Consider the following 72,089-nt stretch of genomic DNA (forward strand, 5'->3'; position numbering starts at 1 on the left):
TATTTGAAATATTCAACCTGTCTGTGGGTGGCCCTAAGGGCTGATTTTGTCTTGCCTCACTTGGAGCTAAGATGGGCAATGGTGGCATCATGTGGATCTCAGGCTGGAAGGAGCTGCAGAAGGCAGGGTGGACTTCATAGCACTTGAACACTGCAATGGAGCTGCAGAATTCTGGACTCCTGGGGCCAAGGAATGATGAGTAGAAAACTGCAATAGAATACCAATGGCCATGACAAGAACCTGAGCTGAGGCTCTTTAAGAAATTCAGAAATTCTTATTCATGTAAGCAAAATGCTAAGCTGAGTAATCAAAAGACTAACTGAATCATAAAAACAGAAAACTATGGTCTCTCAGACATTATGCAGGCTTGAGCCAGTTTACAGACTCCAAACCCTTTAAATGATGGGGAAGCCAAGTCTCCTTGAGGTAGGACCCTGTTACACTGCCAAAAATTTATATAGTTAATTCTTTACACAGCTTTCCCTGAAGGGGCCAACATTCTTTTACCAGAGTGACTTGCACTGGGGGAAAGTAAACAAGCAGATCTCTCAGGGCCTACCGGTCACTGGCTGTGAACTGACATTAATTTTGAAAATCCTAAATATCAGTGTGGTCACTTGTGACAGTAAAAATTTAAGAAGAACAGATTATCAAGGAAGTTTTTGCTTAGGACCATCTCACAATGAGGCCAGTGTGTCCCAGAACCCAACCTGTGGTTATTTTCCCAGTTCCAGAATACATCATTGGAATAGACATACACAGCAGCTGATAGAATTTCCATATTTGTGCGCTGAACTGTGGAGTGGGAGCTATTACGGTAGAAATGGCCAAGAAGATACCACTAGAACTACCTCTGCCTAGCAAAAGTAATTCTGCATTTCTGGAGAGATTGAAGAGATTAGTGCCATTATCCAAGGTGTCAAGAACTTAAGAGATGCAGGGTGGATGCACACTGCATCTCCATGAAACTTTTCTCTATGGCCTGTGCAGAAATCAGATGACTGTTGGAGAATAACAGTGGATTATTTTTGGCTAAAACAAATGGTGATGCTCATAGCACATATGGCTGTAATAGATGTAGCTGTAAGAGATGTGGATTAAGTCTTCACCAAATTAGTATGTTGCGGATACCTGGTCTGCAGCTATTGCTCTGGCTTACATGTTTATCTTGATGTCTGTCAATGAGGCCCATCAGAAGCAGTTTGCTTTCAGCTGGGATGGGGAACACTACACCTTCACTGTCCTCCCTCAGGGACATATCAACTCTCCAGCCCTGTGTCATAATGTGGTTCACAGGGACCTCAATCACCTTTTCTTTTCACAGTATATCATGCTGGATCATTTAATTGATGATATTATGCTGAGTGAACCTACTGTTCAAGAAGTAGAAACTACCCTAAACTTGTTCTTAAGATATCTATGTGTCAGAAAGTGGACAATAAATCTGCTTAAAATTCAGAGACCTTCTTCCTCAGTAAAACTGTTAGTGGTCCATTGGTGTGGGGTGTTTTGAGATAGACCTTCTAAGGTGAGTGATAAGTGGTTGTATCTGAAGCCTCCTACAATCAAATAAGAGACACAACACCTAGTGGGCCTTTTTTTTTTTTTTTTGGATTTTGAAGGCAATATATTTTTCAATCGGTGTAACTCCAGCTCACTTACTGAGTGGCTCCAAATGCTGCTAATTTTGAGTGAGCCCAGAATAGAACACCCTGCACCAGGTACAGGCTCCCATGGAAGCTGCTCTGCCACTTAGGTCATATGATCTATCAAATCTAATTGTGTTTGAAGCATCAGTGACACTTAAGAATACTGTTTTCAGCCTTTAGCAGGCCCCTATAGGTGAAGAACAGCTAAGACCCTCAGGATATTAGAACAAATCCCTGCCATCCCCTGCAGATAATTACCCCTCTTTAGAGAAACAGCTCTTGCCCTGCTACTCAGACTTAGTAGGTACTGAACAGTTAACCATGGGCCACCTACTTGCCATATGACTTCAAATGTCCATTATGTGCAGGGTGTAATCTGATCCACTGAGCCATAAAGTTGTACTTGCAGAGCACCACCCCATTATCAAATGAAAGTGGCGTGCACATAATTGAGCCCCAGTGCGCCCTGAAGGCACAAGTAAGTTACTTGAAAAAGTCATCCAAATGTCATGTTCCCCAAACCTGCTACACTGTCTTCTCTCTGCCATCCTCTATGGGCTCATGGAGAGTTCCTGATGATCAGTTAACAGAGGAAGAGGAGACTCAGGTCTGCTTCACAGATGGTTCTGCAATATATACAGATACTACCGCAAAGTGGACTGTTTAGGACTATAGCCGCTCTCTGGGACATCCCTGAAAGACATTTTTGAAGATTATTCCTTCCAGTGAGCAGGACTTTAAGCAATGTCCATGGTGTTCACTTTGCTTGGAAAGATAAGTGGCCAGATGTGCAGTTATATACCAGTTCATGGGCTGTGTCCAAAGTTTTGGCTGGAGGGACAAGCACTTGGAAGCAACATTAGAAAAAGTGATGGCAAATAAATTTGGGGAAGAGGTATGAAAATAGATATCTCCAAATGGGCAAGAAAACTGTGAAGATATATGTTGCCCGTGTTAGTGCCCACCAAAGGTTGAGAGCAGAGAAGGACTAAGGACAAAGTGGATAGGATGACCCATTCTGTGGGTACTATTCAGCCTCTATTCTAGCCACCTCATCATTGCCATAAGAATCTTGAAACATGTGGCCATGGTGGCAGGGATGAAGGTTATATTTGGGTTTGGGAAGGTGCACTTCCACTCACCCAGCCAACCTGGCTCTGACCACCCCTGAATGCACAGTCTGTCAGCAGCAGAGCCCAACACTGAGCCCCAAATATGGCACTATTCCCCTGGGTGATCAGCCAGCTTTGTGGTGGCAGGTTGATTACATCGTACCACTTCAGTCATGGAAGGAATGGCATTTGTCCTTACAGAAATAGGCATTTACTCTGCATATGGATTTGCCTTCCCTGCACACAATGCTTCTGTCAAAACTTCCTTTAATGGACTCACAGAAGGCCTCTTCCATTGTCATGATATCCCATGCAACATTGCTTTGTGCCAAGGAATCACTTCACAGCCAGATAAATGTGGCAGTGAGCACATGCTCATAGAATTCATGGTCTTCCCATGTCTCCACCATCCTGAAGCAGCTAGCTTGATAGAATGGTGGAAAGGCATTTTGAAGACTTGGTTACAAAACAAGCTAGGTGGCAATTCTTGCATGGCTGAGGAAGGTTCTCCAGAAGGCTGTACATGCTCTTAATCAGCAAACAGTACATGGTGTCATTTGTCTTATACTGAAGATGCCTGGGTTCAGGAATCAAGGGGTGGAAATGGGAGTGGCACCACTCAGTATGACCCTGTGACCCACCAGCCAAATATTTGCTTTCTATTTCCATAACTTTAGACTCTACTGGCATAAAAGTACTAGCCATAGAGGGAGGAATGCTCCTACAAGGAGACACTATGATTTTATTGAACTGGAGGTTAAGACTGCACCTGGCCATTTGGGCTCCTTATGCTTCTGAATTGACAGTAAAAGAGGGAATGATGGTGCTGGCTTGGTGATTGGTGCTGACTACCAAGCGGCAACTGGACTGCTGCCCCACACTGGAGGAAAGGAAGAGTATGTCTGTAACACAGGAGATGTCTCAGGGCTTCTGTGAGTATTACCATGGCCTGTGAATATGGTTAATGGAAACCCAGTCCACGCAGGACTACAAATGGCCCAGTCACCTCTGGAATAAAGAACTGGTCCACCCCACCATGTAAAGAACTATGAGCATCTGACGTTCTTGCTGAAGGTAAAAAAACTGCATATGGAGTAGTGAAGAAACTAGTTATAGATGCCAGGTACAGTCATGGTATCAGTTACAGAAAGGAGGACTGTGATTGTCATGAGCATTTTTTTCTTGTTTCATTATGAATACATGAATGAATATATATACATATATTATGCAAATATGTGTCCTCCTTTTGTTCTTATTACCTTTTCATGCAATATATGATGTATTGTCTCATCTCAGTATTTATTTTTTGTGATGGGGTCTTGTTCTGTCACCCAGGCTGGACTGTGCAGTAGCACTACCATAACTCACTATAGACACGAAGTTCTATCCCCAAGCAATCCTCCTGTCTCAGCCTCCTGTGTTTCTGGGTCTACAGGTAAGCACCACCACACTGGGCCTTTTAAAAATTTTTTGTAGAAGAGGGTCTCACTGTGACGACCAGACTGGTCTCAAACTCCTGGACTCAAGTGATCCTCCTGCTAAGACCTCCAGGAAGTCCTGGGGTTACAGGTGTGAACCACTGCACCAAGCCTATATCATTGCTTAAGTATTGTTAATTTTACATCGTAGTATTTAAATTATCGGTTATCAGGAGAAAAGTAAACAGCACTCAACAACTTTACCTCTTCTTCTGGGGAAGTGATAATTGAGTTTTCAGTTGTACACAGGATAGTTGTATCATCGTAGATGGAATCATGACCTTGTTATTGTTTTTACTTATAGATTAAGTATGGCTTAAGGAGATACACATGGATACCAAGGTGACAAGACGTAGACTGTAAGGGTTATTTTATGTGCTCACCGCAGTGCTTTAAGGGATGCTGAGATGGCTGGGAAATCTTATGTCTGGCTGTGTCTGTGAGGGTGTTTACTGATGAGATTAGCATTTGTGTCAGTAGACTAAGCAAAGAAGACCCACCATCTCCATTACGGCAGGCTTCATCCAATCTGTTGAGGGCCCAAATAGAATGAAAATGTAAAGGAAGGTGAATTTTCTCTTCTAGATCTGGGTCATTTACATTTCCTTGAACGTCAGAGCTCCTTGTTCTCAGGCCTTTGGGCTTACACCAGCAGCCCCCCTTGGTTCTCAGGCCTTTGGACTTGGCCTGGCAGTTACACCATTGGCTTCCCTTCTTCTCAGACCTTTGGACAGGGACTGGGCTACACCACCAGCTTTACTGGTTCCTCAGCTTGCAGAGGGCATGTTGTGCTACTACTTGGTATCCATAATCACTTGAACCAATTCCCACAATAATTCTCCCCTTATATATCTGTATATTTTATTGGTTCTGTCACTCTGGAGAACCCTGATACAGTGTGTCAGGGAGAAGGCACCCCTCGTGCAGACAGAAAGAAGTGTGGCCAGAGGAGATTAGAAAGGCAGGTGGTGTGGCTGTGGCAAGCCTGGGAGGAGATGACATGGGAGGGAAGAGGGCAGGGTCAGATGCTGTGGCGTGACAGGCTGACATTATCTGCTGCTCTCTGACAACATTACCTCAAAATGGAGTGGCTTCAAACTCCAACTGTGTATTGTGTCCCTACTTTTGTGGATCAGGAATTTGGTCATGGCTTAACTGGGTGTCTCTACCTCAATGTCTTTTATAAGGCTGGGCTGTGGTCTCAACCGAAGCTCAACTGGGAGTGTTGTTGGTGTATATCAGTTTGGGATGAGGCCTGAATTCCTTTCTGTCTATTGGTCAGGATGACCCTTTCATTCTTTGCCACATGGGTCTAAAATAGGGAAGCTCAAAAGATTGGAGCTTGCTTCCCCAAAGAAATGTATACCACAGAGGGAGGAAAGGGGTAGAGAGAGAGGGTGAGAGGGAGAGAGAGAGAGGGGTATTCAAGAGAGAATAAAATTAAAAGGAAAGTCACCAGTCTTTTAAGTTTTAAGAGTAAGGTTAAGTTTTGGCATAAGAGTCCATCACTTTTGCTGCAGGCAAAATGTAGGCACTTTGCTGGGGAGGAGCTTCTTCCCCACCACATGGACTGCAGGATGCAGATCCCCTTGCAGTATGAGAAGACCTGGCAGAGGTGACTGCCCATGTGCCCCATTGCAAGGTGGGCACCACTCCCTGTGGACTCAAGAAGGAGAACATGGGGGTGGCCTGATGTCTCCTCTCTGGCCCCCAACACCCTACACACACCCTTCAGCCTCCATCATGGCTTTTCTTCCTTCCTCACAGACCCCACGTGCTCACTGGCCTCAGCATTCTGAAGCTGCTCCCTCCTCCAGGCCCCCTCCCAGTGATCCTGTCCATGCCTCAGGTTTAGCTCAACATTTCCTCCTCCAGGAAGCCTGTGTGTGATAAAAGTTGTGGCTCTCAGCTCACCTCAGACTTCACCCTGGACACTGTGTCCTTGGAATAGTCCTTGACAGTATTGGTTTAATGGAATCACGGGGTTATTGTGATGCTTCCCTCTGTAGATAGAGCTGCCCCTGCTGTCAGGGCCCCTTTTCTCTCCACCTGGAGTCTAGGGATAGGGGGAGACCTTGGGTCTGCTCCAAATCCCTCTGATGACAGCAACTGGTATTCTGTGCAGATGCAAATATTTTGACAAAATGTGCCCTCCCTGCCTCCTTGGTCAAACTTTAGGTGACACACGCAGGAGACAGATAGATCTTTGAGATGTGCTGGGCAGCAGAGTGACTACAGCTAATAAGGTAAAGTAGATACAAAAATTGCTGCAAGTAGATTTTAAACATTCACACTGCACACACACAAATAAGTGAGGTGATTGATAAGTAGCTTGGTGTAATCATCCCATATTGCATACATGTATGAAAACATCACATTGTACCCCACAAATATATACAATTATTATTTGTCAATTAAAGCAAAATACATGGCAAAACTAAACTAACCAAACTGCCAAAGAAGCCCAGTCATTTTTCAGAGTCTTAGGCTCTGTGGCCCCGCCAGCTCCTCTGCAACTGTCCAGCCTCTGCTGGGCGCCTGGCCCCGTGGGGAGCAGATCAGGACCCAGCGCTGCACAGCGGTGCAGGCCGGGCTGCTGACCCCATGCTATGCAGCCCTGGCACGGACTCCCATGGATCCCACCAGGGCTGGAAAGCGGGAGCCCCCGCCCCACATGGAGATGAGGGGATGGAGCTTGGAAAGACCCCGAGCCACGCAGCTCTGCCAGCTGCTCCGTGGCTTTTGGGGCAGTTGGGGCGCTTCTTCAGGGCGGTGGCAACCTCAGAAGCAAAGCCTTGGAGAGGGGAAGGAAACCGTGTTCCCAGGGGGCCTCCCGCTGAAGGGCTGGGGTGACTGACCCCAACCCAGGGCCTACCCCACACTGCCTTCTGCCCAGATTCTCCCCGACAGCCTGCCGGCCGCTGGCACTCCGTACTGGCCCCTGAGCCCGTTTCAAAGTTCTGCACAAAATAGGAGTCCAAGTCCGACGGGCGCAAGGCAGAGCCTGTGCAGCACCGCGGTTTAGGACTGTGAGGGCTGCAGTTTCTCAGTTCTGCTTTCAGGCTGAGATCCTCGCCACACCAATTTCCGCATGTTGTGGCTTCCAGCAAGTTCCTTCCCTTCTGTGAGGCTGGATTTCCTCATCAGTCAGGCAGGGCTAGTGTGAATCCAGGAGATCTAGGGAGAGCGCGGGTGGGCAGAGCACAGCTCCTGCTCAGGAAGGCGGACTCCCCACCGCGGTGAGGGCTTCCCTGAGATTCTTAGGGATGCGGTGGGGGCGGAGCTCAGTGGGCAGGGCCAGACCCTGGAGTGAAGATCCAGTCCCCAGCCCTAAGCAGGCTCTTCCCTGGTATCCCCTCCAGAAGCAACTGCTGGATGGCAAAGTCTTCCCCTGGGAGGAGGGAGAGGTGGGGTGGGGAGGGCATCCTTCTTCCAGGGCAGGTGCAGGAGGAGCTGGAACCTGGAACCCACACAGCTGGGGAGCCAGGCTGGGAGGGGGGCTCTTGGTCGCTGGGCTGTGAGCAGAGTGGACTCCTGGAGGACCCACCCTGGTGTATCCAATCATCCTAGCCATCCTAGGCCCTGTCACAGCAGTCCTTCTCTGCTGGGTTCCAGGCTCATTCTGCTGCCTCCTTCCAGCCTCACTTGATAATCAGAAGAATCCCAGGCAGTGAGTGCTCTGGAGGCCCTGCTGACTCAGGGAACTGCAGGGCCACTCCAGAGCAAGGAGTCCCCACCTCACGATGCTCCCCTCTACAGCAGGGGTTGGCAAATATTTCCTGTCAAGGCCCAGGTAATAAATATTTTAGATTCTGAGGGCCCTCAGGTCTCTGTGGCAACTACTCAAAGCATTAAAAGCAGCTCTAGGCAGTGCAGATGTGAATGGCTGTGGCTGTGCTCCAATAAATACTTGTCTATGGACACTTAAATTTGAATATCATATCATTGTCACGTCATTAAATGTTATTTTAATTGTTTCAACCATTTATAAATGTAAAATTTGTGCTTAGACCCAAACAAAAGTAGGCAGAGGGCCAATTTGACACTCAGGCCACAGTTTGCAGACCCATGACCCAGATTATGACATACATATATAATTTTTAAATGATAGGGAGGTGGAGTGTGGATTTAACAACAGTTTTGACTTTCAGCCCACATGCTGTGAGTCAGGGAGTGCCAAAGAAGGAGAGATGACCCAGACAGGGGTCAGTATAGCCCACCTGAGAGCTCAGGCTGGCTTCTAGGGCTGGTCATTCTTTTTATACTCCCAAAACTCCACCTTCTTTCTGTCAGTCACATCAATGCCTGATGGGACAAGTGAAGAGATGGAACTTCAAGGGAAGCCAGATCAAGGATGTGTCCTTGGGTAGAACAGAAACACTACCCCAAAGGGAGGGGCATGAGCCAAGGTGGGGTACAGAAGCTGACCTTGAGGGATGGTGCCCAGGCAGCAACAATGAGTACTTGAGATGTGGGGCCTCCACTGGCCTTTGAATGAGCCCATCAATGGCCAGTGAGTGGGGCCATCCTCCTCACCCTGGGCAGGTCAGCCCTCCAGGCCCTTTCTCTGGGCTCTGCCATTGCAGAAATCCCTACAGGCCCTGGTGAAGTGGACGGTGTGGTAAAGCCCTGACCCCTTCAGCTACTTTCAGGAGGCTGCGTGACTCTGGGAGGCACCAATGTGCTGTCGCTGCAGGAGCTGGAGCCTGAGTGGAAGACACAGCAGCATGGACAGAAACGCAGTGTGAGAGGCAGGTGCAGGCCCCACACTGGGGCATCCTCAAGGGGTTGAGGGCTGGGCCACACCCAGGCAGTCATCATCCCTGAGGGCTCAGCACTGTGGCCCATGTATCCAACCAGGATTCAGATGCGAAAAGAAAAATCAAATGATGAGAACTGTGATCCATATTTCATGCCAGAAACAAAAATTAACTCAAAACACATCCTAGACCCATATGTAAAAGCTTAAGCTGTAAAACTTGTACTGATGAGAAACAGGTTTATCTTGGCCATGAGACTGGATGGGAAGTAGCAGAAGTTTCTTTCCACCCTGGTCTCAGCTGTGTGCTGGGAACAAATCATGTCTGGAAAATCATGTGTGTGAGAGACAGATCAATAGGCTGATGGGGTGGGTATGGGGCATCTGTCTCTGGCAGTCACCCAACCCCACAGAAGATGACACAGTCTGGGGTGTGGGTGGGGACACATCCAGCATCTGATTTTGAGTATGACTGGTAAGAAGGAGGGTGAGGAGCAGGTGCCATGGAAAAATGTGGCAGGGGACTGACCAGGTGGGGTGAGTGTCCCTGAGGAGTCTCCTCTGAGCTGGGTCTTGGGAGTGCAAGGTGTGCAGGAAAGAACATTCCAGATAGGAGATCTCTGAGTCTGGTCCTGAAAGAACAAGTGTGTAGGCAGACTTTCAGCTCATTGTATAGGGGAAGAAAACCCTGGGCCTTTCTGGAAGCCAGAGCGTCATCTCCAATGACAGGGTCTCTGCATGTCATTTATTGTCTACAAGATATGGTGATTCGCTTCTGCTTCCTCTTGTGGTGAGGGCAGCTGCCAGTCTCAAAGGTTCATCTTAATGAGCTCTTGGACCAGATGAGGCAGCAAAGCCACCAGGAAACACTGAAGATTCACCTGGAAAAGGCCAAGGATTTTTTAAGGAACATGAAACCCAGGTAGGCCAACCAGACTCCAGAATTCATATTCAAGGTCACAGTCAGTCTGCTCAGGAGCCGGGGTTGTGCCCAGCAAGGTTAAAGTGAAAGTTTTACCGCTACCTTGGACAGTGTGGTGATTCTTTGAATCTGTGCTCTCAGCCAACACAGAAACTTCCAGGGAAAATATTGAAAAGTTGTGGAGGGAAGTGTCAAGATGTTCCATTAAAAGGTTGTACGTGCAAATGCCAAAGGAGCCAAGAAACCAAAGAATGAGGATAATAAATCCAGTTTGCTTGTAAAGGGTGACTTACGATGGAAATTTGTGGACAGAAGCCTGGTCTAGACACTCTTCAGACTGCAAACTCCCAGACCCAGGTCTTATAGTAATATATTGGGGGAAAAGTACACATGCTCTGAAAGGAATGTGCAGTTGTCTATGGACATCACAGTGTGTAATGTATGCAGGAACATCAGGGCTGTTTTGGAGGAGAAGTAAACCTTACATTGAATAGGTGTTTCTACATAAAGAGAAATATGTCAACTAGACATTCCTGAGGCATTCCTGGACTCAGGGCTGGTCAGAAGCTGCATGGTGGATTAGCATTTAAAATAAAGTCACTTTTGTCCCCACACAAGGCATTGTAGTTTAAACATCAAGACCATAGGTCTTCTTTTTAAAAATTTGAACATACTGGCTAATTGTTAAAGGAGAAAAGCTAATATGTATAATACAAACATAAATGTTTCCTTTATTCCTGAAGAAGTATTTCTAGAGACATGTACGCAGATACACATATATTGTTGTTTAAATACATGTTGGATCATACATACTATGCAACTTTTTCTGTAACTGCAAATATATTTCAGTTTTAAGTGATCATGAAGAATAAATTAATATGGATGATTTATAATGCTTTATTCCTAATTATCTTTTTTCATTTGTTTCAATTTCTAACCATTACAAACAGTTCTCTGTGAATCTTCTTGCATCTTTGCGCCTTTTTAACAACTAATTTTCTAAAGACCAATCACTGAAATGGAATTCCACTGCCAAATAATTGCAGTACTTAGATTCTTGAAACAAAGATTCTTGCTCAGAATGCTAATAACTGCTTTGTATATGAAATTCAAGATTAAGGGATCATTCAATACAGACTAGTTTTTGAAATTAAGAAAATGTGAGAAGAAAACCGTTTTATTCCCATCCTTTTGTCCAGGGTTTTATTAACAAGATAAAATATTAAAAGGAAGATTAAATTAGCTTTACCTACAAAAAGAGAAACTCTAGGTAACTGATGGAAGGCATGAAAAACACAATAAAACTAGAAAATGTCCCAGAATTATTCGTAATCTACAATAGCTCTGTCCCATATCAAAATGCTCTTCTGGCTTAGGCGTTGTGCATCAGAAACAGTGTTTTTCCTGCCCAGATGATTTCTGGTTTCTTATTCTGAGAACGTGTGTCAGTTTGGGGTGTCTTTTCTCTTTCCTTCCTTCCTTCCTTTTTCCATTTCTTTTCTTTTTTTTTTCCTTCTTTATAACCCTAAATTTGTGGATGTAAATATAAAGAAATTGATATATTTTGTTGAGTGTTTTGTTTTGATTGACAAACGTATTACGGGAAATTAGAAAGAGAAAAAAATCAATGAAGAAACTAAATTAACTCACAATCCTACCACTAAGAATTCCTCTCTATTCAGTTCCATACTTCTGAGCCTCTGTGTGTAAGATTAGATCAAATGTGGACATTTCTGTTTGGCTTTGGATGACATTTCCATTCTCCACTCTATTTTGACAATGTCACAGCTGGAAGGAACAACGAATGAGATCACCTGATTAGTTCACCTTTCATATTTACAGATACACATGAGGCCAGAGTTAAAATGGAAGGCCTTTGACATTCCTTCTTGCACCACAGCACCATCTCTGACCTTTACCTCTTACACTTCACCTTGGAAATTTTTTCAACTGAAACCTAATCTTTCTCCTTTCCCTACCATAAGCCATCATCTGTCTACTTCATAGTCTATAGAAAAAAACAGAACATGGAGCACAACAACAGCTAGTATTTATTGTATTTAACACCTCAATACCTATGGGAAGGGAACCATAATTAATCCATTTTATGGATAAAGAAGCTGAAGCTTGGAGACTTAGTAATTAGACCAAGTTCTGTGAGATAAAAATCAATTTTATGCTCCTTTTACACATACATAAATTATCTAAGTCTTAATGTTAGATTATTCTATATAATCTACACACTGATTTAGGGTAATGTCTGATAATATTTTTGCCTTAGTACTTTCTACTGTGAATCCTCATACCTTTAGACTTGATCTTTTATTAATTTTTTTCACATTATGGCATCTGTAAAGTACAAGTTCTCTTTTACAAACTGTGTTTTATGAACAAATGTTTTTTTTTTGTATTGATTACATTTGTAGAGTTTCTCTCAAATCCAAGTTTTCTGAACTTACAGTTTGAGCAGTTGGTATACGGTTTCATTTCAGCATAAATTTTCCCATGCACAAGAAGATCTGTGATAGACGCACAGGTGTTGTGCCACTTTTTATAGCTGTGATATTTTTTTTATCTGTATAAACAGTCTGGTACACTCTAAGACTTTTATTTTATGAAAGGTATTTTGACAGTTGTTACAACTATATTGCCGTTAATGAGAATGACTCTCTGATGGCAGGTAATAGATGGAGAAGCTTTCTCACTTTTCTTACCTTGGTAGGATTTTTCCCAGGTATGATTTCTCTAATGTACAGTAAGGTAAGTGGACCAGGTAAAGGCTTTGTTGCATTCTCAACATGTGTATGTTTTCTCTCTGATATGAATTTTCTTATGTTTATAAATACTGAAGCACTAGTTATTGGTTTTGCCACTCTGTTCACTTTCATAAGGTTTTTCTTCAGTATGTTTTATCTTATGCTTAGAAACATGAACATAACATAAAGGATTTCCCACATTCTGCACAGTTGCAGGGATTCTCTGCTATATGAATTATCTTATGATAAGAAAGGCTGGGGCATATTTAAAGACTTTAATACATTCTTCACATTTGCGGGTTTTCTCTTATATGAACTATCTTATGAGAACTAATGTTTGAGTACCAGGCATCGGCTTTGCCACTTTCTTCACATTTGTAGGGTTTCTCTTCAGTATAAATTCTCTGATGTTTAGTAAGATTTGAGCACCAGGTAAAGGCTTTGCCACATTCTTCACATTTGTAGGGTTTCTCTCCAGTATGAATTCTCTTATGTTTAGTAATGTTTGAGTACCAGGCATAGGCTTTGCCACATTCTTCACATTTGTAAGGTTTCTCTCCAATATGAATACTCTTATGTTTACTAAGGTATGAATAACAGGCAAAGGCTTTGCCACATTCTTCACATCTGTAGGGTTTCTCTCCAGTATGAATTCTCTTATGTCTACTGAGGAGTGAGTACTGTGTAAACTCTTTGCCACATTCTTCACATTTGTGGGGTTTTTCTCCAGTATGAATCCTCTTATGTATATAAAAGTTTGAGTACCAGGCATAGGCTTTGCCACATTCTTCACATTTGTAGGGTTTCTCTCCAGTATGAATTCTCTTATGATTGGTAAGGTGTGAGCACTGAGCAAAGGCTTTGCCACATTCTTCACATTGGTAGGGTTTTTCTCCAGTATGAATTCTCTTATGTCTAGTTAGGAGTGAGTTCTGTGCAAAGTCTTTGCCACATTCTTCACATTGGTAGGGTTTTTCTCCAGTATGAATTCTTTTATGTTTACTAAGGTCTGAAGCACAGGCAAAGGCTTTGCCACATTCTTCACATTTGTAGGGTTTCTCTCCAGTATGAATTCTCTTATGTCTAGTGAGGCGTGAGTACTGTGTAAACTCTTTGCCACATTCTTCACATTTGTAGGGTTTTTCTCCAGTATGAATTCTCTTATGTATAGTAAAGTGTGAGTACCAAGGAAAGTCTTTGCCACATTCTTCACATTGGTAGGGTTTCCTTCCAGTATGAATTCTCTTATGTGCAGTAAGGTGTGAGAACTGGATAAAGGCTTTGTCACATTCTTTACATTGGTAGGGTTTCTCTCCAATATGAATTCTCTTATGTTTAGTAAGGTCTGAGTACCAGGCACAGGCTTTGCCACATTCTTCACATTTGTTGAGTTTCTCTTCAGTATGAATTCTCTTATGTGTAGAAAGGTTTGAACTATGGTTCAAAGCTTTGCCACAATGTTCATATTTATACCATTTCTCACCAGTAAAACTTATCTTATGATTAGAACTGCTTGAGCAAGATTTAAAGATTTTGTCACATTCTTTAAAATTGTAAGGTTTCTCTCCATTATGAATTCTCTTATATTCAGTAATGTGTGAGCCTTGGTTAAATGCTTGCCCATATTTTTTACATGTAACACATTTCTCCACAGTATGTCTTATCTTATGTCTATTTAGATTTGACATTTTACAGACATTCGAACACTTATTACTTTGGAAGATTTTAGCATGGGTAGTTGTTGAATGTTGGTGAAGTCCATTATTATATCCATTCTGCTCCTTACACTTGGTCATGATTTCCCAGTCTTTCATTAAGTATACATTCTTAAGGCCACATTTTTCATACCTTCTTAGTACCACATTTTGAAATGAAACATTTATCCCTTGCTTTGGCAAATGGTCCTGGGTGGAATGAGAGGGAATAGCTGAAAGAAATTTGAAAAATAACAAATTATCCCACTTATTTCGTTTTTTTACAATCTGATGAATATATATTTTAAATTTAATATTTAAAATTATACCAAGCACATTAGCAAAATTGCATTTAATACAATATACATCCTATAATTCTCTTTTGGATAAAAAAAAAAAGTAACAAAACCATACTGACGAAATTGTTTTTTTTGGAATTCTAAAAACTGGGTAAGAGCTTCCAACATACCAGGTGAGCACAACACCAAGAGCTATATGGAAAGGGAAGAAATGTTTGTTATGTTTGCCTACCATGGTTTTTCCTCCGTAATACAGCATGTTGTATATAGAACTAAAATCCCAACCCCCAACTTCTCCTTCAATAGAGAAAGAAAATAGTAATACCTATGTCCATCATTCTGGGTTTCCGGGGTCCTTCCAAAGACCCCTGTTTCTGTGTCCCATAACCCAGAGTGTTGAAAGCAATGGTGCTGTAGTTTGAAAGACAGACTGTGTGAATTGAAACCAAAGGTAAAAAGTCACTAGAGCAGCAGAGAGGCTTCAGTACCACAAAGAGAAAACAGGTGTAGCAAATGATCACAGGCCCATGAGATGAAATGTGGGAAAACTTCTTTAACTAGAAAGTAAACACACAATTATACACAATTACACAAAAGAAAATCCTCAGAATGGGCCGGGTGCGGTGGCTCATGCCTGTAACCCTAGGATTCTGCAAGGCCAAGGCAGGTGGACCGTTTGAGCTCAGGAGTTCAAGACCAGCCTGAGGAAGAGTGAGATCCTGTCTCCACTAAAAATAGAAAGAAATTATATGGACAACTAAAAATATATACAGAAAAAATTAGCTGGGCATGGTGGCGCATGCCTGTAGTCCCAGCTACTGAGGAGGCTGAGGCACCAGGATTGCTGGAGTGCAGGAGTTTGAGGTTGCTGTGAGCTAGGCTGTCACCGCAGCATTCTAGCCCAGGCAACAGAGTGAGACTCTGTCTAAAAAAAAAAAAAAAAGAAAGAAAGAAAGGAAAGAAAGAAAGAAAGAAAGAAAAGGAAGGAAAGAAAGAAAGAAGAGAAAGAAAGGAAGGAAGGAAGGAAGGAAGGAAGGAAGGAAGGAAGGAAGGAAGGAAGGAAGGAAGGAAGGAAGGGAGGAAGGAAGGAAGGAAAGAAAGGGAAAGGAAAGGAAAGGAAAGGAAGGAAGGAAGGAAGGAAGGAAGGAAGGAAGGAAGGGAAGGAAGGAAGGAAGGAAGGAAGGAAGGAAGGAAGGAAGGAAGGGAAGGAAGGAAGGAAGGAAGGAAGGAAGGAAGGAAGGGAAGGAAGGACGGAAGGAAGGGAAGGAAGGACGGAAGGAAGGACGGAAGGAAGGAAGGAAGGAAGGAAGGAAGGAAGGAAGGAAAGAAGGAAGAAAAGAAAGAAAGAAAGAAAGAAAGAAAGAAAGAAAGAAAGAAAGAGGAAGGAAGGAAGGAAGGAAGGAAGGAAGGAAGGAAGGAAGGAAGGAAGGAAGGAAGGAAGGAAGGAAGGAAGGAAGGAAGGAAGGAAGGAAGGAAGGAAGGAAGGAAGGAAGGAAGGAAGGAAGGAAGGAAGGAAGGAAGGAAGGAAGGAAGGAAGGAAGGAAGGAAGGAAGGAAGGAAGGAAGGAAGGAAGGAAGGAAGGAAGGAAGGAAGGAAGGAAGGAAGGAAGGAAGGAAGGAAGGAAGGAAGGAAGGAAGGAAAGAAAACCCTCAGAATGGATTTGAGGTCCCGTAAATCTATAGTAAAGTCAAGTAGTGTCAGAGTCCCCCAGGAAAAAGGAACTTTATAAAGTTTGCGAAAGGTGGCTTTTTTTAATACTCAAATCTCAACTAAAGGTTACAATATACACAGCATTTCAGGGAAATATAGCCCAAATAAAGAAACAAAATGAATGAACAGTAATCAGCCTAAAAGGACTGGAGAGGTAGAAATTACCTGAAAATATTAAAAATAACCATCTGAATGAGGCTGAATGAGCCCAGTGGGAACAATACAAATAGCTAAATAACATCAGGAAAATGACAATATCACAAAAAATAAAATCATAGAAAACATACATTGTGGAGCTGAAGAATACAATAAAAAATGACAGATATTCTCAAATATAAAAAAGAGCCATAAAAAATTAAAATCTTAGCCTACATCAGCTAGGGTAAGCACAAAGTGAGCTCTAAGAAGACAGAGTATAAGCAAAGTTATGAAAATCACATGAAAGAAGTGAATCTTCAAAGCAGCAAGAGAAAAGTGATGTGTCATCTATAAGCATGCTCCTATGAGATTATTAGCGAGTTTTTCAATAGAAACCTTGCATGCCAGAAAGAGTTGGGTGATATAGTCAAAATGCTGAAACAAAAACTCCAAAGAAGAAATACTATATTCAGCAAAACTGCCCTTCTAAGTGAAGAAAAATAGAGACTTATCAAGATAACTAGATGCTGAAAAACTTTATTACCACTAGACCTTTCCTGCAAGAAACGTCAAAGAGACTCCCTTTCATTAAAAATTTAAAAATGCTAGAAACAACACAAAATCATATGAAAATAAATAAAACTCTTGGAAAGACATACAAGCACATCTAGGTAAAATTCTGTAGATTAAAATAATGGTGCAGAAAACACTTTTAATTGTGGTATAAAATTTGAAAACAAAAACCAAAAAATAATACTAAAACTCTGTTAATAGGTATAGAATATAACAAGATATAATCGGTGATATCAATAACAAAGTTGAGGACAGATATAATGCGGACAAATTTTTTTTTTCTTTTTGAGACAGCATCTCACTTTGTTGCCCAGGCTAGAGAGAGTGCCGTGGCGTCAGCCTAGCTCACAGCAACCTCAAACTCCTGGGCTTAAGCGATCCTACTGCCTCAGCCTCCCAAGTAGCTAGGACTCTAGGCATGCACCACCATGCCTGGCTAATTTTTTCTATATATATTTTTAGTTGTCCAGATAATTTTTATTTCTATTTTTAGTAGAGACAGGGTCTCGGCTCAGGCTGGTCTCGAACTCCTGACCTCAAGTGATCCACCTGCCTCGGCCTCCCAGAGGGCTAGGTTTACAGGCATGAGCTACCATGCCCGGTGGGCAAATTTTTAAATGCAACTAAAATTAAGTTATTAGCACTTTAAAATATGTTGTTTTAACTATAAGTTTAATATAATTCCCATGGTAACCACCATGGAAATACCTATTATAGAGATACACTAAAACGATATGAAAGGAATCAAAGTTTATAACTATAAAATCAGTGAAATACAAAGGAAGGCAAGAAGAAAGGGCAAAATAATTACAAGAATCAAAGAAAACATTTAATAAAATGTCAATACTAAGTCCTTTCCTTTCAAAAAATTATGTAAACATTCGTGGACTAAACTTCACAATCAAAAGATGTAAACTGAATAAAGATAGTGATTTAGGAAAATAAAAAAAAGAATAAGATCCAACTATATACTTTTTCCAAGAGACTCAGCTTACATCAAACAACAAAAATGGACTAAAAGTGGCAGTACATAAAAAGATATTGCATGCAAATATTAATCAAATGAGAGCAGAGGAGGTTACAATTGGGCACAATGCATTGAGGGAAAACTTGTCCTATTTTGTAAACTATGCTTTAAGTAAAAACTGTCACAAAAGACACAGAAGTATATTAAATAAGTGTTGTTTCACTGAGAACCTATGATTTATTTATATTATATATGTAATATATATGAAATGTGAAATAAATATATGCACGTTGTGTGTGTGTGTGTGTGTGTGTAAATTCAGACTTGCCAAATATATAGAACAAACACTGACAGAATTCAAGCAAGAAATACACAGCAATATAATAATGCTAGGATATTTCAATAACCTCACTTTCAGTAATAAATAATAATGTAAGGTAGAATATTAATAAGGGAATAATTGCAACACTATACAACAATTATACCTAACAGACATATGGAAAACACTCCACGTAACAACAGAATACACAGTTTTCTTAATAGCTCATAAAAAATTCCCCTGGATAGAACAACTATTGACTGCAAAACAATTCTTTACAAATTTTTAAAAATTAAAATCTTACAAACTATTATTTATAACCAAAATGGAATGAAACTAGAAATCAATAACAAAAGGAAAACCAGAGCATCTACAAATAAATGAAAATTAAATGGGATACTTTTGAACATGGTCTTAATCAAGGGTTGGAAGTCTGAATGTTGTGAAGATGTCCATAATGCCCAAACTCATCTACAAATTCAAAGCGATCTCTTTAAAATTTTCAATGTCATATTATGCAAACAAAGAAGAAGCAATTCAAAAATTATATGGAAGGCAAAGCACCATGAAGAGACAATAACCTTCAATAAAAGAAACAATGTTGGAGGCATAACACTTTCTGATTTCAAGACATGTTACAAAGGTACAGCAATCAAAGCAGTTTGCTACAGGCATAAAGGCAGACAACGTAGACGAATAAAACAAAATGCAGCACAGACATAAAACCCTTGCATGTGTTTTCAAATGAAGACTTATTTGCACATCCATATTTATCACAGCATTATTCACAAAAACCAATAGGTGAAAACAACCCAAACTTGCCTCACAAAATGAACAAATATGTATCATTTAGGATATAAAAATAATGGAGTATTTCTCAGCTTTTAAAAAGGAGGATATCTTCTAGCATCTACTATAAAGATAAATGTTGACATGCTAAATGAAATAAGCCAATACACCCCCCAAAACAGATACTTCTTGAATCCAGTCATATAAAATATCTAAAGTATTTACAGCTTTAGAAACAAAAGAAAAATACAGTAATGTTGGTAAACGACCAGAAAATGCAGAAAAGAGGTAGCTGTTTTATGTATATTGAGTTTTAGCTTTGCAAGATAAAAACATTCTAGAGATATATGTTGCATAACACTGTCAATATACTTAACATGACTACACTCTAATTAAAATATTTAAGATTCTAAATGCTATGTGTTTTTACATGAAAACTACATAATACCAAAAATAGATTTTTGAAGCTATTTAAAAATTATCTTCAAATCACACAAATATTTCACACAAAGATAATATATATTCACCAAAAAATATATTTTGAAATTAAGATAATTTTATGACTATTTACCTAGACAGGATAAAATAACCATTGACAACCAACCAAGAAAAAATATACTATTCATAAAGAAAATAGGAGTAATATTTATACGGGTAAGCAAACACAAAGAAAATCACATTCGCAATAGGTACATAGGTGATTTATCTTTGACTTTTACCAATCATGTCTTAAAGTATACAGAGTCAAATACTATCATACAAAATTATAATGTATAGATAAACCTAAAAACTTAGTTGACTGATGTGAAGTGGCCTACTTTAGAGCAATAATATTTCACAAAACACATTATTGTCATTCATAAAAAGCATTGATAAGAAAATTTTAATCATTAGACATTTAAATGATACTAGAGAAACTTTCTTATTAGTATGTTGGTACTCTTCTTACACAAAAGTGAAAGGCTACAGCAATCCAGCTTTCAGAAACAAAAAAAAGTCTTACATTTCTAAATACAAAAACAACATTATGAAATGTGTTGTGAAACTGATGCACAAAATGAATAATTAGGAATAAATTATATTATCCTGCAGATAAAGGTTGATTTCAGTGGATGGAAATGCTATTTACATGCAGTAAACTGAAACATACAAACCAATCAGTTTAGTAAAATGTGGTGTGCACACTAATTCCCTAATTTAGTTTTTATAATACATATAAATTCAAGCATATTATTTTAGATCCTCAAAAAGTTCTCTATTAATACATGATCAATATAAAATAATATAACTTGTCACATTAATAACAAAGTGAGTGATATAGAGGTATGGTTTTTCAATAAAATTAAAATTAACTTGTTATGAGACTATATTGTTATAACCTTAAGATGTACCTGTACTCTTCATTTCTCAAGGTGCTCGGAAAGAAATTCTCTACAGAAGTCATGGCCAGGTGTGGCACATCACGTCTGTAATCCTAGCACTCTGGGAGGCTGAGGTGAGAAGACTGCTTGAGCTCAGGAGTTTGAGACCAGTCTGAGCAAGAGCAAGACCCCGTCTCTAAAAAATATAGAAAAATTATCCACGTGTTGTGTTTCGACTTTGGAGTCGCAGCTACTAGGGAGTCTGAGGTGGGAGAATCACTTAATATCAGGAGTTTGAGGGTGCAGTGAGCTATGGTGATACCGCTGCATTCTATGCATCCTACTTGGAGGAAGAGAGCAAGACTCTGTCTAAAACACAAAAAAAAGTTATGCTAAAGAAAATGGGAGAGGAGAGAGGAACCAAAGCACATAATTGCAAAATCAGCAAAACAAAAATGAAGGCTACAAGAGAAGAAATGAGGGAAGTCTAGAAGACATGAAAAGTAACTTCATTTCTTTCAGTAATTACTTTAAATATAAATGGATTAAACTCTTAAATCTAAAGAAAATAATATGGCTGAATGGATTAATAATAATTGAGTTTCTACCATATTATGTCCATAAGAGACTTATGTTAGCTCTAAGGAGTCAAGTAGGCTGAAAATAAAGGATAAAAAAAAAACCCCATGAAAATAGTAACCGCAAGTGGGTGCAGTGGTCATACTTATATTAGACAAAATAAACTTTAGGTCAAAACTGTCACAAGAAACAAAAATTGATGTTAAATAATGACAGCATAGGTCCACTTACCAGGAATCTGTAACAGTAATATATATATAATATAAATATAACACATATAATATGTATGCTATATATAAAATATATAAACACATACATGTTATATATGTTATAAAATTTATGTTGTATAATATGTACATTATATGTATATATGACATCAGGGATTCCAAATATATGAAACAAATATTGGCAGAAATGAAGCAAGAAATACACAGCAACATGGTCACTGTTTACTTTAAGCCTCCACTTTCAATAACAAATAGAAACATCAGGTAGAAGATCAATAAGAAAATAGAACACCTGAATATTATACACAAATTAGACCCAACAGACATGTACAGAACTCTCCACTGGAAAGCAGCAAAATGTACAATATTTTCAATTACAGCTGGTGCCTTCTGTTAGGACACATAATAAGTCTAATCAAATTTGAGATGACTGAAATCATACACTGTATCTTTTCTGAACCAAATGAAATAAAACCAGAAATAAAAAGCAGGAAAAAAAAACTGACAAATCCAAAAAGATGTAGGAATTAAACACACTCTTGAACATATTCTAGCCCAAGGGATCAGATGATTTGATATTATTAAGATGTCAATACTACCCACACTGATGGACAAATTCAATGTTATATCTATAGAATTCCCATTGGTACATTTTTTGCGAAGACCCTAAAATTTGTTTAGCAACTATGACTAGCCAAATACCCTTTTCAAAAGAAGAACACAGAGACAATACACATCCTGGTTTCAAAACATATTACAAAGCTACAAAAATAAAAGCAATGTGGTACTGGCACTAAAACAGGTAACTAGATCAAGGAAAAGAAAAGAGAGCCCAGAAATAAATCTTTGTGTATATGATGAAATGATTTTCCACAAGCTGGCCATGACCACACGATGGAGACAGGAGAGTCTCTTCAACAAATGGTGTTGAAAACTGGATTACCTACATAAAAAATAAAGTTGGATCATTCCCTTCTGATATAAAAAAAACTTTAAATAGATTAAATACATAGAAGAAATATAACTAATAAAACTCTTAGAAGAATATATAGGAAAAAAGATCATGACATTAGTATTGGCACAGTTTTCTTGGATATCACATCAAATGCAAAAGCAACAAAGAAAACAAGAGAACAACAGGACTTCAGCAAATTTCAGAATTTCTATACATCAAAGGAAAGATTAGTGGAGAGAGCATACCACACACTAAATGGGTAAGAATATTTCTAAAACATTCACATTACAGGAGTTAATATTCAGAATATATTAATATAAACAATTCTGAAAATTCAACAAGAAAAAGTTAATAACTTGATCAAAAAATGGACAAAGAATTTAACTGATAGTTTTCCAAAGAAGATATACAAATGGCCAAGAAACATTTGCAAGGACACTCAAAATTAATAATTTTTAGAGAAATGCAAAGCAAAATCACATTGAAATATCACCTCACACTCAGAATGGGCAATATAAAAACCTTGTCAAAGATGTATAGAAATTGGAATCCTTTTGAAATATTGGTGTTGAAAATAATACAGATACTTTGAAAAATGTATAAGAGTTCCTTAAATAATTAAAAATTAAAATTAGCATATGATACAGAAATCCCATTTCTGGATATTCTATCCAAAGTATGCAACGTAGAATTTGGAAGTGGTATGTGTACACCCATGTTCATTTCAGCATTATTCACAAAAGCCAAGAGGCATAAGCAACCCAGATGGCCTTCAACTCATGAACACATTAAAAATATATGGTATATAGACAACGCAATATTATTCAGCATCCAAAAAGAAAATCTTAGGCCAGGCTCAGTGGCTTATGCCTGTAAGCCGAGCCCTTTGAGAGGCCAAGGCAGGAGAATTGTTTGAGGCCAGGAATTCAATGCCAGCCTGAGCAACATAGTGAGACCCCGTCTTTACAAAAAAAATAGAAAAATTAGCTAAACATATTCATGTGCACCTACTGTTCCAGATACTCATGAGGCTGAGGAAGGAAAAACCACTTGAGCCCAGGTATTTGAAGCTGCAGTGAGCTATGATGACACACTGGACTCTACCCCAGGCATGAGAATGAGAGTCTGTCTGTCTTAAAAAAAAAATCACAGAAAAAAAAGAAAATCTTGGCACATTCTATGATAAAAGTAAACCTGAGACTATTATGTTAACTGAAATAAGCCAGTAACGATGTTAGCTAGTGTATGATTACACTTAATATGCTGTATCTTAAGTAGTCAAACTCATAGAAATAGAAAGTAGAATGACGTTTATCAAGGGCTGGAGAGAGGGTAAAATGGGCAGTTGTTACTTAATTGGTATTCAGTTTTAGTTTTGCAAGATGTAAATTTCTACAGATCTTGTGCATAGCAATGTAAACATACTTACTACTCCTGAAATGTACATGTAAATAAAATTAAGATGGTAAATTTTATATGTTTTATGAATTAAATATTTTTAAAAGAATAACTAAAATGGTTGTCAAGCTTTTCAGAAATTACATTCAAATGACAAAAGTGCTTCTCTCACACCAAGATAATATAGATTCATCAACACATATTGATACATGGCAAATTTAAGACTATTTCCAGGGGGTGAAAGATGATGGAGTGGTGGTGACCTCCCGGATTCATGCTCCCAGAGACGAAGGCATGGATCTCAGTCTCCCACAATGCTAGAGGATCACTCCCCCACAAGAACAGCAGTGTGAATCCACAGAAAATCAGCGTGGGACACAGAGAGCAAGAAAAGACTGAGGTGAACGGGAAATCAGATCTTGAAAATCTGGAGAGTGTGGGACGGACAATAGAAAGGGGAATGTGGGATGGCTGTACCGGCCTCACCTGCGAGTGAGGGGGGTTCAGCCCCACAGGAAAGTGGCCTGTTTCCCCACTGACCTCCACACCCACTCAATTAGGGATCTGCCTGAAGCCAGTGCAGAATCACCGCGGGAGACGTGGGGGCTCTGTGGAGAGGAGACAATAGCGGGAGGCATTTTGGACCCTGGAGCCGTGTCGGCAGACTGCAACCGGCGGGAGAGGGTTCACGCTAGATTGCAGCAAAAGACACTTGGGGGATGCCCAACTGTCTTCTTTACATGGGCAGCTGGGCTCCCTCAATCCCCAGCTCCCCTGGTCCCTTCCAGACCCTGAAAATTCACCCCCAGCGCCAGCAACTGGCTTGTGGGCAGCCGCCATTTTCAGAGTCCACAGCCTAGCCGCTGCAGAGCAATTGGGAACCACGCAGCTCCATCCCCTAGTCTGTGGCCCCCAATTAGGAGCTCTGCCTTTGCATGAACACTGAGTGCTTCCCAGTCAAGAGGGAGTGGAGCATGGACTTTGTGGACATTGGGGCGGGGAGGAACATCGCCCCCGGGAGCTGCAGTAGGCGGGGCGCTGGGCGAATGTGGGCACCCCCCCATCCCCCTAGCCACTGTCTTTCCCGAAGAGAGAGGCAGAAAGCACTTGGGGAGAGGAAGAGGCAAGGAAAAAGTCACTTTCTGTCTGCAATTAAGTCAGCCCAGTGACGGGACTCTCAAACCGGTTTCAGGCCAAATTAATTCTCTGGGGCTGGACCCAACAGGAGCAGCCCCCAGCTGAGGCAGCAAAATCCTGAACAACATGCGAGGGGCTCCCCCTAGTGACAGAGGAGGCAGCTTACCTGGGCTGCTGCACAGCCCAAGATACACGCACACAGAGTGCCTCTGTCCAGCCTAAAGCTAGCTGAAAGAAGGGACCTAAGGATTGATCCAGATGGGAAGGCCTCAGCGAAAGAACTCTGGGAGTATAAAGAATAAAGCTGAAACCTCGCCTTTGAAGAAGATTACTAATTCTCCACCAGTTGGCACAAATTAAACTCGAAATCGCAATATGTCACAGGAAGAATTTCAATCATGGATCATTAATAAGCAGAATATTTTACAAGAAAAAATGGATAACCAAAACAAAGATAACACAAAAAAGATCCAGGACTTGGAAGAAAAATTCACTAAAGAAATCGAAATATTGAAGAAAAATCAAACTGAACTCCTGGAAATGAAGAATTTATTCAGGGAGCTACAAAACACAGTGGAAAGTCTCAAGAGCAGGGTAGATCAAACAGAAGAAAGAATCTCAGAGATCGAAGATAACACTTTCCAATTAAATAAGTCAGTCACAGAGATGGAGCAAAGAAATAAGAGTAAAGACCAGAGTCTGCAAGAAATGTGGGATTATGTGAAGAAGCCTAACGTGAGAGTTACTGACATTCCTGAGGGTGAAGAAGACAATAAGCAAAGGTTAGATAAGCTATTTGAAGACATAATTGAGGAAAATTTCCCAGGCCTTGCTAAAACTCTAGATATACAGTTCAAGAAGCTCAAAGAACCCCAGGGACATTCATACCAAATAGGAAGATGCCACGTCATGCAGTTATCAGATTGACCAAAATTTCCACTAAAGAGGCCAATCTACAAGCTGTTAGGAGAAAGAAGCAAGTTACATGCAAAGGAAAATCCATCCAAATTACGCCAGATTTCTCAACTGAAACCTTACAAGCAAGAAGAGACTGGGGCCCCATTCTCACTCTTCTGAAACAAAATAATGCCCAGCCTAGAATCTTATACCCAGCTAAGCTCAGCTTTATATATGAAGGCGAAATTAAGACATTCTCAGAGAATTCACCAAGACAAGCCCAGCTCTCCAAGAAGTACTCAAAACAGGGCTACACACAGACCAGCAAAAGAAAGACCTACGAATATAAAACTAATGAAGAGAAGATAAAAACTCAGTTATCACAATGGCTCAAGTGAGAAAACAGAATAATGAAATTGAAGCCAACATGAGGGACAGAAATCAGTCTCACTTATCAATTCTCTCACTGAATGTGAATGGATTGAATTCCCCACTCAAGAGACATAAACTGGCCCAATGGTTAGAAAAATACAAGCCAAGTGTCTACTGTCTTCACAAAACTCATCTAACCTGCAAGGATGCATTTAGACTGAAAATAAAAGGGTGGAAATCGATATTTCAAGCAAATGGAAGCCAAAAGAAAGATGGCGTGGTTTATTTAATCTCCAATAACTTAGTTTTTAAATCAATAAAAGTAATGAAAGACAAAGATGGTTACTATATCCTGGTGAAGGGTACAATTCAACAAGAAGACATAACTATACTTAATATATATGCACCCAACTTAGGTGCACCCAGATTCATAAAGCAAACCCTACTTGATTTCAACAAAATGATAGATAACAGCACATTGATACTCGGAGACATTAACATGCCTCTGACAGTACAGGACAGCTCCTCCAAACAAAAAATAAACAAAGAAATAATGGACTTAAATAGAATGCTAGAACAAATGGGCCTCACTGACATCTACAGGACATTCTACCCAAAATCCACTGAATATACTTTGTTCTCAGTGCATGGGACATTCTCCAAGATCGACCATATCCTAGGACATAAAGCATGTCTTAAAAATTTTTTAAAAATAAAAATTATACCAAGCATCTTCTCAGATCACAGCAGAATAGAAGTAATAATGAACTCTAACACAAACTCTCATTCCTATTCAACGTCATGGAAGCTAAACAACCTTCTCCTGCATGACTATTTTATAAATTAAAAAATCAAGATGGAAATCAAAAGATTCTTTGAATTAAACGACAATGCAGACAAAACTTATCAAAATCTGTGGGACACAGCTAAAGCAGTCCTGAGAGGAAAATTTATTTCCATAAATGCCTATATCAAAAAGACAGAAAATTTACAAATAGACAATCTAATGAATAGACTCAAAGAGCTGGAGAAGGAAGAACAGACTGATCCCAAGCCCAGCAGAAGGAGAGAAATTATCAAGACGAAATCAGAACTGAATGAAAAGGATAACAAACAAACCATAAGGGAGATTAATAATCAAAAAGTTGGTTCTTTGAAAACATAAACAAGATTCACATACCTCTGGCTAGGCTAACCAAGAGCAGAAAAGAAAAAACTCTAATTACCTCCATCAGGAACATGAAAGGAGAAATCACGACCGATGCCACAAAGATACATGACATCATCTATGAATTTTACAAAAATCTTTATGCACACAAACTGGAAAATGAGGAGAAAATTGACAATTTTTAGAAACACACAGCCTTCCCAGGCTCAACCAGGAAGAAATAGAATTTCTGAGGAGACCAATATCTAGATCTGAAATCGAAAGAGCAATAAAAAACCTTCCCAAAAAGAAAAGCCCTGGACCAGATGGGTTCACACCTGAATTTTTCCATACCTACAAAGAAGAACTGGTGCCCATCCTACATAAACTATTCTCCAATATCGAGAAGGATGGAATTCTCCCCAACACATTTTACCAAGCCAACATAATTTTAAAACCAAAACGAGGAAAGGATGCAACAAAAAAAGAAAACTACAGACCAATATCCCTTAGGAATGTAGATGTAAAAATTCTCAATAAAACCTTTGCAAATTGAAACCAAGTGCTTATCAAAAAAATAATCCATCACGACCAAGTGGGCTTCATCCCAGAGATGGTTTAACATATGCAAATTTATAAATGTAATTCACCACATAAATAGAAGCAAAAATAATGATCATATGATCCTCTCAATAGATGCAGAAAAAGCATTTGACAAAATTGAACACCCTTTTATGATAAGAACACTTAACAAAATAGGCATGGACGGGGCCTATCTAAAAGTGATACAAGCCATATATGACAAACCCACAGCCATCATCATACTGAATGGGGAAAAATTGAAAGCATTCCCACTTCAAACTGGAACCAGACAAGGCTGCCCACTGTCCCCCTTACTTTTCAACATAGTATTGGAAGTCTTTGCGAGAGCTATCAGGCAAGAGAGCAGAATCAAGGGAGTCCAAATAGGGAAAGAAGAGATCAAACTCTCACTCTTTGCTGATGATATGATGTTATATCTAGAAAACCCCAAGGATTCAACCGAGAGACTCCTGAAATTGATCAATCAATTCAGTAAAGTCTCGGGATACAAAATCAATACACACAAATCAGAGGCATTCATATATGCCAATAAGTCAAACAGAGAACCAAATCAAGGATTTAATACCCTTCAAAATAGCAACAAAGAAAATAAAATACCTAGGAATATATTTCACTGAGGTAAAGGACCTCTATAGGGAGAACTATGAAACACTGAGGAAGGAAATCGCAGAACATGTAAATAGGTGGAAAACCATTCCATGCTCATGGATCGGAAGAATCAACATTGTTTAAATGACTATACTGCCCAAAGTATCTACAGATTGAATGCAATCCCTATTAAATTACCAACATCATTTTTCACTGATATAGAAAGAATAATTCCACGCTTTGTGTGGAACCAGAGAAGACCCCGTTTAGCAAAAGCAATTTTAAGCAACAAAAACAAAATGGGAGATATTAATTTACCAGACTTCAAACTATACTAAAAAGCTGTGATTATTAAAACTGCTTGTTATTGGCACAAGTGCAGGGACACAGACCACTGGAACAGAACAGAAAATCCAAATATAAAACCATCCTCATATAGCCATCTAATCTTTGACAAAGGAAACAAAAACATACCCTGGGGAAAAGATTCCTTATTTAATAAATGGTGTTGGGAAAACTGGATAGCCACATGTAGAAGACTAAACAGGACCCACAGCTTTCACCTCTCACAAAAATCAAATCAAGGTGGCTAACAGACTTAAATCTTAGGGGGGAAACTATTAGAATTCTAGAAGAAAATGTAGGAAAGACTATTACAGACATTGGTCTAGGCAAAGAATTTATGAAGAAAACCCCTAAGGCAATCACAGCAACAACAAAAATAAATGAATGGGACCTGATGAAATTAAAAAGCTTCTGCACAGCCAAAGAAACAGTCACAAAAATAAACAGACAGCCTATAAAATGGGAAAAAATTTTCGCATACTACACATTAGATAAAGGACTGATAAGAATTTATTTAGAACTCAGGAAAATCAGCAAGATAAAATCAAACAACCCTATCCAAATGTGGGCAAATGACATGAATAGAAATTTTTCAGAAGAAGAAGATATAAGAATGGCTAACAAACATATGAAAAAATGCTCAACATTCCTAATCATCATGGAAATGCAAATCAAAACCACAATGAGATATCACTTAACTTTAGTGAGAATGGCCTTTATCAAAAAGTCCCAAAACAACACATGTTGGCATGGATGCGGAGAGACAGGAACACTCATACACTGCTGGTGGGACTGTAAACTAGTGCAACCCCTGTGGAAAGCATTATGGAGATACCTTAAACAGATTCAAGTAGATCTATCATTCTACCATTCGATCCAGGAATCCCATTATTGGGCATCTACCCAGAAGAACAAAAGTCATTCTATAACAAAGACACCTGCACCCGAATGTTTATAGCAGCACAATTCACAATTGCAAAGATGTGGAAACAACCCAAATGCCCATCAATCCACGAATGGATTAGTAAACTGTGGTATATGTATACCACGGAGTACTACTCAGCTATAAGAAATAACGGTGATACAACATCTCTTTGGTTCTCCTGGAGAGAATTGGAACCCATTATATTAAGTGATGTATCCAAAGAATGGAAAAACAAGCATCACATGTACTCACCGGAATATTGGTTTCCCTGATCATCACCTAAATGCACATCGGGGAAGGGTTCCAATTAGATATCAGACTGAGACGGGGGGTGGGGGGAGGGGATGGGTGTATGCCTACATGATGAGTGCGTTGCGCACTGTCTGGGGAATGGTCATGCTTGAAGGTGCTGACTCGAGGAGGTGGGGGGTGGGGGGAGGGGATGGAGGTATGACTACATGGTGAGTGCCAGGCGCACTGTCTGGAGAATGGACACGCTTGAGGCTCTGACTCAGGGGGATGGGTAGGACATGGACAATTTATATAACCTGAAGTTATGTACCCCCATGATGAGCTGAAAAAAAAAAAAAAAGAAAAGACTATTTTTATGACTACTAACCCAGACAAGACAAAACAACCATTGAAAATCAGCCAGGATAGGTTTATCATGACAGTGAAGAAGCCCAGAGATGTAATACATACAGTTCTATGAAATAGGGGATTTCCCATTTCTTCATTGGATCCACGGACAGGTCAGAATCTAGTAGAGTGGCACCAATTAAATATATCTTCTTTCTTGGACGAAGTGATAGGATTTCTAGATGAACATGGGCAACTGGAGGAACTTTCTAGCAGTCTCCCCCAAAATGTGCCCATTCAGAGAGTCTTATAGATGCAAGTGAAGACAGCCAGCTAGAAGCTTCCATCAGAGGCTCCTTGCAAGAGACACATTTTGATTCAATACAGAAAAAACAGGGTAGCTACTGTGATGAAGAATCTGAATCTGAACTTTTTTATGGCAATGAGGAATTCATATCTGTTTGTGGTTCCAATGAATAAGATAACTAGAAAACATTACCAAGTCCAGAAAGTCTTCCCATAAAGATTAGGGGCACCAAAAAGAGAACCCCTTGCCAGAACTGAGCCTGGAACAGCCACAAACCACCAAGCATCATCAGTTGTGGATTCAGATATACTAGCGATGTCACTTGAAAAGTCAGATGGAATAGAGTGGAAGGGGTAGATGTAAAAACACCAAAAGCACAGCTGATGTTGTGGTATCCAGATCAAAAAAGGGAAGACACCATTCAGTCAGAGCAAGCTAAACTGCTAGCTTTGGTGAAGCATGTCCATTGTAAAGGATATCCGAATGAACATGTTGAACTTCTCACCAACTTCCCTCCAAGGAAACTATCTCGTCTGGACTATGACATTATGTTACAAGAGGCAGACCTTAGCCCTTAAAAGACTGTCTTTGTACAGGAAATAAATTAACACCATGGCCTGAACTCTCTCAGCTTACCCTCCCTTTTTTCACTTTTCCTGTGATACCATATCACCAAGTATGCATTTTGGCTCACTCATACGACCATAAGCCAAAGTTGGGCAAACAAGTTACCTGCCTTCTTTTTTATTTCTTGTTCTCTCCTATGGTCAGTCTCTTTCTACCTCTTTATTTTTTCTTTTCTCTTTTCTTCCCCAACCCCCAGCTTACTTTTTTCTTACCTAATATGGTGACCAAATAGAAGTGTAGAAGTGTAAGGATAAGTTCTCTCATAGAACTATCAGCAGGAAATGTGTGTTCCAGTTAAGTAGTCTCTTGCACAGCACTTCTTGGGGATCAAATGTTACTCTCCAGACTCCTTTGGCACAGGAATGGCTAAATTCAGCATATGAACAAACTCCCTTTTTGTAAGTTCCCATTTTCAGTAGGGAGAAGAAATTCTCTAACATATTTTGTTTTCTCTTGTTCTTCATGTAGGAAATATCATACAACAAAATATCTAGGCTTTGGTTTACATACAAAAAGCATCCTTTATTATTATTAATCACATTTAATTTTTTTTAAGGATTCCCATCTTCCCAGAGGTAAGAATTATTTCCATGGCATCTGTTATTTGCAGAATGAGTGTTAAATGTGGAGTGTGTAGCATGGGGTAGCTTTCAGTGCCCTAGCCCGAGATAGTTTTCTTTATTATTACTCTATTACCTATATTGACCCTGCTGGTCCTACAATGAACATCTAGTGAGCAAACTGTGGTGACCAGAAAAGGAAGGTGCTTGCTGTTCTGCCAGTATGACATATTAGCTCCTTTGACCCCTCCACTGTCTGTGTCCAGTGATCCACAGGAAGGCAGCTGGTCAATAATCATGCACAAGAGTGCCTTATAATTGTAACCACTCTGGTTATTGATTGTCCTATGTTCTTTAAGGCACACTAGATATGCCCCTGGGGAATAAGAAAATGTGCAGCTGAGAGTTGCTAACCAAGTGCCTTTGGATAGAAATAATAATTCACTCTTTCCTCCTGGTTGGAATAGTCTTTAAAAGTCCCTGTTGACTGAAAGAGCATAATTCCTGAAAAATGGTGTTTTTTTTTAAAAGGTATCAAAACTGAAAGCCTCTCTGAGGGCAAGAGCTTTAAACTCAATTCATAAGAAAACATAATTAAGGGGGTTTGTGGAGATTACCAGCAATATTCAGATGTTGTGCGTTTCTTTTGTCACAAAAGCCACATTCAAATTGTAGTTAGTGAAAGGTTTCTTAAGTATTTTTAAAAGAGGCCATGTCAAATCTGTATAATATTATTTATATACGAGTTTCACTATATATATGCCCAGTTCTTATTTTGTGCTTAAAATAGAGTCCTCTGAAGGGGCAGTAATACTTCTGGTAACAAAATCAGAACTTTATAAAATCATTATATGGAATGTACATATTTTGTCAATTGGGGATTTAGATTGAATCTTCTACTTGAGGAACATAAATTGCTACTGCATAGAGACCTTTAAGTTCCAATCTACTTTAAGATTCCTCTCTTGGTAACTAGGGAATTGGGGTGGGGGGAGAATCTACATGTTGCTTGTACACAATTACACAATATGGTTTCTAATGGCTAGATTTTGAGGGATCTTCCCTAAACAATAAGCTGTTAATTTCTTCAAGATCACAGAAAATTCTGTTTATTCTTCAGTGAGTCCTTTTGATTTAATGTTCTTACATTTTTTCCTCAGTCTGTGTAAGTACTTATGTGTAAGTATGTAACTGTATAAATATTTATAAATATTTTTACATAATTAGTTTCATTTATACGTTGACTCAAAGTTCTCTCTTTAGATTGGTGACTGAGTAATAACACTTTGGTGTCTTTTCATAGGCTCTAGAGACTAATTAGCAGTTTCTGATTTACTGAGGAAATATAGATTTCTTGTTAATTCCTCAATTGTATCTCTGAACTTGGATAACATACTTGCTACTTGAGAAATAGAGCTGTATAGTATCAAAGGTGCACTGGAGGGTAAAAAATTTGTTGGCAGTGGACATGGCAGAAATCTAAAAATTAAGAGAGGCACATTGTTAAGAATGTTATGCTCATTTTTGTGCTCTGATGGCATCCATCTCCACTCCCAGCAAAGTCAGAGCTGAAGCCCAATGGAGAAAACATGTGAAGTCAAAATTTTTTCCTATTGTTCTCTATATTTCATTTTCTTGCCTACTAGCTTCTCTTGATAAAAACATATCAAGAAAACCTAACGCAGCATGTTCATTAATGAGAATATAGTTCTTTTTGCTTTCCTCAGCACTTCCATATTCATTTATGAGAAACCAAAGTGACTTTTTCAACTTGGATTACTGTGAAATGATTAAATATATATAAAGTGATTCAAGACACAACATGATACTTTCATCCAACTTAGATACAACTGGGATGTTTAGGGTACAAAGGTAGAGGATTTTGTTTTATTTTGAGGCAAGAGTATAATTATCTTGAGGTTGATATAGAGGCCCATGGGGAGGAGTTTTGGATTGTACATGGGAAGAGTAAATAAGGAGTATTGCCTTGACCGAGAACTTAACCCAATTATGGAGTATACTTCTTCCAGTTTGCCTTATTTATTCTGCAGATTCCTTTGATCTTTGGGCCAGAGATTTTATTGAATAGGTTAAATGAAGTCAGTAAGGTTAGTTAAAAATAATTCCTTATCGGTGCTGTAAACAGCTTGGAAGACAGTTTAAAAGATAGGGAGGAAAAGAACAAGGTACACTTAGAGAGTGATGAGAAAAATACAGGGAGATAGAATGAAAACTAGTGGGGGGAAATGAGAGGCATACTTTTTTGAATTCGATTTAGAAAGGAAGAAGAGAAGAGAAAGAACAGTGTCCAATGAGAAAAGAACAGGAAACTAATTTTAAGTAACTTCCATGTGCTAGGTGCTTTATGTGCATTTTCTCCTTTGATCTTTCTAAAAACCCTACAAAATGTATATTTTCCCCATTTTATAGATAAGGAATAAAACAAGTGTAGAGAACTTGTTGAGGATGTCACAATTATTAAGTGGCAAATCAGAATTGGAACCCAGAGTCCATGCTATTTTTACTTCTATAGTATGCTCGACAATAGAGGAATCAATTTACCCAAAGGATTGTCTTCCTATTGTTTTGGTTTGTAAATTATCATAAGTTTTGTTTTCTTAAATCTAAGGAGTGTAGTTGAGAGAAAGCTTGTGGGATTTGCACTATGACTTAAAATTCTTACTTATGTCATTATTTTGAGAAGCTGCTTACCAATTCCTTTTAAAAATGAAGCACTCATGAAAATGTGAAAGAAAAATAACTGGGTGGCATTATTTGCCAAGAATAAATGGAAAGGATAAAAATGAATTTTATCTTTAACTGTTTTTCAGAAAGGATAAAATGATCTTTTCTGCGTACATCCATACTTGATTACTGAACCCTGTATGTGTATGTTTTACAATCTTTTATAAAAGTCTACTTCCTTGACTTTATATACAAACAATTATTAATTGAGTCCTTAATCAAAGTTGGAAATATTTTTAAATATAAGATCTGATTCTTACTTGTTTTATCCAGTTACAAGACATACTATAGATAAGATAATTGGAGAACATGTAAATGTTCACCTTTCTGAGGTTGAACTATAATTACAATAGAAGTTTAGAAAATAGAATAGAGTAGGTTACAGTTAGGAAAGTCTTCTCAAAGATGTAAGACTGAAAGGTGCCAAACACGGTAGTTTAAATTTTCTTTTGACTCACCTATATTCTCCAACCATACCTTTTGTAACTACTAGATTTAGGGTATAAAGTTTGTCAATAATAGATAACAACTCTCCAAGTAGGAAAGGATTATTGATCCCTAGGACTAAAGATTATTATCTAGCAGAGAACTCACTTATACACTTAGGAAAAATACCAGAGGGAGCCACTAAGAACTGAAAAATTAAGTAAAGTGGATGACAATTCTAATGACTTCCTTTTGCCTATAGTAAACTTAAATTTTCAAGTGAAAATTTTAGTAAATATGGGATGCCTACTAATTATCTAACTTACTTCTTGCATGATGTGAAATCCTAGCATGTTGTTCTGAATATTTGAATCTAAAATTACAAAAACTTTAATATAGAACAAAACAGAAAGTGAAAATACATACAGAATGTGAAATTAGCAAGATGGTGGAATATGAAGTCCCCTGCTTGTTTAATATCCCCACAGCAACAAACATTTTGCAGCCATACATGGAAAAAAGTGCCGTTATGACAGCCCAGCACAGTGGCTCATGCTGGTACTCTTAGCTACTAAGAGGTTGAGGTAAGACCACTCCAGTCTAGCAGTTTAAAACTAGCCTGGGGCCGGGCGCGGTGGCTCACGCCTGTAATCCTAGCACTCTGGGAGGCCAAGGCAGGTGGATTGCTCGAGGTCAGGAGTTCAAGACCAGCCTGAGCAAGAGTGAGACCCCGTCTCTACCAAAAATAGAAAGAAATGATTTGGACAACTAAAAATCTATATAGAAAAAAATTAGCCGGGCATGGTGGCGCATGCCTGTAGTCCCAGCTACTCGGGATGCTGAGGCAGTAGGATCGCTTAAGCCCAGGAGTTTGAGGTTGCTGTGAGCTAGGCTGACGCCACGGCACTCACTCTAGCCCGGGCGACAAAGTGAGACTCCGTCTCAAAAAAAAAATAAAATAAAATAAAAAAATAAAACTAGCCTGGGTGATATAGTGAGACTCTATCTTAAAAAATGTGCTTTTATGAGAGCTTTGGGATCCAGGGAGGAGGATTCCAAAGCTGCTAAAGCCATAGAACAAGGAAGGTAATTTTAAAAAGACAGGCCCTGATTCAGGTGGGAAACTTGAGGACCCCTGTTCTTGGCTACAGACAAGGAAATGGCCCAGTCAACTTGGTCCCACTGAGAATTATGAAATGACCATGTAGGCATCTCCAATCTCTCCCAGCCATGGTCTGGTGGTACTCTTGCCTATCAAGAGAACTGGGGAGAGATGCCCACTTGTGGCCATGGAGACAAGCCTGCACAACTTGGTACTCACTGTGGTCTCTGATGCAGTTCTGTGACCTGGTTGCAGCCCTCTTAGACACAGTTATTGCCCAGTTCTGCCCACCCAAGGACTTTTGCAGTGAAATGGAGAAAATTCTGAGTGGGAGCCACACTCATTCATACACCTGATGTCAGGTCCACCCTAGGCATACCCAACTGCAGGTCCCTGCCCTACAGATCAAAGTCATGAAGGCAATCCAGCCTGCTTATGAATAAGACAGAATTCACAACTAGCCAAGCCCCTGGTAACAGGCCCACACTAGAGGCAGACCTAACTGCATACCCAGGTGCAGACTTGTAACCCAGTTACAACCCCTCTGATCTGCAAACCCAGGAGACCCCATAAGCCTGGTACCCCAAAATGAAGATCTTTACCTGCTGAAACTGGCATATTAAAAACTAGAAGAGGTGTGTGTTCCTTCAAATGTGCAGATAACAATGCAAGTTTATATTATACCCACTTTCAATGGCTCTATTTTAAGACAGTATTGGAAATCCTAGGCAGAAGTATTTAAAATTGTCACTGTTTGCAGATGACATGATCTTATATACAGAAAACTATACATAGTACATAGAAAACTGTTTAAATTAAAATATGCACTCGGATGAAGTACAAGTGAACAAAATATTAAATTAACATATAAATATCAGTGACTCCATACATTAACAACAAATAATAAAAGAAAACAATCCCATGTAAAATAATAGCAAAACATTAATTTTTAGCAATACATTTTATCAGGATGAAAAAGCTTTACACTGAAAGAATATAAGATATTGATGAGAGAAATTGAAAAGGACACCAATAAATGTAAAAATATCCCATATTTAGGGGTTCCAAGAATAAATACTTTTAAAGTGCCATATAATTCAATGTGTTCTATAGATTCAATCAACTCCCTATCAAAATTTTAATGGCATTTTCTATAAATATAAAAAACACAATATTAACATTTTCATGGAACTTCAATAGACTTTGTTTTCTTTTCTTCTTCTTCTTTTTTTTTTTTATCTAGAAACAGTCATGCTCTGTTGCCCAGGCTAGAGTGCCATGGCGTTAGCCCATCTCACAGCATCCTCAAACTCCTGGGCTCAAGCAATCCTCCTGCCTCAATCTCCTGAGTAGCTGGGTCTATAGGCATGCACCACTATGCCTGGCTATTTTTTTTCCATTAATATTTTCAGTCATCCAGATAATCTATTCTATTTTTAGTAGAGATGGGATCTAACTCTTGCTCAGCCTGGTCTGGAAATCCTGACCTCAAGCAATCTCTCAACTCAGCCTCCATCAGTGATAGGATTACAGCCATGAGCCACCATGCCTGGCCAAACTAGAATAGACTTTGAATAGCTGAAGTAATCCTGAGGAAAAACAAAGCTGAAAGCATCATGTTTTCTGATGTTGAACTATATTCCGAAACTATAGCAATAAAAACAGAATGGTATATATATTAAAAATGACACAACATCAGTGGAACAGAATAGAGAGCCCAGAAATCAACCCATGCTTACAAGGTCAACTAACCTTTGACAGACACAACAAGAATATACAATGCAGAAAGTATAGTCTCTCCAATAATGGGTGATAGAAAAACTGGGTATCCACAATCAGAAGAATAAAACTGGACCATTTATCTTACACCATGCCTCCCAAATTAACACAAAATAAAATAAAGACTTGCATAAGATATGAATCCTTGAGAATCTGAAAAGAAAATATATGAAAAACCTTCTTGATATTGATATTGGTAATGGATTTCTTGAAAATGGCACCAAAAGTATAAAAAGAAAAAGAAAGATAAATAAGTTGGACTCCATCAAATTAAAATGCTTTTGCACAGCAAACAATAAAATATTTATAGGATGGGAGAAAACATTTGTAAACCATGTGTCTGATAAGATGTTAATATCCAAATTATATAAGAAACATAAATCAAAGGCAACAATAATAATAATAATGACCGTAATAATTGGTTGAAAAATAGGCCTAAGACTGAACTGATATTTTCCCAATGAAGACATACAAGTGGCCCACATGTATATGAAAAGGTGCTCAACATCACCAGTTGTCAGGGAATTACAAATCAAAATCATGATGAGATATCACTTCACTCATATTTGTTAGGATGGCTAATATAAAAAAGAAAAGTTTTGACAATGCTGTGAAGAAAAAGAAATCACTGTTGGTGAGTTGTAAATTGATACATTCATCTTTAAAGCAACTGTGTAGGATCTTTAAAAAATAAAAAAAAAAAACAATAGAATTACCATACAATTTACCAATCCCTCTTCTGTGTATATAATCAAAGGAAATAAAATCAGCATCTCAAATAAATACATGCATTCCCAAGTTCATTGCAGAATTATTCAAAGATGCCAATAAATGAAAATAACTTAAATGTTTGTGAATGCTGAATGGACAAAAAAATGTGGTATATATATACAATAGATTATTATTTGGTTATAAAAATATTCAACCATTTCAACAACATAGATGGACAGGGAGGGCATTACACTAGCTGAAATAAGTCAGGTACAGAAAGAAAAATATTGCATGATCTCCCCTATATGGGGAATCTAAAAAGGTTATACTGATAGAAGCAAAAGGTGCAAAGGTGGTTGCTAGGGTCTGAGGTGGGAAAAATGAGGAGATGTTGTTCAAAAGGTACATTCATTTATATAATATGATGAATAAGTTTTGTGGACCTAATGTATAGTATTGTGACTATAGCTAATAATAATGGTTTTTATCTTAAAAATCTGCTATGACAGCAGACCTTAAGTGTTCTGACTACCAACAAAAGGTAACTGTGAAGTGTTAAATATGTTCATTAACTTGAATGTACCAATCATTTCACAATGGACACATATCAAGTCATTATATTGTATACAATGATTATATAGTTATACGACATGTTTTTTTTTTTTCTTTTTTGAGACAGAGTCTCACTTTGTTGCCCAGGCTAGAGTGAGTGCCATGGCATCCACCTAGCACACAGCAACCTCAAACTTCTGGGCTTAAGCGATCCTACTGCCTCAGCCTCCCGGGTAGCTGGAACTACAGTCATGTGCCACCATGCCCGGCTAATTTTTTCTATATATATTTTAGTTGGCCAGATAATTTCTATTTTTTAGTAGAGACAGGGTCTCACTCTTGCTCAGGCCGGTCTCGAACTCCTGAGCTCAATCGGCCTGCCTCGGCCTCCCAGAGTGCTAGGATTACAGGCATAAGCCATCGCACCCGGCCATTATACAACTTTTATTTGTAAAGAAAGTATATATACATATATATAAATGTGTATACACATATATGAATGACACAGTCCCAGTAAGCTTCATACTAAACAACAGGAAATTATAAAATGATAGTTATTGAGAAATAAAGAAGATGGTTAAGATTATTTAAAATTGAAAAAAAAGGTAAAATGCAGAAGTTAAATATAGGCTGAACAATAATCTAAGGTGCCCAATGACATAGAATATTTAAGAAATGTAGGGAGTAGATATATTAAACTATATTAAAGTTGAGGAATTTGGGTGTGTCAAGTTTATTATTAATCACAGTCCACACTAAAACAGAATTTAGAAGTAAAGTAACATTAGATTTTATTATATTTAGGGAGATAACTTAGTGTTCTGATAATATTACTGAGTATGAATTTCTGTAGAATTGCATTTAACACTTCCATAGGATAGGAAACAATGAACCAGAAAATACAACATTTGCTTGTGGTGTTCTGGGATTTCTGAACCAAATACCAATACCACCACTACACTAAGACCTTTTAGATATGATGCAAAAACGGAAATTAAAAAATCATTTATCATTCATTGATTTCCTCAGAAATACAGTGATATTCCCATCTCTTGAAAAGCAATGGAAGAGCAGTCACATCCTGTGGTCCCCTGTTAGCCATGAAAAGGACTCTGACTCTCACTGTAAATGTCAAGGAAGATCACGGAAGATCACAGAAGATCACTAAGTCAAGTCCTTAGATAACATAAGAACAAAGGCCAGAGATGCCCATATGTGAGATTAAGAGAAAGAAACAAGGCTTCTCAGAAACCATTTCCATTGGAGCAGAACTGCCCAAACCACAATTTAAAGTCTGGCTTTCTCCTTGACCTCTCTCACCTGTGTCATCTGCTTCATTCACTCCCACCTACCTGGGTGTTCTGCTACAGTTTCACATCTCTTCACATTCCAGAGCCCTTTCCTTTGCTCCAGACAGGTGATCAGGTCTGGCTTAAAGACAGCAAGACCTGTTTTATGAGAGAAAAAAAATGGTATCACCCTTACTCAGATTCTTCAATTACCAACCTAGTATTGTGCTCAGTAGAAAAGAGAGAACATGGCCGGCCGCGGTGGCTCATGCCTGTAATCCTAGCACTCTGGGTGGCCGAGGCGGGTGGATTGCTTGAGGTCAGGAGTTCAAGACCAGGCTGAGCAAGAGCGAGACCCTGTCTCTACTAAAAAATAGAAATTATCTGGCCAACTAAAAATATATATAGAAAAAATTAACCGGGCATGGTGGTGCATGCCTGTAGTCCCAGCTACTTGGGAGGTTGAGGCAGTAGGATCACTTAAGCCCAGGGGTTTGAGGTTGCTGTGAGCTAGGCTGACACCATGGCACTCACTCTAGCCCAGGCAACAGAGCCAGACTCTGTCTCAAAAAAAAAAAAAAAAAGAAAGAAAAGAAAAAAAAAGAAAGAAAAGAAAGAACATTATATAAGATTTTAGAAAATTAATCAAAAAGTACCATTTCCTGATGGAAACTTCAGAATATTTAGGAAATATATGAAATTTGTGTGTCTTGGTCAGGTGTGTTGGCTCACACCTGTAATCTTAGCACTCTGTGAGGCCAACGTAAGACAATCGATTGAGGTCAGGAATTTGAGACCAGCCTGAGCAAGAGCAGGACCCCATCCCTACTAAAATCAAAAAAATTAGCCAGGCATGGTAGCACACACCTACAGTCCCAGCAACAACTAGTGAGGGTTAAGCAAGGGGATCGCTTGATCCCAAGAGTTTGAGGTTGCAGTAAGCTATGTTGACACCACTGCATTCTAGCCAGGGTGACAGAGCAAGACTCTGTCACAAAAGCAAAATAAAACAAAAGTAAAATAAAATAAAAGAAAATGTGTGGGTTGTTATCTCTATTACCCAGCACTAGTGAATCAAAAACTGACTCTGGAAATTTAGTTTTATGGTGTAGATAATATTTTATGCCACTAAATTTCTGAAATTACCATCTAGAATCTAGAATGAAGGATACAGATCAGCTCAAGAATGGGTAAGATTAAAGTCAAGGTAAAACATCTTGAAGATTTTTTCTATAAAACAAATCCCCAAGATTTCCTTGGAAACAAAGATCTAAAATTAATTCATATAAAGCAGAAACTCCCAGAAAACTTCCTACTAAGGAAGGATATGAAATCCTTAGTGTGGAATAGAAATTGTGTATTGAAGTTATCCTCACCGAGGGAGACCAGGTTTCTGTAGTTCTCTAACATCACATCTCTATACAAATTCCGCTGCACAGTGCCCAGGCATGCCCACTCTTCTGGAGAAAATTCTATGGTCACATCCCTGAATGTCAACAGTCCCTGAAAGAAAAACACATATTTTCAAAGTGACTATGGGAAGAGTTCTTAATTTGGCTCCAGGTGAAATGAAAGAGGGAAGATAACATTTTCTTAATTATATGAGTGACTGGAATTGTTCCAAGAGACAATGTTTTTTCCTTTTTAAATATTTATTAGATGTTTGGTGTATTATCTTTTTTTTGTTTTCCATTTCAGCTTATTATGGGGGTACAAAAGTTCAGGTTATATATATTGCCCATGTCCCACCCATCCCTCTCAGTCAGAGCTTCAAGCGTGTCCATTCCCCAGACAGTTCACCTGGCACTCACCATGTAGTCATACCTCCATCCCCTCCCCCCACCTCCCACCTTCCCAAGCCAGCACCTTCAAGCATGACCATTCCCCAGATGGTGTGCAACGCACTCATCATGTAGGCATATACCCATCCCCTCCTCCCATCCCCCCCTGCCTCAGTCTGATATCCAATTGGTATCATTCCCCAATGTGCATTTAGGTGATGACCAGGGAAACCAATTTTCTGGTGAGTATATTTGATGCTTGTTTTTCCATTCTTGGGATACTTCACTTAATATAATGGGTTCTAACTCTCTCCAGGAGAACCAAAGACAATTTTTAACACAAAAATATACTGTAATGTATACCGTAACTCTGAGGAATGAAACTGACAATAATATCAACAAATCCAGTGTAGGTACTATAGTTTTCTGGATAATACAGTATAAAATTCAAGGCACCAAAACAGACATTTACATTTTTAAGTTCTACATTACATCATGCAGGATAAGTTGTATATATATGTCAGATAGAAAAGTCATGCTTAAGTAAAAGATACCTCTCACACTTTAATGTGTACAATAGGCCTGGAAAGGAAATGACTTGTTCAAGTTCATGCAGGTGCCACTCCCCATTATTGGCATCACTACCTGAGTTCTGCCTCCTGTCAAATCATTCACTGTGTCCCATCACCCTCCTCCATGGTCTAAAGTTCTACTCTCTTTGATATTTAACTCCACATTCTCTTCTTTTACATGCATGGATGTGTACATATGTAAGTTATATATTGTGTCTACATGTATGCATACATATATACATGTGTTTTTATATTGTCTACATGGTACCTAATTAACCTAAAAATGAATGAGTGCTCATAATTAAATAAATAAGAACAAATATTTTCCAATTTCACATGACTTGAGTAAATATTTTGGTGAATGTGACTAGTTTAATATGTTTACTTTAATAAAAACAATCATGTCTTCTGATATATCAGCAAAATATTCATTTACTTAACTTTAAGGTTATTGCTTTTATAATATTTGCCTAACAGACTAGTATAAAAATTGTTATAATAAAAAGTTTAACCTGAGATGATGGCTAGATTTTTCTTATGTCTCATGAAATTTTACAAACATAATTGTTAACAATGAATAAAGCAGACATAAATGGAATGGAAGTTAATACATAAACCTATAATAATAATTGTTTCATAATATGTTTATTTAAAAATGGTTTTCAAATATTTTTGGTAACTATACTCTTAAAGTTTTGCAATGGTAAATTAAATGATGAATATTCATTGAATATATAGATCATTTCCAAATAAGATATAATGGTAAGACATTAATTATTAAATATGAGTTTAAGATTATATACATTTGGTTTCTTATTTCACAGATAAAATGTATTTAGATGTTAGGAAATATGTTCTTTTCTACATTGAAAAATTATTCCATTACAAAGGGTATTCTTCTAAACATTATAAAATGCATATTCAGAAATTATTAGTAGGTGAGCCACTGTTAAACTTCCCTACATCTTATGTTTTCACTATGAATTAAAGTTATTAAGACTTAAAATTCTTACTAACACATGGTAACTAAAACTAGAGAAAAGAGAAACAATTCCACATGCAGTGTGTATAAATTAAATAAGATGTATGTTTTTGTGTGTGCAAAAGGTTATTGAAATATACAGAAGGATGTGATTTCTGGTTAAAAAAAGTAACTTTTCCTAGTTTAGAATTTATTTAAAGGTTGAATTCAATTGAAAGAATAAAAGAAAAAAATGAAAGAGATAGAGTGGATACAGAAAGTTAGAGAAAAAAGAGAATCGAGCCGGGCGCGGTGGCTCACGCCTGTAATCCTAGCTCTGGGAGGCCGAGGCGGGTGGATCGCTCGAGGTCAGGAGTTCGAGACCAGCCTGAGCAAGAGTGAGACCCCGTCTCTACTAAAAATAGAAAGAAATTATCTGGCCAACTAAAAATATATATACAAAAAAATTAGCCGGGCATGGTGGCTCATGCCTGTAGTCCCAGCTACTCGGGAGGCTGAGGCAGTAGGATCGCTTAAGCCCAGGAGTCTGAGATTGCTGTGAGCTAGGCTGACGCCACGGCACTCACTCTAGCCCGGGCAACAAAGTGAGACTCTGTCTCAAAAAAAAAAAAAAAAAAAAAGAAAAAAGAGAATCGAAATACAAGAGATTATAAAAGGTATATACAAATCTTATCTTGTGTGGCCAAAACTGATTGAAATTGGATACATTTTTTATAAGGTTTTATTAAAATTAGCTTTCATATTAATAATACAGAAATTCAAGGGTAAAATTTGACTTTCTTGTTTCAACAAGATTTTCATGAAGTATTAATTGGAGATAATAAAAGTATTTGCTTCACTTTTTCAGGAAACTATTAAAAAAAAAAAGAAAAGAAAAAAGAAAGAAAGAAAATGACCAAATTTCTTAATTCAATTTTTGTTTAACTATGACCATCTACTCTTTTCTTATTCCTTCTTGGGGATTTCCTTCTGAGCTTCACAGAGACTGAGAAACTCCTTTCACTGGTCAAATAACTCAGTCTATTTGTAACATGTGATCAATTTCTCAGCATTTCTATTGTGGACACTACCCTCAGTCCTCCAGACCAATGGAATATATAAATGAGGTACTACAACATCAACTAACAAAGTTTACAGAAACTTTTAACCTTCTCGGGACTAATGCTCTCCTATTGGTATATTTAATATATGTTCTAGGCAAGGCATGGTGGCTCATGCCTATAATACTACCACTCTGGGAGGCTGAGGCAGAAGGATTGCTTGAAGTCAGGAGTTTCAGACCCCGTCTCTACCAAAAATAGAAAAAATTACCCAGACGTGGTGAAGCACACCTATAGTCCCAGCTACTAAGGAGGGTGAGGCAGAAGGATTGCTTAAGCCCAGGAGTTTGAGCTTGCTGTGAGCTAGGCTGATGCCAGGGCATTCTAGCCCAGGCAACAGAGTGAGACTCTGTGTCAAAAAAAAAAAAAATGTTCTACCCCCTTTGGAAAACATTAGCTTTCTCCCTTCAAAATAACAACATAAAAGCCCATGCACCTGCATTAAGTAGCACATAAACAAGATCTCCTTAAAGGTGATATTCTTAATTATGACAACTTCAGCCTAGAAATTATATTTATTGAAAACACCATCAAAGTACATTCCTTCTACCCCTGGTGGTAGAAACCATATCAGGTATTGCTGATCAGTCTCTGGGATGATAAATTGAAGGTCAATATCTCTTATAACATTTTCTCACCCCTCCATCTAAAAATGGCTCTGACAAAACCCAACACTTGACTATTTACCTCAAATTTTTCTCTAGGAATGATCACCTATCTATTTTAGATGGAGATTCTATTTTGGGGAAAACTATCAATTGCTTGCCTGTCCATCAAGAAGATAGCTACATGCAATTTAGAGTGCTTTTGCCCTAACAGGGTGCCACTTACCATGAACACATAAATAGACATCTTCCTATAACCTTAGGAAAAATTGCTGGTAGGTCAAAGTGCTACCTCTATCACACATCAACAAAAAGCAACTGATTTGCTGGCAGAGGTTTATTAGACATCACATTGTTTTAGATTATATACTACATGAGCAAGGAGACAAATGTACAGTGACAAATGCCTATCATGTATACATAAATAGTTCTCATGAAATAAAAACTAATCTAGGAGAAATCATAAAAGATGACACTTTTAGAGACAAGTCTCTAAGAAAGAACCTAGATTTAATTTTCTTCCTGATGTTTATAATTGGCTCCCAATGGAATAGGTTTTTGTTGTTCTGGCATACAAATCCTCTTTTGATTATCCTTATGAGCATTAAATTCTACTATTCAAATTATTAATGCTATGTATCTCATGGTTTTACTTCTTCCAACAAAACCAAAATCATGGTATTCCAAAGATTACAGATAATAAAACAAGCAACAGCAGCTATATAAATCAATGACTGGACTGAAGTCTCATTCTTGGCACTCTGTGATGCCATTTCAATTTTGGTTTTGGGTTCTCTTAAAATATCTCACTAGGCTACATCCTCTTCCCCCTTTCCCCGTGTGGGACAGGACTCTCTAAGGATGAGAATACCTGGTGATGAGGGACAACTCAAGACAGAGACTTTGAGCCACAGAGCTTCTGAAGTGAAATATTTTGATTAAAAGGGAGAAATATGAAAGAAAAGAAACTTTTTGTCTAAAAAATGCAAGCCTCCTCTAAATCATCAGGCTCAGAGAAGCACAGAAATGAGGCGGCAGTCATGTTCCACTCCCCACCTTGAGTATTAAGCTAATTAATCATCTCTAGAAACTGCTTGCTCTGTGTGTCCTCTAGAATGACACAAGTACCTATAAATTAACCTAAAGTGCCACATGCTGAACATCATAACTCACTGCATACTTCAACAACTTACAGCCAATCACTGATCAATGTTTGTGTAAATAAATAAGAATTCCTGACAAACAAGTTTGCATTTTCCCACTCCATATCCCCCCTTTTGCCTTTAGAAACCTGCTTACAACAAGTACCAAAAGGATCTCACAGCCAAGGTTACTTTGGTCTGTACTTACTCTGGCTCAGGTAAACTCTTCAAAATTATATTTTGTGCCTCGGTTTCTTCCTTTAGGTTCAAAAATTTACAAAGTGTTAATACCAGGGGGACAAAACCAAAAATGGCCTTGTCTACAACATCAAAAACTGAACTTGAAACAAATTCCCATTAACAGTGGAATGTGTGAGCAAATTGGGTGAGCCACAGCCTCAGACAGCAGTATGTGTGCCACAAACTGAGACACAGAAGCCACAGAAAAACCTTTGAAGCATAATATTAAAAGAATATTAAAGGTAACATTAAATTATGAGACCTCAAAGAGGCAAAACTGAGCCATCCTCTGCTTCATGATAGACATTTAAGCTAAAAAGAATCATAAAAAGAATTCAGGATGGCAGCTGCCTCTGGGTGCAAAAGGGAGGTGAGATCAGGGGGCACACCACAGCTGCCTGAGGCTGTTTCTGTACCTGGATGGTCATAGTTTTATTACTTAAATTCTGCATGAAACTATTTATTTTAAGAATACTCTTTACTTCTTCAGATCCCATCACTCAATCCACTCTGATTTTCTGGCAAGAAAATAAGAATCTTAAACTCAAATCATGGAATAAAATACACAAATACTTGGGAAAACTGGAATTATATGGTAGCAAGATTTTATAAGGGAAACAAAAGGGAAACAGCTCAGCCCGTTTTATCCACAAATCACAAGGAACCCTATGTTCACTAGGTTGAACACATTCTCAAGTTGAGAACCACTCCTACTGTGGAGATACAGCCTAGTGTGGCTCACTATTAGGTAGTGAGTGAGAGAAACCTGAGAAGCTGGGACATTTAATTCTGGGAGCTCCACACATCCTACTGCCCCTCCTCACAGGATGGAAATGCTCCCTCTTCCAGTTTCTCAATTTGCACCAGTGATCACTCACTAGGAGTCAGTTGAAGGTTTTGACTTATGATGTCATTATTCTGACAACGCTTCTAACACCAAAATTTTTGGCATTTGCTGAGCACCAATCAATTCTCTAACACTAATGGGTGAGCCAGCAATTCAATCCTGACACCATCCGGAGATAGCACAGAACCCACAGCTTCAGGGCCTGGTACCACATCAGTGCTCACACTTAAGACACCATTTACAAGCCCTGAGGGCCCATCTATACTTCTGAACAACTGCCTGTAAACCAGGGGTTCTCATAATCCCCTTCTCACATTCAATAATTTGACGTAACTACTCACAGAACTCAGTAAAACACTTTAAATACATTTACAAATTTATTAAAATTGCTACACTTCCGAATGGAAAACTGGAAAAGTGTAGGGCAAGGGAAAGGGGTGGGGTAAGACGGGGCTGGAAAGTATACCTGGCACATAGCTGTCATTAAAGAAACCCCCAACTTTTTGTTCATCGAGAGCACCTCACTGCAAAAAAAACAAACCAAAACAAAACAAAACAAAAAAACCCCAAAAAACACCTTTCGCATTATGACTTAAATGATGCTCCCTCTTTTACCTACCATAAAGCCAGACACAGACTCTACAAATTTCCATTTTTGTCTCATAAACAATTAGATAAACAATTCTGCTTTCACTGGTTTGAACAGAATACTTGATAAGGCAATACGGCTTAAGTTACTCTCTTTCTGCCAGGTCCCTGAAATTGGTGCCCCCTCAGCCTTAGCCAGCAGACAACCCCTCTCTGTGCCCCGTCTAAGAAGAGCATGAATACTAAATAAACCAGTTTCTGATTTTGCCACCACACATTCTGCCTTCCCCCTCCCACCTGTCTTCCAAACTTATTTACTCCTAACTGTGACAGAAGCTTATAGATCTTATATTTGGTGCTTTTCTCATATTGCAATACTACTTTACAATAAAGTCACTTCCCACCTAAATCTGAATTTGTTTCATTTGTCAATGTATAATAATAGCCCCAAGACAATGACAGTTGCTATCATAGACGAGGCATCACACTCTCCTTCCATTCCAAACCCAACCAAACTTTCTTCTGGATCCCCAGATTTCCAGGGCTCTATAGCTTCTCAGGATAAAGGGCTCCTTCCATGATGTTCTGAGCAGGCTGGGACACCTCCCAGAGTGGCTCACCAGAAGAAATATTTTGGCCCTCAATGACTTCCTGTTGCAAACTGAAGACTGGCCTTGGCTTCGAATCACTGGGCTTATCTCTCTGCTTCTCAGTTAGGGTTATTCATTTAATTGTAAATAAGAAAATACCCAGTGTTTCAAGAATCCAGCAAAATCCCTTCAACTCAGATTTTATGTTTATAAAAGGGAAGGAAATTCTGAAGGCAAAAAATCTGAAACCACAAGTGTTTTTTCTCTTCTCTCACACCACATCAATCAGGAAAGGAGAGTTCTCTGACAAAAAAAAAAAAAAAAACGTACAATTTCACACTACCACTAAAGAAGCAATCAATTTTTCAGGAGACACCAGCTAAATATCTCCAAATACAGTTAAATTGTGACACTATCTACCTGGACATAGCATCAAATCACACAGAATGAGGACTCAGTCCTACAAAACTGTCCCCACTTCAGATGCCAGTTGCAAATCCAGGCCTGCAAACCCTCTGACTAATCAGCTTCAAATTACAGTTCTGAGGACTGAACTCTGATCTGTTCTTTTGCTGAAAATTTTTCCCGAAGGTGGCCTGATGAGTCATGCTCACAAATGGTAAAATCCCACTAGGCAGGTTTTGTTAACCAAATATAGTGTGGTTTACTTCCCAACCTGACTCTGGTATAGCATTAGCATCACCTAAAAGGTAGAAAGCCCCCCATCTTAACTCAGGCATCCTAGCAGATCCTTATCTTAACTTGAAAGATTCTCCTGTGTGGACCTCCCAGAGTCTTCACACCTTTATCATAAATTAAGCATCTCCTTTTTGGTCTTTTAGATAAAGCCTAACTACCTCAGCCAAAGAATCTTTAAACCCACCTATAACCTGTAAGCACCCCCACTGCCTCAAGATGTCCCACCTTTTGGGCCAAACAAATGTATGCCTCCCATGTACTGACTTATGACTTTACCTTTAACCCCTGCCTCTCTGAAATGTATAAAACCAAACTATAACCCAACCACCACGAGTCCACTTGCTCAAGGCTTCTTGGGAGTGACTCTGGGCCATGTCCTCAAATTTTGCTCAGAATAAACCTCTTTCAAATATTTCAGAGTTTGAATTTTTCCATGCACAGTTCCATGCCTCCCTTTGTAGATTTGATTTATTTGCTAGACCACCGTAAACAACTCTGGGAAACACTTATATTTACCAGTTTATTATGAAAGATATATTAAAAGATATACACACACAGCCAGATGAAGATATAAATAGAGTAAGGTATGGGGAAAGGGGTGCAGAGCTTTTGAGTCCTTGCTAGGCTCACCACCTTCCAGAAACTACCAGGTGTTCAGCTGTCTGGAAGCTCCCCAAACCCTGTCCTTTTTTTTAAAATTGAAGTTTCATTTAATGGGCATAACTAATTTAACAATAGGCCATTTTCAGTCAACTTAACCTTCAGCCCAAAGGTTGGGGGTGAGACTGAAAATTCCATCCCTCTAAGCATATGGCTGCTTCCCCTGTCAACAAGCCTCCCATCTAGTGGTTTCTAGGGGCTTTGCAAAACAAACCACACAGGAACATAAGCTAAGGTGTGTTTGAAAGGCTTATTGTAAATAACAAAAGACTGCCTTTCACCTTTACCATTCAGGAGCTCCTTCAAGAACCAAGAACAAAAGACCAAATATTTAAAGAAAAGAAATTCTTATTGCTCTAGTCATTTAGCGAATACCAAGGCTTACAGCAGCCAAGAGCCAGGAAACATGGACAAAAACAAAGAGTGTATCTATTACAATATCACAGACATTATAAGACATTTAAATTTTATACCTCAAAAGGAAAATCAAAAGTATCTAGCCATTTCAGAAAATAAACGGGTCATTTAATTGTTCTTTTCATGGTAAAAATTATTTTGTAAACAATGGTGTGACTACTTCTAGGAATTGCCAAATCCTATCTCATAGGATTTATCATTAAACTCCAACATTCAGCTAACAGGATACAGAACAGAATTACCCACTGTCACTAATTCTCCACCAAGCACAAGAGGGAAACTGATGCTTGGGTAAATCTTTGTAATTCACCAATTTTTCTACTGTGCTTTCTTGTGGAAATATATTAATTTTTCTGCAACAAAAATGCAAGAGATTTTTTTCTATTTCCTTCCCTGAGTGGCATTCCCAAAACAAAGTCCTGAAATTCCATTGAAAATTACCTCCAAATAAGACACATTTCTAAATAAGAGCCACCACAATGAGGTCAGAGTGAGTGGTGGCTCGCACCTGTAATTCTACCATTTTGGGAGCCCAAAGTGGGAGCATTGCTTTAGGCCAGGAGTTTGAGACCAGCATGGGCAACATAGTGAGACCTGTCTCTACAAAAAATGTTTAAAAATTATCCAGCATGATGCCATATACCAATAGTTGTACTTATTAAGGAGGCTGAGGCAGGAGGATTGTTTGAGCCTAGTCACTTAGGGCTGCAATGAGCTATAATCATGCCACTGCCCTCTCTGGCATGTGCAAAAGATTGAAACTGCTAAAACAAACAAACAACCACAACAAACAACAACAACAAAAACAAACCAAAACTAGACCTGAGAAACTTACTACACTCACTCTAGGGAAGAAAATAGGTAAATAATAATTTTTAACAAATGAAATATATGTGTAGTTTTTATTTTCTGAAACCCCCACTTTCATGCCTCTTTTGAATTATTTTTTATCTTTCAAGGTAGACTGCCAAAATTGATTTTACTGTTAATGAAAAACCGAAGTGGCAATGAGTGAACAAATCCTTTGAAGGTGACACACCCAGAGAAGAGCAGTGATGACAGAAACACAGTCATGTCTGACTCAAGTGTCAAATCATGCCATCTTATCACTTGGGACACACTCCCACACCCAGCCTGCTCACCATAGTGGTCAAAGACCACCCTCCCAGGAGCCACTGCATCATTCCTGCACCACACTGAGTGCCTGAAGTGCCAATGGCTTTGCAGGTTCTTGTATCAGCTCACTGGGGAGGGTTTTTCTTGTCCTTGGGGATAGTATTATCCCTCACAAGTGTGATAAAATCCAAAGAACAGGAATCATTTTTGTCCCTTCCCCTTAAAACCAGCAACTGATTGGTTGGCCACCAATGTGTCTCCAAGAAATGAAAACTGGGGTTGGGAAAAGAAAATATTAATGTCTCAAGGGGTTAGCTTTTCAGGTGAAAGGTACACCAGAAGACTCTCTCAGCCCCAGGGCATCCAGCAAGCTGGTCCCCATAGGCTCCAGCCCCACACCTCAGACTGTTCTGTGCAAGGAGGTGACCCAGGGCTGATGATATTCACTAGACACTCCAGGACACATGGCTTCTGTGGGTGTCCTGGCTCATCCTCAGATAGCTATGGAATCCATGACCAGAAAAAACAGGAGAGTGGCTGAGGACACATCACCCTGTAAAATACTACGGAAGAAACTCAACCTAAAGACATCCTTGTAAGATGTCTATGCCTAGGAAAGATAAAAGAAGGAGAGGCACAAATTGGTTTTACAAAGGGGTATCAAGCAAATATTCTCTGATTTCCTCTGATCTGACATTTTCAGCAAAACAAATGTTCTTAAAAGACAATTACTGTTTTGTGAAATAATAATAAACATTAAAATACTCTTTCTTCTTGGACAACACAATAAAAACAAATAATTCATAATTTTTTGACTTCTGAGGGGAAGCTGGCATTTGGGAATGTGGGGAAAGAACTGGAAATTTAGGATTTTACTGTAACCCTAGAAGAGTTAACACTGGGGGCGTAGTGTTGGATTTGAGACCCTGCATGCCATACATCTGGAAAACACAGGAAAACACCAGTTCCTCTGTGGAGTTTTAAAATAACTAAATAGGAGGCAATTAGACTGAAGTGACTCTAGTGCCCTGGGTTCCTACCTAATACAGAAATACAACTCAAATGTATTTTTTATAAATTACTACCTTGATGAGAAGCAAAAGTCAGGCTTAACCAACTATGAAGCAGCAATTACATGTAACAGCACCTCTGATTACATAACCAGGAAATAGCCATTGTCATACATAGTCCAAAAAAGGTGACTACACCACTGTAACCAATTATTGAATTAGGTTTCCTTCTTCATGCACCATATAAAACCCTTCCCTTCAAGGCCCCCGGTACACCCCAAAGCACAAACCATTGCTGGCTGCTTCTGGATTCATAAATTGCCGTTTGCCCTTATGAACTCTTTAATGTTTTAACAGTGTATTAGTTTAATTTTTAATGAGACGACTGGGGACCCCAATGACCGTAGCTCCCCCCACGCACGAGCCCCCGCACACCGAGCGACGATCCTCCCGAGCCGACCCTCCTGCGTCCTCACCGCACCCTGAGGAAGGCGCGGGGCCGCGGGCGCAGACCTGCCCGCACGAGGCTCCCGCGGGGCCAAACACGCCCCAGCGGACGGACGGGACGCCCGGGCTCCGGCTGCCGGCCCAGGCCCAGCGCCACCCTTTGGCTGCAGGGGACCGAGGACCGAGCTGTACCAGCGGGGACTCAGAGCCGCAGACTACGCGGCTGGCTGTGGGGAGCCTAGGGCCGCCACGGCCACTTCCAGTGGGTTCCAACCAGCCCTCGCCCCCTCAGGACACCCGGCCCGCACACTCACCAGTTCCTGGGTTCTGGGGTGTCCCGCCATCCTCCACGGAGACCTTCCAGGAACCCCCGGAGGAGAGGCTGCAGCAGAGCCACCCCGACCTCCCAGGGCAATGGCGAAGGAGCAGCGCACACAGAGGACGCTTGGCGGCCTGATGCAAGAGAAACAGGCCCCGCCAAGATGGTGGAAGGCCCCGCCCCTTCCGCTGCCCGCCTGATCGGACGGTTCCCGCAGCGGGGCCCGCACTGAATAAGGCCCCAAGCCCGCCCTTTTGGGCCCTGAGTGACAGGCGATGGGATCCCACACATTCATGGCTGTGCTTCCTCTCTCTGCTGGGACCTGCCCCTTCCTTGAAGATGTTTGCATTTTACCTTGTATGTATGCTTATATCCATTTATGTGTAACATATATGATACTCAAAATTGGAAACAATATAATAAAATTATTTTTATTTTTTATTTTTGATGAATTTTTTATTGATACATAATTGTACATATTCATGGAGTACATGTTATATTTTGATACAAGCATATAACATACAATGATCAAATCACGGTAATTGGGACATGATTCCCCTGAAACATTTATCATTGCTTTATGTGGGGAGTATTTGAAAGCTTCTAGCTATTCTGCAATATAATAAATTATTGTTAACTACAGCTGCCCATTGCACCATTGAACACCAGAACTTTTTCCTTCTATTCAACAGAATTACCCCATCACCAACGCCTCTTCATTACCCCTTCCCACCACCTTTACCAATCTCTAGTAGCCACCATTCCACTCACTACCTCCTTGAGATCAATTTTTTTTTTTTTTTTTTAGATCCCATATACGAGTGTGAAAATGCAACACTTGTCTTTCTGTGCCTGGTTTAATTCACCCAAAACAATGTCCTCCAGATCCATCCATGTTTCTGCAAATGACAAAATTTCCTTTCTTCTCATGGCTAAACAATATTGCATTGTGTACATACACCACATCTTCCTTATCCATTCATCCCTTGATAAACACTTAAGCTGATTCCACATTTTAGCCATTGTGAATAATCCTGCAATGAACACTAAAGTGCAAATATCTTCTGGTTACATTTTATGTCTTTGCCTCACCCAAGCGAGATTTAGAGGAATGCCCTTCCCCTCTACAATGCTCACCGTGTCTGTGACCATTAGTTGTGAGTTTGCCCCCCAAAACCCCCTAATCCCTGGAGAATATGACTACTGTGTGAGCACCATAGTGTTGATCAGTTAGTACCAATTTGACAGCGAGTATATGTGTAGACTCAGCCCTTGAAGGCAGGGAGAACGGTGAAAAGTCGCTTTCCCTGTGTGACCAAATTATTTTTAAGTTTCATATTTTCTAACCTTCTTGGCCTCTGGTCTTTTGAAGAGGCAGCCTAAATTTTAAAGAGGGAGGTGATCCTCTCAGGCTGCAATTCCCAGTAGAAAGAAAATATGGGCCACCTGTGTCATTTTAAACTTTCTAGTAGCAACATAAAAGAAAAGGCAAAGAAACACGTGCATTTGATTGTAATAATTTATTTAAACCAATATATCTAAAATATTGTTTCTGTATGTAATCAATATAATATAATTAATGAAGTATTTTTTTTTTAATTTTGGTATGAAATCTCTCAAGGTCTCTTTGTATTTTAAGCTTCCAGCCCAGCTGGATTCAGAAAGCACATTTGGGTACACAGCTGGTTTTTCCACATTTATTTATGTTAAATTTGATCAATGGGTCCAAGTAATGTCTGCCTGTTTCTTTAATATAATTGTTTAGCATTTTTGATTAGTATTTTTGTAACTTCATTTATTTTACTGAGGGTTGCCAAATAGCACTTTACTAATTCTATTATATCTTTGAATATATTAGTTCTCACTCTTCTATTAAGAATTGCATTTTCTCATGAGCTCATCATTATATTAAAAAGTAGCCTATTAGGGCCAGGCATGGTGGCTAACACCTGTCATGGTAACATTTTGGGAGGCTGAGGCAGAATTGCTTGAGGCCAGGAGTTCAGGACCTAACTGAGCAATATAGCAAGATGCTGTTTCTACAAAAAAAGGTGTGCTGGTGTGAACTTATAGTCCCAGCTACTCAGGAGGCTGAGGCAGGAAAATCTGCCATAGCACTCTAGCCCTAGCAACAGAGAAAAAAAACTAGCCTATCAGGAAATGAAAGATAAAAGTTTGATTCTTTCTTTTATCAGTTGTCACAGTAATGATGGTGTGGCCCCAGGAAACAAACAAAACATATAAGTGGATATTTTCCTAACATTATTTTTTGTGTTTTTGATGAAATTTTATATACTGCCACCAAGTTTCTTTTTGAGCTCAAATTATCCCATCTTAGGTCAGTGAGGGATCATTCACATTGCCTCCTTTTTCCTTATACCATGAAACCATGTTTTGAGAGCTTTCTTATTTTCTAGAACAAACAGATGTGTGCTTCCTTTTGTCTGTTATATAAGTTGCAAAAGATCTCCCCTTTGGCGTTTTCCTTTTCACTTGACTTACCGTGCTTCATGCTATACACACTACTCTGGCTTTCTATTATATGCTTTATCAATCTTTTATTAACATTTTCTGGTTTGAGTCATATACCAGATTCATGACAACTTATAAAAATATTTATCAATATTTTCTTCTACTATTTGTATGCTTTGATTTTTGCCATTTAGATTAACTTAAATAAAGGGGCATCTTGGAAATTCAAGAATTAACAAACTGTTAAACTTTGGGTAAGCGATCTTCTGAGGGAAGCACATAGTACGATGTATGACACATGCTTCACTGTCAGTCCCTCCCATATCAGACCTCAGCATTTTCTGCTCTCTTCCACATAAGACCCCGTCTGCCACCAAGGATCATGGAAAAGGAAGAGTCTCTGCCAAACACTTTAATGTTCTTGTTGAAGATGCTGATTAGGAACTGGCAATTATTTGGGGGATTCCTGACAAAGATAGAGTTTTTCACAAACAGTCTCAGTTCCACTAATGTGCACTGTCATTTTCACTAAAGATAAAATGACAATTGCAGTTCTCTGGGGAGGAGAGGTTACAGAATTACAAGAGTCTAGCTCAGAGTTTTGCTGCTTCCCTTACACACACACACTGGATCCTTAACTGTCATTCTGAGACCGCCATCCTGAAAGCAGGAAGGAGTCAGGTGGAGATACAAAATAAATAAGACCTGGCCTCTACCTAAAAGGGGCTCACAGTTTGCAAAACTTAGAAAACAAGACATAGATCCAAGGCAATCTTTTAAATTTATCACAAAAAAAATCAGGGAAAACTAAAATAATTGTCATAAGCATCTTTGCAGTGTGAGACATAATACTACATAATATGAAAGCATACCAATGAAAACATTATAAGTACATATGATACTAGATTATGGCCCTTTAATTATTGAATGAACAGATGATCCATATTTTTAGTATAGAAGACATAAATCCCACAAGAATAACGTAGACATCATTCTCACCACTGCTTTTTGTTTAACTTAGACACCAGTGTCTCTACTTTTCTCGATTTTTCTTCCTTTCTTTGCTTCTCTGTTGAACTTCTAATCTCCAGCATACATGTGCTCAAAAGAATAGCAGGTATATGCCAAGGCATATCTCTGTGAACTAATGAAGGAAACAGAAAAAGTTCTTATCACTTCTTGAGACTTGATCAGGCATACACAACAAAACTATATTGTTCTGTAAAACAAAGTTTCTGGTATGCCTTAGCATTTTGATGTCATTACATTCCTGTTTCACTGCTAAGGATATAAAACAAATGTTTTCTTAGGGCAACTAAAACTGCTCAATCAAAAAAATCACTAAATAGTCTTTAATACTTCGTATATTTTTAGGGTACTTTCAATATTAATGTATTTATATAATAGTTGTCCTAAAATTCCTTGGATGTATGCATTTCTCATTAAGAGAGAAAAAGTAATCTGTTTAGCTTAGTAATTATTTAACCAAGAAAAAAAAAAAGTTTTTAAAGACATGGGAAATAACGTTAATCAGGTGTCGGGCAGATGGAGGGGAGGGGATGGGTGTATACATACATAATGAGTGCGGCGCGCACCGTCTGGGGGATGGACACGCTTGAAGCTCTGATGGGGAGGTAGGGGGAGAAAGGGCAATATATGTAACCTAAACTTTTGTACCCCCATAATATGCTGAAATAAAAAAAAATTAAGGAAAAAAATAAAGACATGAGACAGTTATACTGCCATCTTGTGGTTAAAAGTTTATTTACAGCAGCAAGTACTTGTATTTCCCATTGACAAACTAAATCCCCAACACAGTATGTATTATCCTGAAAATATTCCTGTTTAGAACTTACGTTTAAGAAAAATAATATTATTCATAATGCTCCCCAATATCTTATGTTAAAGGCCACTAGATTAAAACAATATATGGCATTGTCAGTAGCTGCTTCACATACATAAATTAAAACAACTATGCATGTAGCACTATAGCTCATGCACACAGAAGTGTATAATTTACTATTACTGTAATATACACTCTAGCCCTAAGTACTTTGAGAAAAAGTTTTGTTTGATCCAGGACTCTACTTCAAATTCCAAAGTAAGAACCACCGTAGAGGCCGGGAGCGGTGGCTCACGCCTGTAATCCTAGCCCTCTGGGAGGCCAAGGAGGGTGGATCACTCGAGGTCAGGAGTTCGAGACCAGCCTGAGCGAGACCCCGTCTCTACTAAGAATAGAGATAAAAATTATCTGGACAACTAAAAATATATGTAGAAAAAATTAGCCAGCCATGGTGGCGCATGCCTGTAGTCCCAGCTACTCGGGAGGCTGAAGCAGTAGGATTGCTTAAGCCCAGGAGTCTGAGGTTGCTGTGAGCTAGGCTGACGCCACGGCACTCACTCTAGCCCAGGCAACAAAGTGAGACTCTGTCTCAAAAAAAAAAAAAAAAAAAAAAAAAAAAGAACCACCGTAGAGAAAATAAATATTATAACAAATAGAAATAGTTTCTTGCATCTCTCTTTCTTACTTATATATGAACCTATTTTCCATACACAGCTAGAATCATAATTAAATGGAAAAATTAACTCCAAAAGTACAGTCCTTTGTATTTCCCAAGTGTAGAATCCTCTATGATCTGTGTAAGGCACCTGTCGCAAATGCTTTGCAATGGTGGAATCTAATCTGAAGTTAATCCATTTCTAGATCTAACTTTATCTGCAGAAGAAAGATTTTCCTTTTTTAAAAAAAATCAAATCACCAAAATTATAGGAAGACAACACACCTATAGGTTTGCGCAAGTACACAACGTTGATCTCAAATCTGAATCTATGTGAATTCATATCTCAACATTCATATGAATGTCCACTGTGATACACTAGCCAATCAAATGTACTGCCCTAGAAAGATGCTCCCAAATAACCCTGCTCATTCTCAAATCTCTGGAGATCTTGCAATTTATCCCAAAGTGTTTTAACCTATTTCTACAATCATTCCCCCAAATAATACTACTAAAAATAGCAGCCTCAGCAACAAAAACTAAAACTAGTGTTTCTCACATTGTATTACTCTGATTTGGTACACTTGCTAGTCCATAAATATTGGTAACTCTTCAAGAAATATTAGCACATTGGTATGTCCTCTCTGCCTCCTTTCTTCTTGCTCTCTCTTTCTCTCTCTCCCTCTCCCTCTCCCTCTACTTCTCTCACTCTCCCACTTTTTCTCCCCCCACACATTCTGAAATTTTCATTTTGGCCACAGTTTCATTTTGGGTTCATCCAATTCCATTGAAACATACATTTCATTCTTCTTTCTCCAAATATAAGGAAGTTATGTCTTCTCCCTACAGCAGTCCATTCTACTATTTACAGACATTAAACTAAATTCAGCCTTGCACTTAACCTAAAGCAACCAGACTCATACAAATGAAAAGGCTCAAGACAAACTTATTTCATGCAACTTAAGAGCCCTCCCTTTTCACAAATGGGCTCTTCCTGTCCATTCTGGGATTGCTCTCATTTCAGTGAGATACTCCAGAAACTTACCTGGTTGTATAAGCGTTCTGTTAATATTAATAATACATGAGGGTTGAGGTTTGGCCCATTCCTAATCAATTGCCTGGAAGGGCTGGCAGAAAGAGATGCCCTCATTGATGCTGACGGGGCCCCCTGCTGGGTAATATGGATAATTTTGTATATGAACTATGACATTTAAAACTACTACAAAAAGAAGAAATGGCCTGTTGCACCGACTACAGAATCTGTTCATCAATACTCAAGTTCCCAAGGCAGCTATGATATTTAACCCAAAGCCTTATGGGGGCAACACACATATGGGGCTGCTTACCTCATTTCTCATTCTGCACTCTAAGAGGCAGGGTGCAATAGTGGATGAGAGCGCAAGCTTGGAAAACAAAGAGAACAAAGTTTGAATCTGTGCTCTGTCACTGGCCTTGAGCAAGTCACTTAATTTCCCTGAGCTTCACTTTTCTCATCTTCAAGAAGTTACAAATTAATATAGATGATTTAAGCAAAGTAATGTGCTTTACACATAGTAAGCAAACAGTCAATAAATGTTAGTGCTCAAAAAGATAAGACATTTGTCTTGTATCTTATCCTATTTATTTACTGCTACAATTAGGGAGGACCCACTCAACCAAAACAAACAGCCAACAAAGTTTATTTGTGACTTAAGATGACAATAAATAAATAAATAAATAAATAAATAAATAAATGAACTCAAAAATAATCAACAGAGCAAATGGACAACCTACAGAAGGGGAGAAAATATTTGTAAATTATACATCTGATAAAGAACTAATATCCATAATTTACTCAAGCAAATCAGCAAAAAACCAACAAAAAAAACATTAAAAAGTGGGCAAAAGACAGGGACAGAAGCTTTTCAAAAGAAGATGGACAAATAGCCAACAAACATATGAAAAATGTTCAACGTCACTAATCATCTGGGAAATGCAAATTAAAACCACAATGAGGCCTGGTGTGGAGGCTCACACCTGTAATCCCAGCATTCTGGGAGGCAGAGGCAGGTGGATCGTTTGAGCTCAGGAGTTTGAGACCAGCCTGAGCAAGAGCGAGACCCCATCTCTACTAAAAATAGAAAGAAATTATCTGGACAACTAAAAAGATATAGAAAACATTAGCCAGGCATGGTGGCACATGTCTGTAGTCCCAGCTATTCAGGAGGCTGAGGCAGAAGGATTGCTTGAGCTCAGGAGTTTGAGGTTTCTGTGAGCTAGGCTGATACCACGGCACTCTAGCCTGGGTAGCAGAGTGAGACTCTGTCTAACCTAACCCCATTTAGAATGGCTTTTCTTAAACAATCCAAAAACAATAGATGCTGGCATGGATGCAGAGAGAAAGGAACACTTATACACTCTTGGTGGGACTGCAAATTAGTACAACCTCTATGAAAAACTGTATGGAGATTCTAGAAGAACTAAAAGCAGACTTACCATTCAATGCAGCAATCCCACTGTTGAGTATATTCCCAAAGGAAAAGAAGTCATTTTATGAAAAAGATACCTGCATAATGTTTATTGCAGCACAATTCACAATTACAAAGATGTGTAATCAATCGAAGTGCCCATCAGTTTATGAGTGGATTAACAAATTGTAGAATACGTTTACCAGGGAGTACTACTCAGCCATAAAAAGGATGAATTAATGTCTTTTACAACAATTTGGATGGAACTAGAGAACATTATCCTAAGTGAAGTATCTCCAGAATGGAAAAACAAATACCACATGTATTTGTTATTAAATTGGAACTAACGGATGGGCACACATGTGCACAGAGGGAAGTAAAAATCATTGGAAATCAAGCAGGGGGGAGAGGTAGGAGGGGACGGACAAAAACCTACCTAAAGGGTACAATGAACACTATTTGGGTGTTAGGAATACTTATAGCCATGACTCAAGCATTACAAAAGCAATCCATGTAACAAAAACATTTGCACTCCCTTAATATTTTGAAATAAAAAAATTTTAAACTGAACTCAAAATAGGGATGAACAGAACTATACAACAATCAGAAAATGGTATTTGAAGGTCTGATATTAGTTTCAAAGTATATCTCTAAAACATGTTTGAAAATCAACAGAGTCAACTTGACCCTCCATTCCATGTTATTTCTACGTGTATACCTTAGAAATGTTAGTCTGCAGGGCACAAAGAAGTTGGAGATACAGATCTGGGAGCCACTTGCAAATAGGTACTACTGAGCCCACAGAGTAGGTGGGCTTGTCCAGGGACATAACAGAATGTGTGGAGCAGAAAATTTAGAACTATGTAGAATATCAATTTTTGAGGAAAGGAGAAGAGGAGCCAGCAAAGGAGACAGTAAAAGAGAGATCAGATTAAAAGCAGGGGGTGAAAATCAACCACAGAGACCCTTTAAAGAGAAAAAATGGTGAGACATGTGAAATTCCACAAAGACTAGATAGAATCAGAAATGAAAAGCAGCAGTTAACAGGTTCAGCAGAAAGGTAAAGATGGATATGCCAATCATACTAAGCTGAAGACTTAGTGAAGAATTTGTCAGAAGCATTGACTGTGAAAGGAAACAGGAGTACAGGGCCATAGCAGTGGAAAGCACATTAGAATGTCTGTTGTGGGTTGAACTGTGTCCCTGAAAAAAATGTGTTAAAGTTCTAACCCCAGTACCTGTGAATGTGACTTTATTTGAAAATAGGGTCTTTGCAGATGGCATGAAGATGAGGTCATATTGGATTATGGTGGGCCCTAATCCAATGACTGATGTCGTTATGTGAAAGGGGACACAAATAGATAGACAGGGAAAGAATATCATGTGACAATGGAGGCAGAGGTTGGAGTGCTCTGTCCACAAGCCAAGGAATACCAAGGACTGCTGGCAACTGCCAGAAGCCAGTAGAGAGGCAAGGAACAGATTCCCCTCACTGCCTCCAGAAGGAGCCAGCCCTGATAACACCTTGACTTTGGACTTCCAGCCTCCAGAACTATGAAAGAATAAATTTCTGTTTTTGAAGCCATCCAGTTTGCAGTACATTGTTCTGGCAACCCTACCAACTAATACAAGGTCTGTGGAAATAAATTAAAAAGTACAGATCTAATAGAATATTTACAATGTGTATAAACCATGATCATACTAAAGTGTGAAATAATTGACAAAAACATTTAAATATTTTAACTACTTGGAAAATAACTGTCTGCCAATTTGGATATAATAATAATGTCAGAATGAAAGAAAAAGGAAAAAGAAATTGGTAACAAAAACCAGTTAAAATCTAGTACAATTGTAAAAACGCTATTGAAGCCCATTGACATGGCTTCTTTCATTCATTATCATTTTAAAGATATCACCTACTTAAATCATAAAAATGTCTGAAAAGGATTTGTCCAACTCTCTTCAGTTTGTGGTACTGGAATGAGAAATGAAACATAAATAGAAAGATTATCATAAGCCTCCCACTCATAAGGTGACAGAGATTTTAGACCTAAAGGTATTATTTTTCACATCATTTACTGAATGATTTCAACAAAAGAAAGGATTGTTGAAAGAAAGTATAATATTATTGCAAATGTTGTCTAATGACTAGAACTCCTGAATACTTTTCTTTCTTCAGAGTAGGAGCCTAAGAATAATATTCTACGGCTTGGGCTTCTGACATTAATTTGTTAATATCATCAACAAATATTTCTGAGCACCTACTGTGCTATACTCTGAAACACCTGATTCTCAATGCTCTGAGATGTTGTACATCAAGTCTGGGAGCAAGGAAGAGGTGAGGAAGGATTGGTTTAACAATATGTTCCTAGAACATTGTGTAAAAGTTGTTTTATGTTTTATGTCAGTTGAATCAGGTACCCACATATTAAGGGTACTTACACTTTTAAAACATCTTGAAGGGAAGGAGAGTAAAATAAGATATCCTTTGAAATGTGGTTATGCAACTCATATTTTCTTTGTTCTTAAATTCCTATTTTAGAGAACTAGACTTTCTTAAAGAGACACAAACTGCATTTTAATTGAAACAAATCTCTTAAAGGTATTTTATAATTAATTTGAGCAATAGAGTTGCTTCCTCCTATGTGGTTAAAATAAGGGGGATATTTTTCTTCCCTAATCACCCAGATAATGGGTTCCAGCCTCCCTTTGATGTGTCATAAAGGCTCACCGGTTTCACTAGAATCTGCTATTTATTATCAAACACTTAAATTTTCCCAAATCCTTAATTTTCCAAAGGTGCTATTCACCAAATCACACGTCTGTCCCCTCTGCACCCATTCTAAAAAAGAATTCTCCTTGATCAAAAATTTAGCCTTCATTACCCCCTGGTGTATCAGCCCTTTTATTACCCAGTCCAAATTGAAATCCAGAAGACTTCTAATATACATACCGACTATTTAGGCATTTCTTTTAATTGCATTTTAACTGTTACGTTAAGGTAAGAAAAGGTAGAAATCTTGTGAAAATGAAGCATAAGATATAGAAGATCAGTTTTAAAAAATGAAGATTTTAAATTATCTTTTATGTTTTTATTATGTTTTATTAACCTTTTTAGGTTAAAAGCCTTGGACTCTCTCCCTATCAGAATAGGGCACAATTTGCAGATACTTTCAGACAATTACTCTCCCAGAAGTCTATGCATGAATCCCAGGTTTCCCTCCCCAAAAAAGTTCTTTCATTTCACTCTCATTTGACTCTTTGAAAGTGATTAATGAGATTACACTGCACAAAGTACTTGAATTGTGCTTAGTGTAAAATTGGAAAACATGTTTCCAGAATACTTTGGATAAAACAATTCATTGCAATGAAAACAATGGATTCCAGAGAGATGCACAAAGTAAAAACACAATAACTGATGAAGATGTGGTGGAATGCAAGTCCCTACAAGATACCAGGGACTAAGCTGAGGTTGGTGAGGAGGGACCAGCAGCCTAGAGATTTTGGAAAATATATCAGTGTCTTGCCAGCACAGTGCTCATGTACATGGTATATAGAAGGGAATAATGCTATAGGAATTGTTCTCAGTTGGCCTTGCTGATTTTGAGTGATATAAGATTCTGGAGGAGGGTCCTAGAGTTGCCACTGTAGAAGGGAATTCGGTGTGGACAGGACCTAGGCATGATCTCAGGAGGAAGCCTGACAGGCCCTGGCAAGAGCAGGGCCTCTCAGGGGCCCAACGGGACTTTGTCACAGACACTGGGAGGTTCTGAGTTTGGGTGTGAGAACCCGGTGAGAGGTTGTAGAGAATGACCATGTGTGTGGGCCTCACAGGCTCCTATATGACATGGAAAATAAGAACAACCCCATCAGCTTTGGAAATACATGAAAGGGCCCAAACTGTTCATCAGGGAGAATGGGAGGGTCTGAGGTGGACCTATGCTCTTGAAAGCTAATTTTTTTCCTATACAGATGAAATTATTTGGAGTGAGCAAGAAATTATTCAGTGAAAAAACTGTAAGGATTGTATTTGTAGATAAAAATTTTCTTTTAAGGAATGTAAACTAATAAGAGCTACAGAGATAATGATAGCTAGTAGACACAACTTGAGCTTTCCAGCTTCTAAAACAGCCTGGCAGTGGGAACAGCATTCTCACAGTCCCTCTCCTACCCCTCATTTCCTGTAAAAATGGCTGCAGGCTTGTTCAACCATGGCATGTTAACTATCCCCTCTGTGCATCAGTGTCTTTCCCTGTAACTGGGAATTATAATCCTGCCTACCTTGTGGAGTTGTGGTGAGGATTAAAAAATGTTAATACATGCAAAGCTTAGAATTGGGTCTGGCTTTAGTATTTACCCAATAAATGTTAGCTAGCTTTATAGTTTGCATCATTCTTGTGTTAATGATAATGTCAAAGCTGGATGGAGCTCTAGAGGACATCTGGGAAACATTTATACAGAAACTCATTTTCAAGCTGGGCCTTGGAAAATGGATAGGATTTCACTTGGTAGAGAATATAAGGGGGAAGACATTCCAGGCACTGAGAATAAAGATGGAAAGTTCTAGGCAACATCCAAGAATGGTAAGCGGGCCTATTTAGCAGAAACTGGATGGAATGTGTAGGCAAGGGATGGAAAATAAGCCTGAAAGCTAAATTGAGGGCACATAATAAGGAATACAGAATTCGTTCTTCTTTCTCTGGTCAGCAATGAAAACCAAGACAGATTTCACTTGCAACCCTCTGCAGTTTGGCTTTGGTCTTCTCAATCTAGGGAATATTTTTTCTTAAAGGTCTTCTAACTCAGTGCTTCTAACACTTTATATAGTACAAACCAGTGACTTGGGGCCTTCCTAAAATGCAGATTCTGATATGGTCAGTGTGGACTGAGGCCTGAGATCCTACATTTTCAATAAGCTTTCAGGTGCTACCATACTCTTTCTGGCTGCTCATCAAGGAAACAACAATTTGAGTACCAAAGGTCCAATCCAATGGGCTCTTCTCATTCTCATCTTTACCCCCTTTGCAGTGCTAGGGCTTGTTGATCTTCCTATAGCTCTCATCACTGGCTTCTGTGACTCTCTCATTTGAATCTTATGCTATTACTTGAAGCTGAGAACACAGACTAGAAGCCTGCTCTGTAAAAGTCCAGTACATACTGACCTGTCTTGAGCACAGCCTTCATCACATAAGACAAAGTTGCCATTGGTAACAAGATCTATATATAATAGCTGTAGCTACAATCTCAAGACCAGTCTTTAGATGTGTATTGTCCAAGCAACTGTCAATGCATCAATCTCTTTGGTCTTTTAAATGTAAATATTAAAAACCATCTTGATTGTTGCAGAGGTGGTCCCTTGCCAAAGCTGTGTTATTTTGAGTCTTTACCCCAGGATTTTGGGCTAGAACTGAAAGAAAAGCAAGTCAGTTTATTGCTCTCTGCAAGGAACAGAAGCCAAGAGCATGTATACTTAGAATCTTCTAGGGACCACATTCTGCTACATGGACTGGAAGAGCAGAAAACAGCAGTCAACTGTAAGAAAGAAGACTGATGTGGACACCAGAAGAACACAGGGAAATAGCTACACAGCATGACATATATCTCCACATGGGCTGGGTAGGCAAAGCTTGACCACAGTCTGGCCTGAGTCTACAGAATGCCCTGTAATTTCTCCAAGTGAAAGGGAAGGTAAGCAGCTTGTGAGGAGCTACTAAGAGGCATTTTCTCCTCCCTCTCTTGTGGAAGATGGCCACAAGGACATTTGCCCATCCATCTCTCTAGTTTCAGTAGAGCACAAGACTTTGCACCTTACCCCATGTACATTACACCTGCAGACTTCAGCATAAGTCTATAAACCTGCCTGGCTGTGGTTTAGAGGTGGGTCCTCAAAAGAGGAGTGACCCACCACTCATAACACCTACCCTCTGGCCTTCAGTTCTGCATTGCCTGTGGTACTAGGGCACAGGAACTGGTACTATGATGACCTGCTTTTGCTGTTTGTGTAAGTAATAAACTGTCTGAATCTATTTTGGCATGTTTACTCCTTACCAGGCAAATTCGCAAAACTATGGCAAGCCATCCTAACAGCTGTAGTAGTAATACTTGTGGCCCTATTATTCCCACCTCCTTGCTGCCTTGGCAATGCTTGACCACTTGAGAAAGAGAAGAGATGGTAAAAACAAAACAACAACAACAAAACCAAAGTCAGTCAACATATTTACTCTACTTCCAAACAAAAAAATTTGAAATATTTTAGTTCAAAAAAAAAAAAGTGAGAGATGGGGGCCAGGCGCGGTGGGTCTCACCTGTAATCCTAGCACTCTGGGAGGCCAAGGCAGGAGGATCGCTCAAGGTCAGGAGATCGAAAGCAGCCTGAGCAAGAGCAAGACCCTGTCTCTACTGAAAATAGAAAGAAATGATCTGGACAGCTAAAAATATAAAGAAAATATTAGCCAGGCATGGTGGCACATGCCTGTGGTCCCAGCTACTCAGGAGACTGAGGCAGAAGGATTGCTTGAGCCCAGGAGTTAGAGGTTGCTGTGAGCTAGGCTGATGCCATGGCACTCTAGCCCAGGCAACAGAGTGAGGCTCTGTCCAAAAAATAAAAAAAAAAAAAAAAAAGAAGAGAGATGGCAGTTCACTTCCTAACTTCCCCTCAGTGCTTAAGCCCCTGATTCCCGTTTGTTCCAGGAATGCATCCCTGACCTTCAATTCCATGAGGTACCCTGGTATCTCTCCAATAAACCTCCCAGTTTCTTTTTCATTTTCCCTAAGAAAGGCAGAATATATTTTTGACCTTTATAACCAAAAGGTCATATAACACACACACACACACACACACATACACACACACACACACACACACACACAGAGGTTATATTCAATGGCAGTATCAGTAATTAGAATTGAGTGCCAGAGAACCAAATGCATTTTCTGTTTTTATTAAAATTCTACCTCTCTTGTATATTGATTGCTTTCTGGCCCTTGACCTAGTTTATGTAATAGTGTTAGTCTACATTTATTACAATACAATAAACATAAAGTTTATGAGAATGCTTTTGGTCAAGTAAAAGAAAGCATGACTATTTTACTATTATGAAAGTACAAAACATACAAATTAACTAGGCAACTACTTTTGTCTTATAAATTTCCTAATTTTCATTCACATCAGTTACAATTGTCAGAATTATGATGGAATCACCCATTATGTTTGTGATAAATACTCATCCAACAAAACTGTGTAAGTGGGATTAGAGTCTGATCCACTTTTAACATTCTTTGAGTTTAGCAGTGCCTAATATGTAGCATGATCATCTAAATCAACATACAGATGCCTTATGAGTCATTAGTCATAGCTGAGGATACTGATCAATTAGCCTCACTTTTCCTTTGGGACATTTGAGTTTTCTTTGATCACAAGGCAGGTGATCAGCTGGCAGAGCCTTGAACATTGTGAAATTTAACCTAAAATAGCAAATAAATTGGTGCACATTCATCATCACTACTGCGAAACAGCTAAAAAAGTAAGCAGTGGGGCCACTGTCATCATAATAATGAATGGATATTACACAATTACCTATAAGAAAAGAATGCCTCCATTGTTATATTAATAGAAGGACATTTTTAGGAAAGTGTGCAGATTGTAAGAGACACATCTGGTGGCTTTGGTATCCCTGAGATGCAAGCAGTTCATGACATAATGATAACTAAACATAATTTTCAGTAGTCCCTTATAAAAAGTCCAAATTTGCGTGAAAATAAAGTTAATTGTACCTAGTCAAAGTTAAACATTAGACATCTTCTAGTCCGTGTCTTAATATGAGTTATTAGAGTTACCATAATATAATTTATTAAAAGAATAGCTGCATTTATAAAATGGTGATGAGCCAGTTAGATAATGATAATTACTTTACATATTTATAATAACAGTGCACCACAGTATGTAAGATTAAGTTTTCAACCAACTCATAATTTATAGTTTAAATATCTTTAAATTACATGCACATGATGTACCTTATGGTTAGTAACTTTCTCCAGCCACATTTAGAGGTAATTATTTCCAAGATTAGTTATAATAGATTTTTTTCTAAAGGTTTTTTTCCCCACAGCATAACTCTCCATAAATTGAGCCCATTATATCAAAGGTGTTTATATGTCTTAACATATGCATTTGACTTTAATGTGCCTATTTAAGGCACAAATGTACCCAAGCAAGCAGAGTATGCAATAAGAAGCCCTGAGGAGTCCTGACGTGAGTACTTTGAGGAGGGAGGCAGGATTTATATAAGATCTGAGCTAGCTTGTAAGAGTCTACAATTGACAGCATAACTAAGACGAAACTAGACCCTTTTGAAGTAAAATAGCCAGCAAGGCAAAAAGGACTCCTTAAAGTTGCGGGCGTTGGAACTGACACCCTTGCTTTCTAGGCTAGGAACAAAGAAGGCCGGACGGAACCCGAGGGCCGCGGGCGCGGGCGCCCCGGCTACTTTACCCGAGGCACCGGCCTCCGCCGCCTGCTCCCGCCTCCTTTGATCTCGCGCTTCACCGGCTCAAGGGTTGGGCGGGAAGCGCGGAATTTTGAGAAAGAGGGTAGAACTGCGGTTGGGACACTTGTCCGCGAAATGTTGTCGGGACACGCGGTAGGGAAAACGACTAGCCTCGGGCGGGGCGGGGCGACCTTACCAGCAGAACCAGCGGCCGCGATCTGCCGAGAAGCCTCGCGCTAAGCCGACACCGGGCTTGGCCGACATCTTGGCGAGCTAAGTGGGCGAGCTCGCACCCTGAACGCCGATCCTCTCCTGAAACTGAGAGCCGGGGCTGAGGTTGATCCTCGGCCCAGTGGCCCCTTGTGGGGCGGCAACAACAACTGCTGGAAGGCGGAGGTTCCCGGCGCAAATTTGCCGCGTCATCTCCAGCGGGTCGGAACCTGGGGGCTGCGCTCCTTCTGGGGCGCCCTTTGCTCGGAGAAGGTCACTGGAGAGAAAACTCGCTGATGCGGTTGGGTTTGCCCGCTGCCCGGGTCAGGCTTGGTCTCCTAGATTGACCCCCAAAAGCTTCCCTATCAGGAGCCTCCTGCAGAGTTTGTCAAGCTGGACGCGCTGTCTCTGATAATGCCAGTGAGGTGACCCGGGCTTGGAGTTCCAAGTGCAAGGCTGGGACGACCCTTGTTTCTTTTGGCAAGCCAGAGCACAGTGCAGTTGGAAAGAAGGGACTGGTAAATGAATTCCTCGGAGTTAGTTGTCCTGAAATTGTGGACTGTAGCAACTAAGTCAAGTCAAAGCAAATCCAGTTTACAATTATCTTACAATTGAGCTAATATACTACTTTACCAAAAATGGTTTTGATTTAAGGGAATATATCTCATACCTCATCAACTTTCGTTTTATCTACTGAAAGACCAAAAAAAGAAAAAAGAAAAGAAAAGAAAGAGAGAAAGGAAAAGTCTGGTTACAAATAAGTCTTTCCTACACCTAGGTCAGTGGTTCTCAAAGTTTGGTTTTAGTAGCCAGCATCATTAGCATAATTTGTGAATTTGTTAATCTCTAGGATAGGGTCCAGAAACTTGTGTTTTAACAATTTTAACAAGTTCTCTGGTGATTGTGATGAACGTTAAAATGGTGAAGCACTGACCTAAATCATTAAGGAACTTACAGTATATTCTCTCTCTAAAATGTTTAATTACTCATACTTGCCCCCTACCATAGTTAGCAAAACAAAATACAAATTTATACTGTTTTTAAACAAGTTGCAAATGCTGTGTAGAAGAAATACAAGATTGTGAAGTTAGAAAAATCCTTGCCATACCCCTAACAGGCAGGAGATGAAAAGAGTGAAAGGGAAAACTGAAAGGCTTTGGAACCCCTCTTGTCATATTTCTTAAACCTGTTAATGCTAAATATATTTAGTTTGAGCCACTTAAAATTGCCATTTTTGAAAGTCAAAACCATGAATAGCAGCAATTTAGTATAGTTCAACTTAATACATATGATTTCCAATCAAATGTACAGGATACAATAAATTAATCATTATTTTTATTTCTTAGGCCAAGCCTTTAAAAGTCAGTGATATCTTTTTTTTTTTTTTTTTTTGAGACAGAGTCTCACTCTGTTGCCCAGGCTATAGTGCCATGGTGTCAGCCTATCTCACTGCAACCTCAAACTCCTGGGCTCAAGTAATCCTCCTGTCTCAGCCTCCCAAGTAGCTGGGACTACAGGCATGCACCACCATGCCCGGCTAATTTTTCTATATATATTTTTTAGCTGTCCATGAAATTTCTTTCAATTTTTAGTATAGATGGGGGGTCTCGCTCTTGCTCAGGCTGATCTTGAACTCCTGAGCTCAAACAATCCACCTGCCTTGGCCTCCCAGAGTGCTAGGATTACAGGGGTGAACCACCATACCTGGCCTAAAAGTCAGTGATATCTGACTGGCAAAATTATTTAAAGTGTTTGAGGAATTGGGAAACTTACTGTTTATGTGATCTGATATACAAAAATAAAGTTTCTCATTTGATTAAATATTTTATGAAAATTGTTAAGTTTGAAAATGTTTACCAAGAATAGTTTTCAGAAATTTTTCTAACTAGATAGAATAAAAGCTTTTGAGCAATATCTTTCAGTCTTTTACTAATGTAGGGTCTAGAGTACATTGGAAAATCACTTATCCAACAAATATTGAGAACCTCTTGTATACTAGGCATAGAAACAGAATTTCAGAGCTCATAGGAAATGTTTCCCTCATTTTCCAAAGTGGAAACTGAGTTTTCCAAAATCACACCAAGAGTAATTTAGGCTTCCTTCTTCTGATAGTGGATTGTAGATTCAAGTATTAACCTCAGGCTTAACAAACTACATTCTGTCACACAGAAACCTATAATAGTTAAATGCCCCCCAAATTTGTTTCATTTATTTGTATGGAAGTAGAAAATTTTTTAAGTTAAAAAAATATTGGTCACAACTATTAAACCCCAAGGCACACACTGAACCAAATTCTACATTCATTGAGAACTTACTAAGTATCAGCACTTTCCTAGATGCTGACAATAGAACTAAAAATCTGCCCCCCACTTGTCACATGTATAATCTAATGGAGGAGATCCTACTATCTTGCAATGTAAGTAAATTTTTGCCTTCCCTAGATTATTCAGGAAATGCAATAATACATTTAGTTCAAGCTTTTTTT

At 39.1% G+C, this 72,089-nt stretch overlaps 1 protein-coding gene and 1 pseudogene across 2 annotated transcripts; one reads left to right on the forward strand and one right to left on the reverse strand.

Annotated features, from left to right (window-relative positions):
* Positions 1-11,447: 11,447 nt before the first annotated feature.
* LOC123649336 (zinc finger protein 726-like) lies at positions 11,448-53,635 on the reverse strand. Of its 2 annotated transcripts, none has more exons than XM_045567419.1 (4): positions 53,487-53,635; positions 41,753-41,879; positions 40,440-40,535; positions 11,448-14,603 (listed from the first exon to the last, which is right to left on the reverse strand). In XM_045567419.1, the coding sequence occupies exons 1-4, from the start codon at positions 53,514-53,516 to the stop codon at positions 12,964-12,966; spliced, it is 1,893 nt and encodes a 630-aa protein (XP_045423375.1). In that variant the 5' UTR covers positions 53,517-53,635; the 3' UTR covers positions 11,448-12,963. The 2 variants fall into 2 exon arrangements, with proteins under 2 accessions (XP_045423375.1, XP_045423376.1); XM_045567420.1 differs by lacking the exon at positions 11,448-14,603 and adding an exon at positions 21,748-22,275.
* On the forward strand, positions 24,660-31,193 carry LOC123649362 (annotated as a pseudogene).
* Positions 53,636-72,089: the final 18,454 nt, after the last annotated feature.

Source organism: Lemur catta, chromosome 13, assembly GCF_020740605.2.
Source record: "Lemur catta isolate mLemCat1 chromosome 13, mLemCat1.pri, whole genome shotgun sequence".
NCBI classification, from domain to species: Eukaryota; Metazoa; Chordata; class Mammalia; order Primates; family Lemuridae; genus Lemur; species Lemur catta.

Bases quoted from the DNA above. Each gene is read 5' to 3' on its own strand.
- LOC123649336 (XM_045567419.1), bottom strand. From the start codon at position 53,516: ATGGCGGGACACCCCAGAACCCAGGAACTG. The intron at 41,880-53,486 runs GTGAGTGTGCGG...TTTTTCTTTCAG, and splicing joins ACCCCAGAACCCAGGAACTG to GGACTGTTGACATTCAGGGA. The intron at 40,536-41,752 runs GTGAGGATAACT...CTCATAAAACAG, and splicing joins CAGAAACCTGGTCTCCCTCG to GTCTTGCTGTCTTTAAGCCA.